Source organism: Mya arenaria, chromosome 3 (assembly GCF_026914265.1).
Source record: "Mya arenaria isolate MELC-2E11 chromosome 3, ASM2691426v1".
Taxonomy (NCBI): Eukaryota; Metazoa; Mollusca; class Bivalvia; order Myida; family Myidae; genus Mya; species Mya arenaria.
In genome coordinates, this window is record NC_069124.1 from 13,414,359 (window position 1) to 13,486,447 (window position 72,089).

General features: G+C 34.7%; 4 protein-coding genes and 1 long non-coding RNA gene across 10 annotated transcripts in view; 3 read left to right on the plus strand and 2 right to left on the minus strand.

Annotated features, from left to right (window-relative positions):
• Positions 1 to 15,627: 15,627 nt before the first annotated feature.
• Positions 15,628 to 33,942, plus strand: LOC128226010 (uncharacterized). Of its 6 annotated transcripts, XM_052935909.1 has the most exons (15): positions 15,685 to 15,917; positions 16,304 to 16,338; positions 16,593 to 16,808; positions 17,448 to 17,579; positions 21,934 to 22,059; positions 22,214 to 22,624; positions 23,862 to 23,991; positions 24,188 to 25,346; positions 25,441 to 25,669; positions 28,716 to 28,822; positions 29,811 to 29,955; positions 30,072 to 30,229; positions 30,512 to 30,555; positions 30,816 to 30,940; positions 32,695 to 33,942. In XM_052935909.1, exons 1-10 carry the CDS (start codon positions 15,880 to 15,882, stop codon positions 28,736 to 28,738), a joined length of 2,499 nt encoding a protein of 832 aa, XP_052791869.1. In that variant the 5' UTR covers positions 15,685 to 15,879; the 3' UTR covers positions 28,739 to 28,822; positions 29,811 to 29,955; positions 30,072 to 30,229; positions 30,512 to 30,555; positions 30,816 to 30,940; positions 32,695 to 33,942. The 6 variants fall into 6 exon arrangements, with proteins under 6 accessions (XP_052791866.1, XP_052791869.1, XP_052791868.1 ...); XM_052935908.1 differs by lacking the exon at positions 30,512 to 30,555; XM_052935907.1 differs by having other exon boundaries at positions 30,072 to 30,940.
• A 3,967-nt stretch (positions 33,943 to 37,909) lies between these two features.
• Positions 37,910 to 39,356, plus strand: LOC128225701 (uncharacterized). The gene is made up of 3 exons (XM_052935610.1): positions 37,910 to 37,942; positions 38,257 to 38,599; positions 38,787 to 39,356. Exons 1-3 carry the CDS (start codon positions 37,910 to 37,912, stop codon positions 39,335 to 39,337), a joined length of 927 nt encoding a protein of 308 aa, XP_052791570.1. The 3' UTR covers positions 39,338 to 39,356.
• Positions 39,357 to 46,931: 7,575 nt separating this feature from the next.
• Positions 46,932 to 55,456, minus strand: LOC128228852 (uncharacterized). The gene is made up of 4 exons (XM_052940379.1): positions 55,349 to 55,456; positions 53,083 to 53,166; positions 49,769 to 50,024; positions 46,932 to 48,339 (listed from the first exon to the last, which is right to left on the minus strand). Exons 2-4 carry the CDS (start codon positions 53,131 to 53,133, stop codon positions 47,015 to 47,017), a joined length of 1,632 nt encoding a protein of 543 aa, XP_052796339.1. The 5' UTR covers positions 53,134 to 53,166; positions 55,349 to 55,456; the 3' UTR covers positions 46,932 to 47,014.
• Positions 55,457 to 60,295: 4,839 nt separating this feature from the next.
• LOC128226676 (uncharacterized) lies at positions 60,296 to 61,926 on the plus strand. Its single transcript, XR_008259716.1, has 3 exons — positions 60,296 to 60,420; positions 61,377 to 61,471; positions 61,754 to 61,926. It is a non-coding gene; the product is annotated as an uncharacterized LOC128226676 (long non-coding RNA).
• A 7,390-nt stretch (positions 61,927 to 69,316) lies between these two features.
• LOC128228225 (sulfotransferase 1C2A-like) overlaps positions 69,317 to 72,089 on the minus strand; it is a 6,300-nt gene continuing 3,527 nt past the window's right edge. The window contains exons 4-7 of the mRNA XM_052939394.1: positions 71,997 to 72,089; positions 70,992 to 71,086; positions 70,404 to 70,587; positions 69,317 to 69,891 (exon numbers count right to left, since the gene is read on the minus strand). The exon at positions 71,997 to 72,089 is cut by the window's right edge and continues 37 nt beyond it. Coding sequence (XP_052795354.1) covers positions 69,785 to 69,891; positions 70,404 to 70,587; positions 70,992 to 71,086; positions 71,997 to 72,089 — 479 coding nt within the window. The 3' untranslated portion in view covers positions 69,317 to 69,784. The remainder of the gene's footprint in view (positions 69,892 to 70,403; positions 70,588 to 70,991; positions 71,087 to 71,996) is intronic.

A 72,089-nucleotide genomic window follows, 5' to 3' on the forward strand; every position in this document is an offset into this window, starting at 1 on the left:
GCACTTGTGCACTTGTGTACTTGTACAAGTGGAGAGGTCGCTATGGGCCGGAAGTTGATACTGACACGGCCCTCACTCTCGGGGAGATAAGGTTTCATATTACATGTAATACTCTGTACCTTACATGAGGTATTCATTTCACCGTGGGGACGGGATGCGATATTTTCAAGCAGTTGCAGTCCTTAAAAACCCTAACAAAACCATTTTACAACAGTTTGCGCACAAGTCGTTATACTCTGTTATTGTTTGTATGTCTTTGAGTCGATGATTAAGACGAAATGAATGTTAAGCATGCACTAAAATGACCCTAAAATATATGATCTGTCCATTTAGGGAGCTAAAATGAATACATGCTGGTTATTTCAGATGTTCTTATGCGACGTTATATGATTTTTTATGTGAAAACATAACTGTGTAGATAATACAAACATATAATGTGCAATGATACATGCGTATACATGTCTGAAAAAGCCTATCTAAGTCATATAGATTTATGATTAACTATATCGTAACAATGTCGTTATCAACCAAACACTATATTAATCATCAAGCCCTTTTTGTTTTTTAAGTTTATCAACCGACAAGGAGCTTTCTATTTCAAAATACGGAGTTGTGATGAAGAACGAACCCACGCCAATATTCGAGGTTCCATTAGCAACGTTTTAAACGATCGCGCCTTTTCTCTTGACGGTCAATGCTCCCAGTCAAGAATAATAATCCTAAGGGCAGTCGATAAACAAGCCATAAACTATGATGGAAGCTTCGAGCTGAGCGGCAGAACGGTCATCTGTTAGTGACAAAAAGTAGCTAATGTTACGAATTTAAAAGAAAATAAATTTTGTAGGATATTTGACATATTGTTGTTGTAGTTGTTTCTTCTGGTGTTGTTGTTTCTTCTGCTGCTGCTAAGCACTACCTATCACATTTATGCATATTTTTCAGCACAGCGGTTCGAGGAGGGCTCGGTCCCGAAAACGAGGCGAGTGTGTACAACTGGACGACTGTCAGCGGCAGGCAGCGGGTGGACACAAACCACACGTTTAACAATTCTTGGGCCTTACCCTTATTCAGGGCATCTCATTGTGGCAGAACGATGTATACATGAATAACTTAGGTGGCGACATCAACATTTTAATTCAGTAGACTTTCATTCTAATAAAATAAATGTGAAGGTTTAGTCACTAAACAAGGTACCGTTTCCAGTTCAACATGTTGAAATGTTATTTGGGATCTAATAAAAGGACATACATAATACATTCTTAAATTCGCAATACCTACCACGTTATAGTATTCATCCGATAGTGAATATGGTGTCTAGGTCGGACACGGTGACCCGTTGTAATAAGGTCATGGTCGTCGTGGATAGCAGCGTATCTGTGGCACAGACGGACTTCTCCGTTGACGCCTTCGGAATCAATCTCTGGAAACAGGTTTGCACCAAATAAACACAAACATATTTCAAGACTTGTTGACAAACACAAACGTTCCAATGCAATACGAAATCATAACTTTTGAATCAGTCAAATATCTTCCTGCAATGAGCTTTCAAAATGTTAATCAAGTCTATAAAATGTTTTTACTCCTATAAGTATGTTGTTTAAATGTGAAAGATTAAGATGCACCAAATGCCGAAAAATAAGTAACACCAACACTATTATACCACAGAATTGTGCTTTCTTGCCTTTACCAAAGCGTAATTGAGACTTGTTTATACATAAAATATAGAAAAGTACTTTGTTCTCTACATTTGTTGTAAAATGTGCCATACATTATTTTTGATATATACGGACACATGATTCTGTTGAAAATGTGACAGGTGTGGCAAACACGAGGTTCAGCAGTGTTAATATGACATGTAAACCCTGACGGTCATCCTGACAACGAGTCAGTGTTTTACGAAGGACGTGGTGCGGAGGTCGCACTCACGAAGCCGAGTGCGTTTGATCCCATTGACTTGGAGACCGATGAATATATCCTTAAACGTCTTAGTGAACTGTCCGTGTGTTCCAATTTTGCCCCCGTAAAGCAGCGGGACGGGGTCATGGTGGCGTGTTTAGCCGCGTGTAAAGATAGAGTATAATATCCGGTCCCTGGTTTCCTGGACGCGGTAATCCGGCAACGCGAAACACTGCGCGGTAGATGACCTACTTAACAGGCTAAATACTCATGGATCATTGCCTTTCTCGTAGCAAAACATATATTTTGCCCGGTATGTGGAGTTGGTAACACTATAAGAATGTTCCACCGCATAACATAGACTGAAGACTCGTTACAGCGCTATTTATAGCAAGCTATACATATTTAGAACGCAGTCCGTAGCAATTAGAGTCGATTGCTTACTAGGTATTTTCGATATATATGTTAATGTAAATTAGGTCGGTGATCACCGCAGTTCTAACCGCATTGGGTTGATACGCCCGTGCGCGCATTAATTCGCTAAAAGTTAAACATGTTATGTCGATGTGTTCCTATGGCACCAAATGGCGTTTAGTTTCTCCTTAATACTATACAGGTAGGGGTTGTACTGGTAAATAGAGAGTGTTGGAAGGAGATTTCGCGGAGGTGTTAGTATGGTAGCAACTGATGTTAACTCTCTCTCTCTCTCTCTCTCTCTCTCTCTCTCTCTCCATAATACAATACAGTTAAAGGTTAAACTTGTATAACATAGAGATTGATGTTACTGTATACGGTTATATCCTATAATATTATTAAGGCCGCTACTTTTATATAAATTGGTTTACAAAACCGGCGGATCTAATTTTCCGAAAAGTACAAAAAAAAAATGAATTTCACTTTCTTTTCAAAATTATTTTCCCGACCGTATTGATTTTGGTGCGAAACAAACGAAACCGAACAGATAAGTGTACGAATGCAGTAGATATCGACTGGGTGTTGTTCCGTAGCCGTATTCGCCAATTTATAGTGATAGCATGTGAGCCAGTCAAATGTTATGGCAGCGTTGTTGGCAATAGCGGACTTGACGATAGCAGTCATTCTTTGTATGAAATAATTAATTGAATTATGCAGGAGTTGTTAAAATAACAATAGCAATAAACATTGGCAAATATTACAGCCGACACAAAAAATAACTGTCACGTGAGTGTTGTTTTTCCCCGCGAATTTAGGTCATGAAAATATTGTTGTTTATAGATAGAAAATAAAAGTGTCAGCAGCTGACATCCAATTAGTAGACACACATATCTGTAAATTATGTGTGAGAAAAACATTTTATAACATTTTATGGTTAAATATCAAACAACAGTGCACTAAGTGTGAGTGGTGAAATTGAAAGTCAAATTTCTATGTTGACACCGTCTACCTAGTTTGACAAGTTCGGTCGGTGGTGTTTATTGATTTTAAATCACAAAATGGTTTGGAAATACTTGTCATTGAGTCAATGTAAAGCTTGTGTTTATTCTAGACTACATGTTTATTCATGTTTGGGTTAATAGTAGAGTAAAAACAATGAAAGAGTTGAACACATGTGTCAATGGCATTTACTAATGCCGGGAGTTGTGTACAAAACATTTAGATAAAACAACACGGAAAACTATTGTGAATAAGTCCATTTCTATTTGTAATGAACTTGATATTTCACAATAAATTAGATTTGTTGTTGTAACCAAGGAATACTCTTTAAAATGAAAAATAAACAAGCTAAAGTATAGATGCATGTATACCCAAAATGGCGGAGTTGGGAGAAGATGCAAATATCCAATACATAATTATGGATTTCTCTGTCAGTTTACTATCATTGGTACATAAAGTTAAGTCACATGCTAGATTTATAATTTTGCTACGTGATTTTTATGTACTGATGTGATAATTTGCTGCAAGATTTGAATTTGAAATTTGAAATGGATTTGGTGAACATCCCATGAGAATTTCCCGGTCCGAAAATATCCGGACTTAGCATAGATCGGGTTACACACAACTAGGACCCCGCATGGTAAGGGTTATTAAAACTCAAATCTAGGTCTAGTTTGGTTTTTAGTTTTTCAGGAATTGTTTTCACAATATTAAAGCTCAAATGTCTTCATAAAATGTTACTTCCTTATTTACAAAATTGGTAATTATTTCAGTTTATTGACATTTTCCAATATTGTTTTCATACAGTGCATTTTTTGTGTATTTTAATGCGTAGAATTTGCCTTCTCTTTTTTTCAATTTAATATTGGTCAGTTTTTAAGTGTTCTGCATTCACATTTGCTGTAGCATACCCTTAAAGATAAACAAATGTCTTGCTGAGTGATATTCAATGTATCTTTGATAAAAAGTGTAGTTTACACATGAAAACATGTTTATAGTCAATTTCATTGATGTTTTATATGAACAGTATGTAAGATTTAAACTAAGAGTTTAATTAGAACTTTGAAACTTTGAGTGTATTAAAACATCCATTAATAGCAGTTTAAAAATTTAAAATGTCAAGTAAATGATATAATTTTTCGATGTTTTTTATGTTGTTCTCTGATTTTCACCCTTTAAAAGTATGTTTTGTGACTCTTTTTTTCGACCACCCGGTGGACAATTTTTCCAAAAATTCTTGTAAACCAAAAAATAAAAAAGGAGTGGCCTAAGCATTGCATCATTTTAATTTCACCTTGTCGTGATAATTCTTAATATGTTAAAACATGATTCAAAGTTATTATTTATGACAGTGTTTTTTAAACTCTTTATTTATATCTTGAAAGCACTAATCAATAAATGGTCTTAGAAGTATTTTATCACTTATGTACATGTCGACGCTAGCTGTTCTTACGCTTTTGTGTTCCCGTGTATTTTAGAGGAGTTAATTTGCCCGTAGATAATTCATTGAAATATGTAGTTGATGTATGTGTAACGATTAAAAGAACAACGCATTATATCTTAAGTTCATTGGAAAAATGCATTTTCTGCATTTTTTTCTCTTTGTAAAGCCTTTCTCGCAATGTAAGTATGGACAATAAAATATCAGCGTCATGTTTTATATCGCCAGGGTTGTTGATTTGTTTATCTACTGGATATCAGAAAAACTATTTAAACGGAATACCTGAGCTCACAATTAGTGTTGAGGGTATAACATGATACATGCATACATTATTCTTTTAAGTAAAATAAAAATGCTGGGGAGATTGATTCATTAGATGAACACAGGTCTGGTGGATTTTGTTTCCGATACTCATGATGTTTAACAAAATAGTTATGAAAAAACATTCTACGTGTACCCGGACGCAGACGTAGATGACGTCATTGTGAAGTTGCAAATGAAAGGGGGCAACGAATGTCCAGGGTGTGTCCTTATTGAAACAGACTCGTAACCACCCCTGACACTCTGGTGAAAATACCAATTGACTGTAAATGCATAGTTTGAAACGCAGCAAAAACGGAATCAAATGAAACTTGCAAATATTAACAATATTTATAAGAACATTTTAACAAATTGCGTCTTTTTAAGCTTCAATATATGCCTTATTATGTGGATGTGCTTTGAGATATAAGAATTATTCATGAAAAGCATTTGCATTTTAACGCTTACCTAAAACAATATATGGACTTGAATGTCTAAAGCTGCCAAAGTGTTTTAAATTATCCATTCGACAATGCCTTGTGCTACAATTTCATGTGGCTCTGTGAAAAAGGCTTTTAGAAATGTGTATCCTTAAAGTAAATTTCAGTCCATTTGTTTACATTTTTAATATAGTTCTTATTTGAAAATATATCATCGTTAAAGTCACAATATGTATTGAAGTGTGGATTTACTGACAGAAGACATACACCCATTTCTTATTGTCGAAGGTCAGTTCTGTATAAATAACAGAATACAAACAATTCTATAAACTTACCATTGTAAAAACAAAATGCTTATGAAATTAAATTTATAGCTTGGGTACAATTAAAATTCAATAAACTGAGATGTTAAATTGGCAGAACCATGCTTTATTTTTTTCATAAAGTTTAGCTCTTTTACTTAAGACAGAGTTTTAAAACTAATTTATGTTTGCACCTGGTTTATACCTGCCAAAAGATGGCTATAAAGCGGGTATGAGGGAACAGGCCAATATAGAACAAATTCAAAGGCGAAGATATACAAAGAACCAATTCAAATAACATTGAAAAAAATCGGTTGGTTTTCTAATTCAATTAAGGAATAAATTCCGGGATTGATGTAATGACTTATATTTACACCAATAGTTCATTATTTAATTTAAAACAAAAATAACTTCATTTCACTTAAGAAAAACTTACAGTAAACCGTTCTCACCCATTCTGTAAATAGAACGAGCCGACCGTAACCGGAAACATTTTATCAAATGACGTCACAATAATGCGGGAAAAGATCAACCACTTGAAATCACTGTTAAACCTAAAATTGAAATGCAAATGACAACAATACTTTCACATATCATCAAATAACACTTTCTAAAATGTTGATTTATTTTTACGCGTCCTTCTGACACAATACGAATAAAAAACAAAATAAACAATTTCCATGTATACTGTAATGCTATGATTCGCGATCCGAACATATCCGAAATTGTTGCGTTCATCGGTTGACCGCAATTGCCGAAAGGCAGACCATTTAAGGAATGGAAGTTGGAGTGTAAATATGGAACATTGTACTTGTTTTATTAATTAGATGTTTAAAACCATACACGTAAACAAAAAGTTGTTTCGTAGCCTATCATATATGGTAACTTCTACAATTAGACAATACTCTCTGAATGGGAAAGCTTCACACTCATGTTAGTGTATATAATTCGATATTGCGAAAAAACAATGAGCTCGTTATTGAGACGTTACGTTGTCTCTTAGTAAATAATAGTATTATTGTCCATGCTTGGAATGAAGTGGCCAGCGATGCAGCATTGGATGGCTAAGGGTTTGACGCATGGGTGGCGGTGTATGGAGGCTATTCGTTGCCAAAAGTCCAGACGTGTAATTCCCACAATGTGCTTCTTAATCGTACTAAATCTCTATTACATTTGTCAATGTAGACGTGCTATATGTTGTTTCTATTCGTCAGTTTTCCGTATTGATTTGTCATTTGTCATTATAGTAGTCAAAATGTATATTTGTCAGATCTACCCTGTATAAACTCACTAAAACATAGATCGTATAACTTGCCTTTAACAATATGATGATGTAATTTAGAAAGCCGAATCATGCATATGTAAAACTGCAATCCTACAGTCGACACTCGCATTCGTAAAATGAACATTTACAGTCCAACAAGTCCAGGTTTACCAAAGTCAATTGACAAGTTCAGAATTACAAGGATAGACGATTTCGCCTATACCTTATATGGTAAATGTCACCGAAGGAAACGAAGGTGAATGGGCGGAGCTAACGAATCAGATTTTCTTTCGTTTATTTCCGTCCAATCAAGCAAAGGAGATATCATCTTCGCCTACCTCCTGTAAATTCCCGGTTGCAAGTCCGAGTACTCTCTTTATATTTCACAATAAAAACAAAAATTAACCTTATCTTTTATTTTATTTTGACGAGCAATGTTCCTAAATGGGTTATAAATCACCATATTATTTAGTCAATTGCAGTTGGGTGTATCTGAGCTGGGCTTACGGACCCAGATTCATACTGCCACTGTCATTTTTTTTACTTATATAACCAAGCAAGCAAAAATTGTTCATGTATTTTATTTACAAGTGGACCATTGGCGGGTCGTTCTGTGGGGGGTGGGGGCTGTAGGGCCTGTGTCTCCCCATTTGGCCCGCAAGTAAACTTAAAGGTTATTTTTTTGTCAGTATTTCTCAGAAAAAAGTACTTAATTACGCCATAACGCACCAATTCAGACTAAAAATATTTATCATATTCTAGGGGGGAGAACCCTTAAACCCCACTTCCCACATTTTAAACATATTAATGTCATGCCCACTTGAGGGATCATGTCCAAAAAGTTGTGCCCCTAAGTAACGTCTCTGTATCGCAAGTCCCTGTTCAAAACCTGCTCCAGCAAACCCAAGAAACTTTTGATGGACATCATAATGATATCCACCTAGTTTTGTCTGATGTTATACATTTACTATCTAAATAAGCATGTATGGTGTAAACGTGTAATTTCAATACATCATTGAAACAAAATGTCCATGTGGATGGAAGAACAGCTCTCCAATCCACTTGTGTTCCCCAGTTATGAATTACGAGATCTGCCACTGTGAACCATAATAATCAAGTGGGGGATTTCAAGAACATGAAAACAGATATCGTGAGTCTTAGATTAGAAAAAACAAACGCGCGATTTTTCCCCTCCAAAAGGGCTAGGTCCGCTTCACCTAAATGTGAAAAAACCTGACTGTTGAGTGGGGGTGGGTATAAAAGGTAGCAGCAAGTAATAATTGTTTATTACCAATAAATTGACTTCATCATTAAAATACTTAATTAATTACCTATAAAATAATATGCGTTACAGTAAAATGTACGAGTTATATGAAGTTGTAATCTTAGTGTATTTTATCCATACAATTCCAGCTACCAGGTAATTAACCTCTGAATAATTTCAACTTAATGAAACTTTAGATTTTTTTCTTCGTAAATTTTAATTTTTCTAATATTACTGATGCAATCTTAAACATTGCAAAAAGGCAAGAAAATGTCCTCTAATGGTAGAATTTAAAATAGTGTTTATAGTAATTTAAAGCTGCACTCTCACAGATTGACAGTTTTGACAACCTTTTTTGTCCCAGACTCGGCTGATTTTGGCAGCAATGCTTTCTAAACAAATAATAAGATTACTCACAATAAAACAGATCTAAATTGTTTGGAAAACTGCCGACATTTTTCATTTTTCTTAAAACGTTACTGTAGTATCACGTTGAGCCATAAAACATCAATTTGCGAACGTAAAACTGAAAAACTGTATCTGATCTTTTATCAGCAGTCTTATACCACTGGTATCCAGACATTTACGCAAAAATTGTCTAATTCCAAAACAAAAAATAAAAATAGTTGTCAACACGGTCAAAGTGTGAGAGTGCAGCTTTAAAAGAAAAATAAGACAATGGGACTTTTCATTCTTGAAGTATAATTTAATGCTAATGACTTACATTTTGTTGTGTTTAAGTCAAGTATCATTTTGCATACATCTCATTTCATGTCATATGTGCGTATTAAAAACTATTATATAGACAAAAACATGTTGTAATATCATATATTATTTTATTCGACATGAAATAATTAATAATCCATCCTGTTTCCAAATCATAGTCCACAGTGTCATAAAAAAGATGGTTCGTAATGTCTATAATAAGGTTCGCAATGTCCATGGTCCAAAGTATCCATAAATGGGTTTAAATAGAGCCAAGTGATAGCGGAAATTTCCGAAAGACGGAAGGAGGACTTAAGACATGGTTAGGCGGAGTTAAGACATGGTATAGGCGGAGCTATCTATAAATAATATTAAATTCATCTAGTAAACATGTTCAACTGCGAATGAAAAGTCACTACCATACAATGTACTTTGTAGAACTACGAACTGAAATCTGTCTTCTACACACCGCAATGTAAAACTCGGCATGTGACTTTCCAGAATGACGTGTGTTTAACATACACAACTTTATAAACACGACTGAATCGTCTGTTGAATAGATGCAACGAGAAAAAAACTCCAATCGGTACAATGAAAAATGAAAATGTGCAGTGTAAAATGTAAACATACAACCGATGAGTTGGCGGTTGTAAAATGTAAATTGGTAAATCATCAATGTTACAAACCTAAAATACACACATACACGCCTGGACGTTTGGCAACGAATAGCCTCCATAGCGATGTGGTTGTTTGCACTTATGGGGTGTGCATCCCCTTCACCAGGATCCCGAACACCCCAACCAAATATACAACAACAACAATCCGGTTAAAATCACAACGTTATCTGTTGTAGGATCTTAGTCGCAATTTAAATAATCATAAATCTGTATAAACGAACAAATGGAAACATTTTTTTTAAATTACATAACAATGGGTTCACTTTTAATACTAAGTTCAATGAACACAAATGCGAAGCAAAACAAAGATAAAACATGATACAAAGATCTTTTTAATTCGTGCTTATGATCGACTTAGATATATATTGCAACGAGCCTGTGGCTGGTATAGACGGTAGTTAACAACATCTAATAATTTTATATTTCTGTTCTCATTTATTCGTATTAATGCCACCATGTTTGGCACAATACAAATTAAATAATTTAAAAACAACAACATGCAAATGTTCTACATTGCGCTTACACGACTGTCATATACATTGCTGTTAAGAAAACAACACTAGACCTAGTATGTTTGTAAATTTGCATTCAGAAATGTGAAAATACTATACCAGTTGATGACCCTTATTTATTTGGAGGTCAGTAGGTCTAAAGTCAAGGTCATTAGAAAAATTCCTTTAAAATTTAAAGCAGTCGACAAAATGGCACTTGGTGTTTCATTATCACCCTTTGTTTATGTAATCTTTACTAATCGTGGTTTTAATGCTTATGCCCGATATATTTTAAACTGTATTTACCATAATATTAACTCTGGTGTTATGACCCTTGTCAATTTTCAAGCAATTTGAGATTGATTGACCGCTCTCGTTTTTTTTAAATTTCAGACCCAGTTTTCACCAATTTTGAACAACATCTTTCGATATCGTTGTAAAATACATACACAATTTACTATTATTTGATAATAAGCTAATCATTTGAATTCGTTTGAAGTCGTTTGACAATGAAAAATAAAGAAAAGATCTTATTGAAGTTAAATAAGAACCAATTTCCTCCTTCCCAGAATCATTCATATCTTATGTTCAGGTCACATGTAGAATTATTTCCCAGATTGCAAACTCACTGCTCACAAAATAAAGAAACATTTTAAAGTACGTTAAGAATCTGGGAAAAGCTAAAGAAATAGAATACCTACGATAGGGTGGATGGTGGTGTTAGTAGTTTATACTCCGGGTCCCGGCGTTAACACATTCAACCACCGCATACCTATCCTGGGTGGTGAACCAGTACTAGGTGCCTTCACCTCTGCAAGAAACTGACAACTTCTGTACATGCCAGGGGCAGTGGTACAGTGCGAATGGTCGTAGAAGGGATTTCATAACCAACCACAACAGAAGTGACCTGGTCCGCCCGGGATTCGCAGACCAACGCTCTACCGACTGAGCTAACCGGGCGGACAGCTAATATAGATAGCTCTAATATAAGCTTATATATAACAGTGCATTTAACTCACCCACAGCATATAATGACAAAAAGAGTTGAACAAATTGATAGAGCGAACTACAAAGGAATTCATAACGATTATTAGAAACAGTTCCTGAATATATTATACTCTATTCCAAGTTAAAACCGTCCAAAGTTATTCCTTCATTTAAAAACATTAACGCTTCGTAAAGTACCATTACCCAAGTAGGAATTGATATATTTGCGGAACGGAGCAAAATGAAACCAAATGTATAAGATTACATGTTTACCTCCATGCATTATCTCATTTTGTATAAAATGTGAGTCAAACAAAATCACTTTTTATATAATAATTTTGAAGAATCATCACCAACGATTTAACAATGTAACACCGGTATGTTATACGACCTACGTGTACATCATACATTTCAAAAAACATGTACAAACTGGATTGGTATCCTATGTTACTTTTCCTACCTACGCAAAATATTAAATGATTGGTGAATGCTTAAAGATTTATTGTGGTTTACAATAGTCTCAGAAGGTAGAAATAACGTGTGTTATGCTCCTTTCTTTCAAATTAAACTAGGTATCTTTCATAAGAACCATTGTTTTCGGCATTTATCCATCCTTTTTGGAATATTTAAACAATATTAGTACTTGTGGTAAATTTTATTTGGGTTAAGAGTGCATCTTTAAGTTTGTTATTGCTGCATGCTGTACATTTGCATTTTAATGGAAGCTACTGTACTTTTGTTTCATGCAAAAAATATTGGTATGTTTTTTTTATTTGTTTAGTATAATTCAACTACATCCTGCTGATATTTGCATAACAAGTGTAAAGAATTTATCTAAGTGGTTAAAGTATTTAGTAATCGAAACTCCGTTGCAATTGAAAGTGTGCTCTTTGGTTCTTGATAATTTTATGTACGTTCTTAACATATTTTTATATGAGTATCTTGATGTTCACTTATGTTCATAAGGAAGCTATTAAGAATTAATAAAGGTTATAAACTTTAGGGACTTTTTATGTTAATAGACAACAGAAACAACTTCAAGTGAGTGTTTTTAGCATCATTTTTACCATTCTCGTATATTCTAGCACATAATAGTGAAAAATGATTACGAAGGCAATTGTGTTACATAGTAAGCAAACAAAAAACAAGTTCATCTTGTGTGGCACTTGTAGTAAATACATTATCTTCTCAGTCTTAAGAGTTGAACGGACTTTAAAGATGCACACATAAAACATGATAAAATCAAGTTCAGTATTACTCATGCTATTGTTAAGTGAACTAGACATGAATACATTACGTTTTGACTCAGCCTAATGTTCATTCAAGTACTTGAAACAGTCAAAATAGCAACAAAAAGACAGACCCCCTCCCCCCCCCCCCCCCCCCCCCCTCTAAAGAAAACAACAACCTGCAAGTATTTTCGTACATGAAATCTTAAAGGACATCTATCCTGTCGTTCGGTTATATTCCAGGTTGATACGAATTTTTGTGTCTACAAAATAGGTACACATGTATATGCTGACGGCTCTACATTGAAATCTTACTGTACAATCATAACAGAACTAGACTTTCCGGAGAGTAATCGGTAAAAGATGAATGATAGTTCACTGTCTTGTAAAGGTTACACACCACCATTGTTATTCCCTATATAATTCAATGTAAAATTATAATTTTCAGACAACATTTAAAGGCATTTCGAGCGAATGCAGGCTATGATAACCACATATATTCTTAAAGTATAAGCTTTAAATTACCTTTTAAGCCAATAAAAAAGGGGGGTCAAGTTATTCCTAAGAAAAATCACTCCACTTGAAAAACAAACTCTAAAAATTGCAACGTCCGCCATGACAGATCTTCCAAAATGACCTTTCAACTATAGGGCAGCGGTTAATGCTTTAATCTCTACTCTAAATGATAAATCAATCAAGAATAGATACTTAAGATGTAAAAGTTTCAGGAATAATGATAGTTTTGATTTACAGTGTATTGAGCATGTGAAAACATGTCTATCAATCATAAGAACATTTATTTTTTTTTGCGAATTTTCCACACAACGGAAGTACATAATTATGACGTAATGGTGACGTCATTCCTATAAAGAACTAATCTTAATTATATTTAATTCGTGAAAGGCGAATGATATTTCAATTCGTTTTCATATGTTTAATCATGATCGATATTTGCTCTGCTGTTTTGACAGGGCGCACATGGTCAACCGTATAATACGTAAATATACCCTGGTTTGTTATTGTTGAGCTGTTTATTTAAAACGAAATGGTAATGATAGCCCCCGTATAATTATTTAAGCTGAGAACACACGTATTTCAACATGCATCTTTCCAGCTCGGAGCACATAATATTAATAAGTGTGTGGAAGAATTATAATTGCTATGAAATATAGTTTAGTGGGCCATGTTATAAAATAAAAACTTGATCTCAGAACTGTAAGCGAATGAACTGAGGTTATAATTAATTTACTAGCTAATAGTTAATCAAGGTGTCGTTTCCTCGGTTTTTATTTTATTTTTTTATCGATTAACATGTCTAAGAAGGATGTTCGCGACATCATCTATTAGCTGCGGACTGCCAGGCGCGTTTGGTTCAAAACTGCCACCCCGGTAACTGGAACAAAGTCCTCGTGTGTAACGATGAGCACCATGAACGCGTCGCCTGTCAGGCACGTGGCTCAGTCGTCAGGAGCACCGACAAGCGCCGCCACATTCAGTGACCCATTATACAGCGACAGACTACCCAAGAAAAATCGGACGTGCAGGCCGGCAATAGCCAGAGCCCGGAGTTGACCAAGCCCTGCGTGAATTGGGCACATTGTGATCAAGGTATAATCCCGTTAGTTTAGAACGTTAAGAGGAGGATGCAACAATGTATTTTTCGACCAGCATACATGGCCATTTAGGAGACTCAGTGTTGCCTTCCATTTAATCTGATTACTTTTTTGGCAGATACGTATATCGATTTAAGTTAATAAAAAGACCTAGGTAGACCTAAGATGATGTGAAAGAATTATCAATAACTTTGGGGTGACAATTATTTCTGAGATAATAAAGTATTTTAAAGTGCTGGTAGATAATATTTGCAAACTCCTACCTGGTACCAGAATTATGTACTAGCATTCTTTTCCAAAATTAACCTGGCGTTATTCCAAAAATCACATTACCGTATTCAACTCCAAAAGGCGCCTGAACTGCTTCTGTGAAAAATAAAGAAAGGAAGGTGCTTCTTGGCCCTTGATATTTCGACAAACACCAATCGATCCATCGCCAGAGGGCGTCCATTTGATAGACGATGGCAAAGAGTTATTCAACCTAATTTGTCAACTGGTATCAGGAACGCGCTTGGTTACAATAACTTTTCCTGACATATAAGATCCACATTCAATCTTCTTAGTGGAATAATGCCTATCATATTGAAAGTTGCCATTTCGGGTGCATTAGACGGGGCTCCCTTTGTGCTGCCGCCCCAAATTTGTTCTTTAGGGAGTTCTGCTCAGATTATCTCGCACCACATTGGCGTTTGACAGCAACTTTTTAAACAAAACTTTCATTTGCTATTATAAATTGCGTTTCAAACATTGCTTTTCCTTGACGGAACCCATTTACATTTGCTAAAAAATGGATACTTGTTATTTGATTCTTATTTGAATACTTACTTCCTGAGCTGAATTAAATTGTATTTAGTGCTGCATTTAGTGAATGCAGTGCAATAATTGCTGGCTTACTTTTAAAACCTAAGTTTTGCGGTGGTACGATAAAGAATGGCAAGGTGACCAATAAATCTTTAATCCGATCAAAAATTTGGAGCATTTTTTAAAATTCATATATAGTCAAGTGGACCCAAAATTAATATTTTGGGCTGTGGCCGCTTGGGTCAGTTAAAGCTGTGCAGTGCCAAATTGGGTCCAGAAATATATATACATGCAAAGAGAATCTCGCCGTTTCAATGTAAATGAACGTAAATAAATATAATGAATTATCCAGTTCTATTCTTCATTTAAGTTGTCATTGTTTTATAAACGACTTCTGAAACCCAGCGTCAAATCAGGGCCTAAGAGGTGTCACTACCTGGACTCAATGTGTAACATGGCCATACTGTTAAGAAAGCATTTCTTATATAAACAGTATGGTGACAAGAGTAAATTGGTATTAGTAAATTTAGTTGATAATAAACAATCAATTTCAATGAAATGAAATAAAGCGCTGCCCTGCTGTTGCCAATTTTCATGTTTTGTATAGTCTGTTTTATCGATAAGTATTGTGGTGATAATCATGCTGTTACAATGAACATATATTGTCATAAATCTCACCGAGTTATTTTATTTACACTCGTTTGCTGTTTTTCCTGACGTGGGTCTTCCCCAAATAGTCATATAAGATGCAAAGATGTTTAAATTATTCTCTTCCTCATCTCGGAGAGAATGACAGAGAAGAGCGCGAGAGTGAGTAAAATTTCAGTGTCGAGTTTAAAGACTTCAAATACGGTATTTTTATGGAAAAGAGATTATTTTTGTTTTGATATGTTCTCAATAAAATGCAAAACGTTTTAATGGAAATTAACAATGGCTTTCTTCAACTAATCTGCATCGTAAACAATTGAACGGAAACACGTTTGTTTGTGTTTTCTTCTGGTTTTTTTATTCTTTCATTTATCTAAAGGAAGAAGGAAAGGTAGCAAATGTGTATCGATGTCGTGGATTTTCCTATGTGCTCCGTCGATCATTTGGTAAGTTATAAAACATCACTTCTTATTGTTTTTTAAATACCTTATTAAAGGGGAAAAAATGCAGTGAAATATCTGAAGCTATCCCCGCCGCTAGAAATAAAATATACTAAACGACCAGTTGGTATATCATTGGTTCTGTTTAGAAATGTTGTAATGCATTTGTTTACCTCGGAACCGTTAAGGACGCTATCCTCCTTAATATTTCTATTTTTGGAAGGACTCGAAAACACTCTTTGGTATGCCTTCAAAGACAAAATATAGATGTTGTTGTTTGTTTTATTTGCCTTTAAAAACTTTTATACATGCCAGTACATTTGAAATCAAATTAATTTTGTTTTTTTAAATGTAAAAAAGCTGACATCCTACCTTTTATACTTGACTTGTAGGACTGCATACTGGCTGAACAGTTTCCTTCTCACAGGTCCGTATTATTATTTTAGAATCCCAATTCTGTACGATTTAGTTTTCTTTTTGTTTTGAGTTCATATTAACGCATGACATTTCATAACAGTTATTGAACAAAATTAAAATTCGAAAATTTTAGCCACTATTTAAGTTTTTACAAGTGATATTTATATTAATTATAAACTTCTTCATACAGTACCAAGACATTGTTTTGCTTAAGCAACTGTTTTTATCATCAATTTTAAGAATTACTCGCACTTGCATATACAGATAGCTGTACATATGACCAATATGACGACTGTCCTGCCTGGGGAAGCTGTACAGCAGAGTGTGGAGGGGGAATTAGGTCAAGGACATGTAAATCGTGTTTTTGGAAATTGGAAAAGGATTTTACTGAATACTGCAACAGGTTCTGTTACAATGGATACAACTTTTCTGGTGGCAAATGTCAGTGTTCAGACTGGCGAAATGGACGGTGCTGTGAAAGTAAGTGATTATTGATATAATTTTATATCTATAACAAGTATAATTACACTAAGAATACTATATAAAAAAGCTTAAATAGTTTTGTCCTGTTAAAGCAAAGAAGTATTGAACTGTCATTAATTTCGTACTATACAATACGACTGAACATATTTGGTCATATGTCCTTCAACCTTACACCGACTAACCTACATGGCCTTAAGTTTATTATTTTATCATTAAAGATGCACTCTTATTCTCAAATATAATACCAAAATACCAAAATTAATAAACTTGTTTTAATTTATCAAAAAGGACAAATAAACGTTTTTATGAAGGATACCGAGTTTAATTTGAAAGAATTTGAAAGAAATGAGCATAAAATGAGCATAAAACACTGTATTTCTACCTCATGAGAATATAGTAGACCACAGTAAATCTTTATTTTCCATAAATGTATTATTTCGTAAGTTGTTAAAGGTATACAAGTCAAAATTGATGTTTGTTATACATGTGTATCCATGGATTTTGAAAAAGAGTGTCATTTTAACTGTTAGTTTATTTCTTTATTATATTAAATGAAAAACAATCTAAATACATTGAACACTGTCTTTCTCCTTGAACCATATTTATCAATATATTATAAAGTGATTCATTACACAGACTGCAACTTAAATTACAACATTCCGCACTGTCCCAAAAACAAACTTCAATGCGGTGGTAAACCAGATGGGATCCGATGCGAATTGTGCAATGATCCATACTACGCTGCTGGCTATGGCAACGGATGTCGTGGTGAGATTTAAAAAATTCTTTGAAAATAAGTATGCTACAAACTGAACTTAATTTTGTGTTTAAAATGCTGTTTTGTTTTGCCTCTAATAACAATTGTTGCATATTAAGTGTTAAATGTTATCCATAAAATGTAATTCTTTATTAGATAGATATATTCATGTTTATTTCGGCATATAATGCATATGTATGGTAAAAATATACATAGTTTGAATGAACTTAACTGCATAACTATACAACACATGGTATATCACAATAGAATACTACCAATACATGTATTTTATCTTTATCATTTGTATTATAAAAACATCACAAGATAATATCACAAATGCACCATGTCACACACACATTTACCAGGGACACGAAAAAATACATATCTTATCTTGTCTTTAATGGTTCAAATAATGCAGACATAGTTAAACATGTTTACATCTCATAAAAAAATAAATATATTGGTAAGCAGCTTATCCTAAAAATGTATGCGTATAAATAGGCTAGATACTACTGCCGAAATACATATTTTTACTGCAATTGTAAAACCATTTAGGGTGTATATAATTTTAACATCAACTAAGTAATGACTCTATAAACTCCATCCCAGATATGCAAAAGATTTAGACCCATGCAATTTCACCTTGGGATTGAAAAACATAATTCATATCTGAATCTTGTATTTTAAGAATGAAACATATCCGGTGTTCAAATATGCTCTGCAATAAACTGAGTAGCAACACCGTTCTTAATTCGAAAAACAGGACACAATGAAAACTGCTCAACACCTTCCTGGAAGCCACTGCAAAGAGCAGAAATGATAAACACTGTGTTCTAGCTTTAAGATTAATCGAATCAATTTACTTTGCGTTATTTGCAGTTGATCGTTTATTTTATGGTCAAAACTATAGTACCAAACTGAACAGGCTGTAGAGAAATTCTAACTGTGCCATAACAAGGTATGCTCAGTTGTTTGTTTTGAGCTTCTTCCGTGTCTGTTATGGTTTACATATTTCGGTAAGCCTGTCGGATCGGTGAGCTTGTAGACCAATACTAAGCTGGGAATGGTTTAACATAGGACCATGCAACCTCAGTCGTACGTTTCCCTTGACCCTTGATTACATATAAGTAGTTCAAAGGTTAACGTTACGGTAGAAAGTCTACTGAAAAACTTCCAACTTCTAAACATAAAACCTGCAGATGATCTTTTTTTAATGCAAGGTATCGGTCCGCTGTACTGGGGTCAAAATTTGTGTTAACTGTGTAAATATTGATACGTAATTGGGGTTATAATGTTTGACAAACATCTCCTGTTAGTGTGCTTGTTCGTGTAACCATGGTGGTTAATCATTCCCTTAAGGTTGTTTTGTTTTATAATTTTAAAATGAGTCGTCCAACTATTATATGTCATTAAATGAACCTGTAGCGAATATATAACCCTGATCAAATTTTTGTTTCGACAAAGTTAGCTAAAATGTGTATTAGTTGGTCCATATTTATCTAATAAGTATTACTAAATATTAATTCATTATATGAGCAAAGAAGACTAAGACTAACATGTTGACAGGTTATTCATGTTTGATACGATAGGTTGGTGTTTATTACAGTTTCCCACACGGGTAGCAAGAACTAGTATTTTATGCAAGTCAAACTCTCTTTCACGACAGTCTGTTCGTTAACCTCCACGAGCATTCACTCACTCATGGTTATTTGTAGGATAATATATTGTTGGCAATGGCTGTTGGTAAATTAATGTCAAAGTGAGAGGAATAATTTAACGAGGGTTTCATATGGTTTTAAGCTGTGTGGTGTAAAACAGTAGCCTAAAATATGTAATGTCTTGATTTCTATTTGACTCATTTGACTATATTTAAATATTGTTTCACAGAACGGGTTAAGATTAAAAAAAGAAAGGTTGTAACAACAGAACCATATCAACTCACTGTCAAAATAGTTCACATTGAGCTCAACCCTAACGCGCGAAGTGACGTAGTTTTCATATAAGCCGTTCAGAATTTTAACGTAAACAACTATGTGAGCAACATCGTTGTTAACTTGGGAAAGGGAAATGCTTTAAGGTGTGTCAATATATGTCAGTAAAAAGCACATCTGAAACAGCTGTCTCAATCGTTGTTAGAAATACTGTATATCACAAGTGTGTCCTTGGAACTTCTAGAACAGTAAGGACTGAGAGATTAATGACGATTAGGTAAACATCGTTGTTAACTTGAAAATAATCCTGATCAATAAGCTCTATGTGCACTTAGTGCAACAATAAGCCAAACACCATTGTAATATAATGCATAATACAGAGCCCGTATTGCAAGATATGGTTATTTATTATAGCAGGCCATTCCCTATCATTTTCCATATCCGAGACAAAAACATCAGCATACTGAAAGCCATTCCGAAAAATGTTCATTTGTGTTTGTATCATTTTAATACTTTAATTTTGTGTGCTGCTTATCTTCTTCTACTTGGGTAATCTGAGCCAATGTTATGGTTACGTATAAGTCACTGAAATCATGGAAATATGGGTAAACATGCTTCGGTGACGTTCAACACACAGATAATTAAGAAATATGAATTGAAATACTTCAGTTCCGTTTTAGTCCGGAAATCTAATAAGTCTGGGCGGAATGCTTCGATTACGTATTTGTTATGGAAATCTGAACCGAAATGCTCCGGTTACGTATTTTTCCGGAAATCTAAGAAACCTTGGCCAAATTGTTTCGGTTATGTATTAGTCCGAACATCTAAAAAATCTGGGCCAAAATGTTGCAGTTATGTATAATTCCAGAATCTGAGAAATCTGGTCGAAATGCTGCGATGACGTATAAGTTCGAAAATCTGACAAAACTGGCCTAGTGATGCGTTCATGTATTGTTCCAGAAATTTGAAAAATCTAAGCAAAGAAATTACGGAAATTCAAGAAACTGGCCAAAAAAACTGCGGTTATTTATAAGTCCGGAAGGCAAATCTCAGGCAAAATGCTGCGGTTACATTTAAGTCACGAAAAACGGAGATACCGAAGCCGAAAAGAAACGGTTATGTACTAGTCGAATATTAATAATGGCACCCAAAAACAAATAATGAAATTGTTGTTCATTCTTTTCTTAGTTATATTGCTTATTATAGCTATGAGATTGGTTCAAGGTCATCTTTATATTATGCATAACATGAAAGTCTGCGTGTAATTACAGTCTTATCAGTTAAAAGAAGTTCAAGACATTTCAAAACATTCGGATGAGGCCTAACTCATCGGTTTGTTGATAGCAAAGTCTAGTGTAATTAAGTTGTAAGCAGGTCCCCCTGAATTTCCCTGTCTGTCAGATATGTCAGGCAGTAAAAAGGTTGACATGTGCACTGGCCTCCGTTTCCTTCGATGTATTACTGGGACTGTATGTGCATGTCGGACCATATTTAGCACGAACTAGAAAACATCCTAGTACAGTGTTAAACATGCAGTATGGAAAACCGAAATATCAAAACTCAGTCTTATGGGCTTGCGTTTCAAAAAATCTTCCAAATATTAATCAAATAACCCTTAGCATGGAAGGCAACATATACAAATATTTCATCAACAGTAGCTTTATACGCATTTGTATTGAAAGGAAATCAATTTATATTGAACAATCAGCATTAATACTGACGCACTTTGGAACGTTTTGAATAGTTTCATGAAAAACTGACGGCCTATCACACCACTAAGGAGTAGATACACCCGAAGGAAAATGGACTGATGGAAGAGAGCTTAAATTCAGTGTTTTAACAAACTCCATTTTAATTTATATTTTCAAACATATCATATCATAGGTCGGAAATATAACCAGACTTTCTACCGTCGGAAAAATAAATATTAGCACTTAAAGGTTTTAAAGAAGATGAGTGTATATTTATTTAAGGATTCCCCTTTAAACATTTTTAACGAAATGTTTTAAAATACAATTTCCTAAATGGGACAAATTTAAGTTGCTTTAACAGGCCATATTGACTATTCAAGTAGGGAATTTTCTTATTCTGCATTGAATGTTAAACGTTCTTAGTTATATCTAAGATGTTATAGACAACTTACCCTAACATCGTAATCGTTTAAACGTGCATAAAACATTTATCTTTTCGATGCATTCTTAAATGTATACCATTTCTGATTACATTGTTGTATTAAAGATCTTTTACATTTCGCTAATTCTAATACGATACGAATTATAATAGAATGAACTCAATGAATTATTCTGAATTAAATTCACTATGCAGTATGTATCAGTATTCGCTTAAGACGTAATTAAAACCTTTAGTTATCAACTAGACTTATTTAAAAGAAGGAATAATCTTTTAAACAATGTCTTATATTTTCATATTCAAGTGTGCCCATCATCCATTCACCAATGTAAATACCGACGTTGCAGAAGTAGAAACAACGTCTATTGCAAGAAATGCTACGAGGACAACATTATATTCAAACGTTACAACAATGACAAGGAATGTCAGCGTAAGTTATTGTACATAATAAGTTTTTACAGATGATTATTGTTTAACCTTTTATAAACATTTTTTGGACATTACGATCAGAGATTTACACGTACATTGTATACATAAAATGTTATTTAATTTCAAACATTAAATCAGTTCGCCTATACAAATAGGAATGTGCTCTTGGAACAACCACTTTTGTTGGCCTGGACGCTGTGGCACAAACGAACTCACCAAAGACTGCCAATGTGCATCTGGGTTCAGAAAAGTTGAAATTCTCGGTCGCGAAATCCATTCAGGAGAAACCTCATGTCAGCCAACACAAAAGCCATTTATCGAAACTTGTAACACTGAAGTGATAGGCCCAATCGGTGAAAAGAAGGATGCAAAGAGCTCTACGTCAACTAAGTGTTCGTATTTGCAAGATATGTATGGGAACTTTCAGCCGTCTCATATAAACTTCAAAATGGTTGCTAGCTACCACATCACTTTACCTGCAAAATATAGCAAACCAAGATTTATTTATGAATCACGCTTTGGAATAACAGATACAGCAATCTATATCAAAAGGCAAACAGTATCAGGTATGAACATAATTTCAGACTGTCATAATAATAACAGCTTAAAAAAATGTGTTTATTATTAAATGTCGAATCAATACACTTTTTATGGCAGTTTGCCTGGTTTATTGATATTTCTTGTATTAAATAATGCATACTAAGCCGTCGGTTAGCTAAAGTTGAACGTGGATGGTGAACAAAGGGAGTGTTTAATACGCAATATGCTTCAAAATGCGGACACATGCAAACTGATAATTTATTTCATTTTTAACGTTCAACAGATTTTTACGCCCCAAACACGTTTCGTGAAGTTTGTATCGAACGGCCCCGAATATAACGAAACTGTGTTGTAACGAGACTATGTATATAACGACAACTTTTCTCGGCCCGTTTTTTTTTTTTTTTGAACGAAAATATAAATGTAACGAAAACATCTTTTTGTCCAGTTTTCTTTTTTTCGATATTTACTTAAAGGTTTACGGTTAAAGCTCCGGTTATAACGAAAACTCAGATATCGAGATTATTTCTTCAACCCACCGTGAACTAAGACCAAACAGAGAGTTTGCTGATAGCGAACCAAGATTATTGTTGCAAATATAATAGTCATCTTATAGCATTCAAAAATAATCATTTTCATAGTCCCTTGATTTTAAATGTGCGTTCAAACAAATGCCATATTTGGAAACAAAAACAAAATCCCATATATATTGTACAATTAGCATGTACTGGTATTTACTACCCAATATCATAACAATGTTTCCGTTTGACATTTATATATTTAGTAAGATAAAACGTGCATTTGTAAATGTATTGGTTTAGATCAACTAAAAACTCTTGCTGCAAGTTCCAAAAATGATAACGACTTGCTAGAGCATAACAGCATGTGCTCATACCTCTATACACGTATCGAATATAGGAGTTCTATTGTTTGCAGCATTGTTAAAGCTATATTCAAATAAACTTATAAATTAACAAATAAAAACCTTAGTCTGATGACAGAACAAAACAACTATTTGATTTTCGTGAAACATCCTTTCGACTCTTGACAAGTATATCCATATACGGATATAACTTAATGCCTCAAGGATTTCATTATAAGCCGAGTTTACTATTCAATTCTTAACCTTTAATTTGAAGGTCTATTTCGGTCATTTTATTCAAATGGCTCATTTGGCATTAGCACATGTTCATTTAAAAACAAACTTTAAGGTTGTGTGTTGTGTAGTATATCGTTTATTATATACTTTTTTTGTTTTTAAAGGAAGTTTTACAACATTGACTACACACAAACAATTTACAGACTATCATCAAAGTCAAATGGTTGAAGAAACAAGACATCACGAGGGAAAAATTATCTCCGATATTTCAAGAAAAGTTTTGAATGGCGAAGCGTTAGTATTGTTTCTGTTTATTTAGTTCTTTACATTCTCAATCAAATGGAATTCCATTTATGGCCATCTCTAAACTTTGGTGAACCGTACTTGTATAGAATTATACGAACGCATATTGCATGATTCATAAAGGACTGAAACCAATGAACGATATGCATTTATTTTAAAATATTACCATTTTTATTTTAAATTATAGATTGTGTTTGACGTATGAAGCTAAAGGCGGTGGATTTCTGAAGGCTCAAAATGTAAAACATACTATTCTCAATGCTGTACCGTTTAAAAAACAAACGACAGAACGAACAATCTGCTACCGTTATGATAGCCAACCACCCGAACACTGTTCAAAACTATTGACATGTGGCTCAGAGCCTCTCCAAGTTGACAAGCGGATAACACGTTCAACACTCCATCACATTGAGTTCAACGGTTGGGTCGATCCCGTCCCTCGTTTGGGAGCATCGCGCACCGCATCAAAAATTGAGAGCTATGAAGTTCGAGTAAACGAGGTCATGCCATCGAACGGGACACTAAAAGTAGATTACACATACAACGTTATACCCAGTACAATTGTGAACCACACAGTCAAAAGCATGGATATAAATCTGACTGCAAACGCCCCAAGGCTTTATTGTATTACACTAGAGGTTAAGGATGTTGCAGACAATGTTAGGCAGTGTCGTCGTTTTGTTCTCTTTGATAACACTTCGTCCATTAAAATTTGGAATGAACACCCATTCAGATTTACATCTGCTTCGCCTGGTACAAATTACACGTGGCAAACTCATCACAACGATGTCTGCCTCAGCTGGAAAGATTACTTTTACAACAATTTCTACATTTATAATGAACTTCTGAATCCTATTGAGCCCCTCTCGCATGTACTCATTACTGGCTCATACGATCAAATAACTGGAGAATTACCTGTTTCCGGGACATCAAATGTATATGGTATAATTGCATATAATGTTTCGTGGAGGCTAAACCATGGCTCATTTTCTGAAGAAAAACCTGTACCCTCTTTCAATAATCAATCGATTTGTAAGAATTTGAATGTTAAAGACGGCGATACATACACAGTGAACGTGAAGGCTATTGATATAGTTGGGAATACTCTCAGCGATAGCCGAACTGTATTCATTGATCGGTCAGCGCCACATCTAAACAACGTTTCGCTTGAGAAAGATGGGTACGAGGTGTTGTTTGTACATAAGAGCTCGGACCTGTCCGATATGAAAATGACATTTGATGCATTTGATCCACATAGTGGCCTATCTAACATATATTGGACGTTTGGAATAGCCGACACAATGACTGAGTTATTAAATGAGCATCTTGGTGTTAGGACCACAAATGTAAGCACATAACTGGTTGTAAACAACTATTTATTTCACTTGTGTGTTGCGTATTTTAATGAAGTGAGATAATAAACGCCCTGTATCGTTTCAGAATTCATGTTCATCAACACTGTGCTACTGCCCGGATATTGGTGACTGTGCGTTCTTCAGAAACACATTGCCACTTTATAAACTACAGGTTTATGCTGCAAATATGGGACATCATTACAAAAAATATTATTTTACCATCAAAGTAACAAACATGGCTGGGCTTTCAACAACGGAACACATTAACTTTCTTGTTCATGATTCGCTTCCTTCAGAAGGTGTTGTTTACGAAGGTGAGTAAAACCCTGTTAATGCAAATATGTGTGTATATATACAGGTTTTTTTTCTAAAAATAGGTTATTTAACATTGTTCTGTACCATACGAATATATATTTGGACGACTAGCGGCTTGTCCAATATGACTTTCCAAATGTGTTCAATTCCTAATGTATTTCGTATTATACTGAACAATGCTAAATGACTTTTTATTCTATACCTATAAATATACTCCCAAATATAATCTGTATTGTACATAAAAATAATGATAATAATCTTAAAAATAATAATAATAATAATAATAATAATAATAATAATAATAATAATAATAACAATAAAGATTATACTTATAATAATAATAATAATAATAATAATAATAATAATAATAATAATAATTTAGTAATAATAATAAAAATAATAATTATAATAAAATTATTGATCCGGTAATAACAGAAGCTTTATCGTAACGCTTTATCTAGAGCGTCTGTTGATTCGGATTTTCATTCGGAACCTTTTCACGGGTTTTGGTCTTCATCATAGGTTTAACATGGAACCCGTGATTCGTATAATACGGAAAAAAATGGGATTTTTGTACGCGCGTGCGTCCCAATACGGAAATATATTGTACGGCCACGTGGTTCCAAATAGCGAGTACGATTGGACGTATAAATTTGTAGAATAATACACTGTAGTTCATGACAAAGTATTTCCTGTACTCTTTTGATAATACGGTCTCTAAACCGAGCGAAGCTCGGCAGAGCCCTATTTAGGCTACATGCATGTGCGTATACACTTTCTTTCAGAAGTGCAATGACTATGAGCCTGAAAAAAAGACGTAAAGGTGATGGAACCAGTTTTTTTTGTTAATAAACCGTATTGAGCGCATGAATGCCGAACGTCAAAGTTTTATCAGAGCGTGACGACATTGTGTTCGGTAGTTTTCGTGATCGCATAATCGGCCGATTTCATGAAGAATACGTTCACACGAAAATTAAATCTACGAGATGCGAAATAGCGCCCCAGTAGTTATCAAAATAGTTCAAAGTATGCTTATAAGCAATTACTTTGAATACTGTCATATTTCTTTAGGTAGCTGGATATATATATTTTGTATTCACTTTAACATTAAAGATATTCATACTCATTGCTGACCATTCTAAACAAAGGTCGCTATCCAGTAGTTGTCATTATGGATTTTACAATACTATTTAAATGTTTGACAGTTGTTAATCGAGTAGAAATTGCCAAGAATTTATCCCTGTTTGATTACCGATTTAATCACGACCATGGACTACACCGGTACACATAGCATAGCGTGTCACGTACATGCAACAGGTATGATTTTTTGTAAAAACACCATCAGTAAATGAACGTATCAATTTCATAAACATATGACATGCAGTTGACCAGTTCAGAAATCGCTGGGCTGATTGAGATATTGTCACTGAAAAGATGGATGGGAGGTCTGAGAGCCACACCCATAGATAAATTATAACTCAGATTAAAGGATGGGAAAACAACTTTCAATCATCAACACGGCTGATAGAGAGGTTTAAACTAAAACGATATACTGGAATGGTGTGGCAGGAAACTCTTCTGCAATGCAACACCAATTTTGTTTGACATGTTGTTTTTAAATTAAGAAGTTTGACGGGGATGGTGCGGGAGGGATATCCCCTCCTGCCAAGCGAAACTGTGGCGAAGAGCGAGATTATGGCTAAAACGATAAAAGGACGGTAACGTTGCGGTCTGACACCATAGGTTTGTGAGTGATTGTGACTATAAAGATTAATGGTTTTGCTTTGATCCACAGATTGTGTGAAAGATTGTAAATTAATAGTGCGGAGGGATGACCCCGCTTGCCAAGCATCACTATGGCGGATGACAGATTGTGACTGAATATGTTGGTAGGGAGCTAGCGAGCTGACACCATGTATGTGTGAGAAATTGTACAAAGAATATGGACGGGGAGGGTTTTCCGTATTGCCATGCAATACCGTGATTGTGTGACAGAGTTTAACTCAAAAGTTGGCTGAGGAGGGGTGTTCCCTCATGCCAAGAACAATATGGCTGAGTGAGAAATTGTGACTGAAAAAAGTGATACGGTGAGTGTGGAACAAAATCATGGTCATTTTAGTTATTCTGAAAATAACGATGTACAAGAAGATGTTAATACTTGTCAACAAACAGCTTGGCTGAGATATTAGAATTAAAAACATTGATGGGAATGGTGTGGCAGGGTTGTCCTGCCAAACAACACGTGTCAGTGTATCAAAAAGTAACTTAAAGGTTGGATTGAGAGGGTGCGGGAGAGGCCTCCCCTCCTGCAAAGCGAAACCATGGTGGAGTGCGAGATTGTGATTGAAAGATGAATGGGCGGTTGCATGCCAATGGTGTTTTTTTGGGCCATAGATTGTGTGAAATATTGTAACTAAATAGTCTGTCCAGGGTGTTGGAGGGCGACCGATTCCGCCAAACACCACGCTGAATGAAGGTTGCGACTTAAACCATGAACGGGACGGGTTGTTCCCTTTCCAAGAAACAACATGACTTAGTGAGAGAATAAAGTCCGCTTAATGTACATGTGCACCTGTATCTAATTAAAATGTGCACCTCTATATTTATACGTGAAATTCTAAATACAGAGTCGCTCCTTTCTGTTACATTTTTAAAAGGAAGGTGCACATCTTTCATAAATACAACTGCACTTCTATATCATAAATGGAGGTGCACCTCTATATTTAGACCGGCATGTCTTTCCTTGGACCTGCACCTTAAAACATAAGGTGCAACTCTATTTTTTCAACTTACATCGCCGTTTATCGACTTTTCACTAAAATGCTAAGTCAAACTGTACTGGCTTGTTCATACTCAATCTCATGGTCAAATTTGTTATAAATAGCCATTGAGTCAAAGTTCCTGCTTGTTTATTAAGTAAAAAAGTATAAATGAGATGACACAGATACCATTGCCGAATGAACGAATGTAAATGTTATTCAAATTATGTAATCTGATGTATCCTTTGCATTTTTTCCTTAAAATAGTTTACTTTGGCAATTGCAGGGAGGGAGGTTTTGAGTGGTTGACTGTAAAGACCATCTGTATTTCCGAACACATCCATGCCATCTGGTTTTGACATTACAACTGTGGACTGATGTTCAGCAACGCAGGTATTGCCATGTTATGTTAAACTGGAAGCAATAGGTTTGAAAATAAACCGGACATTTGTCAAGTTTTCCCTGAAATAAAGTCAGAGAGGCTTCCTAACATAGCCAGTTGCCATTATGTTACTTGCTCTTTGATATTTACATTCGCCTATTATGACTTCATTGTTTATTTCAATATTGTGCTCCGATTGGATAAGCGTCACGTCATTTAACAAATGATGTACGAGGTTGCAAATATCAGCTATTCTTTTATACCATCGTATGCTATCTGTTACATCTCTTTAAGATCAAATGCTCAATCTTGAAGATACTGCCATTTTTAAATTGTAATAATTAATTATCTAAAATGTAAATGTAAGTATTGATCGTAATTATTCCTGCAGTTATGCTTTATGAACGCAGTTCCTCAAGCGAGCAAATGACCAAGAAGCTCTAGCGAGTTTTTTTAGGAATTTGCTGGCGTGCCCTACTGCGTTAATACAGCATAAACACATTTTTTATTCAAATGGGACTGTTTTCAAGTGAAAAGCCAGGTCAGTGTCTATATGAAACAGTGTTTGATATAGAAAGAGCTTTTGGAGGGGTGGCATACTTTAATTTTTTATAAATTCTAAATTTATGTAGATTTCTGGTTGAAATTTGGCCAGTTGACAGTTCTTAATCATAAAATATTGGTGTTTCGGTATGAAATTTGAAAATATTCTATGACATAATATAAATCAATAATTTAAAATTTTCTTATATAGTTTTGACATTTTAAAAAAAACCCACCTACTTTTACTTTCAAATTGTAAGTATACCAAAGGCTGGTACCTAATGAAAGAAAGCCTCACTTTCAATTCTAAAGTATAAATGGAGGGATTTTAAAATATTAACAACATAAGTTTGCTCAATGAAAAAGCACGGCCAAATGCCAACAGGCAAATTGACGCGGCATATGGTTAGGTACTCTCACGAACGGTCCAATAAGGTAAGGGGTTGTCCATTCCAGGTTTCCTGATGGCAGGTGACATAGGTAACATGTTCACAGGTTGCTGTACTGGAATCATCTCAACATTTTGGCTTAATCGCACCTGTCTTGAGACATTTTTGGTCGGTGTGGAACACTTAAATGTTGAACCCAGCAATTTAACCAGGTATGCCAGATATGTGTTACTTGAGTCTGTTGTTTAGGCTTTAAGGGCGTCGATGATTGTATGTTTGTGTAGTTGTTGGTATTGTTTTATTTTCCATTTTTTATTTTTTTAAACAGGCCCAGAATGAAATGATGAAAACCAGCCAGCCCACCCGCCCGCAAAGCTGCCCATCCGGCCAAGCTGTACCTGTTGTACGCCAACTTGCTAACATGCGGTGATTTGTTAGTACTTCCAGATCATATAATGGAAAATTATATCCAAACTGAAGCGTAATGTGAGTCAGTTTGGTCATATACGGATAATGTTTGTTTTATTATTAAATGAATTTCTTTCATGCTTTTTGTCAATCGTTTCTGGTGCGGCTATGACATAATATAATTTTCTAATGAAACTGCTGACTTCTATTTGTCTTTAGTCTGTAGTGTGCATCTATTCGCACATTTTGATTGTTCATTTTAGCAAAATTATATTAATTGCAAATTCTTTAAGCAATAAAAAAAAACCTTACTACACATAATATGCAGATTGTTTCATTGAGCGAGCATATGATTTTCAGATTATGGACAAAAATACATCACCTTCAACAATCACAGCAACTCAGTGAGATCCCGATTTTGAAAAAAAAAATATTGCTAGCTTTCATTAATTCATTAATTCATACTATCAATCATTCATTTATATTCATTAATTCATTCATTTATTCAGTTTATTCATTGAAAAACTTGCCATTTCAAGGCAAATGAAATAAAAAGTGAGCCGGTTTCATTAAAATTAGAGCCTTTTCCCTTCATGCATTAAAGAAAAAACATAAATATACTCAAAATTCCATAAAAACACGAATTTATTGTTTCTACGGTCAGCCTGGTTGCTGTAGCCACGGAGGTATTTTCAAGGACAAGAACCAATGCTGGTAAAACGTGGTCTTGTGATGGAATTCCATACCGGTTCTCGGCAAGGATTTTCTAGAATGGAATACCGTCTTCAAGTAAGAAGGAATTCTAAGCATGTCTGGTTTTAACGCTTTCATAAAGCATCTGGGTACTCAGTTAGTTGAGATTAACCTTTGAGTTGTTAAAAACTGATTGCAAAATGTCCAAAAGACTATATATTTCATAACTTTTGTCCTGAAAATCTTTGAATTCATGAACTTTTCTGCATATTTAACAAATTTATGACTACATCAAAGGTTGTGCGTGTCTCGAATGACTGTTTTTCATTCTTTAACAGTAGAAGCATTGCTTTTGTATTTTTACGTTTATTATTATTGGTTTTATTGATAAGTTTCCTCAAGTTAATGCATACTTTGATAAGATTTACCTTTTGCATTATATCTTTATTAAGGATTGTTGGAATAAGAGTGAGGTTTGTGCACATAAACTGGTTTAAACCCCCCAATAAATTTACATTTTACGGACCGTTATAGGCGGTACCTAACAACTCTTGATAAACATACATATTTGTTATATATATAGTATGTACGCACTGTGCTGTTCGTGGAGTTTTTTGCTGTTCTTGTATGTTTCTTGTTTGTGATTTAGTGTTCTATGTCTTTGACGTTTGCCCAGTGCCACTAAACCGGGTTTATGTGTAAACCTTTAGCTACTGAGCTTGTTTCTGTAGTATTTTGCATAAATATTGCTTGCAGATTATAATGTGCCAAAAAGCTACAGTTAGCTGCGGCTCACCCCTCCCCCCTCGGTAGTAGTCCTGCAATCTGAATCAGGAGGTGCAGTTCGGAATCCAACATTTCAGAAGAATGAAGATGTTAGTCAACTCTGTAGTACTTGTCTGTGTGTAAATCTTTCAAAACAGTGAGATTTATGGCAAATCAATTAAAATTAAGCAACGTATAGGCAATGGTAATGGGTTATACTCTTAAATCTATGCCATATTTAGCCATCCAAACAGATACTTAATGTAAAATATAAATGGTTTAATAATGTTATATATGCATTTTCTACATCATGTAGCCGACCCCCTTATGAATACACTAGCAGTTATTATAAATCTTTCATTTTTGATTGTTTCTTTGCCATTTCTTTTGTTGCGGAGGCGATCAGTTTGGCATATAGTGGTGTTTAGGCTGTCTATAATCACAAGATCACTAAACAAAATTGTTAACCTGAACAGTTCTGTTACCTTTGTATAGAAGTGGACCAAAAAAGCATAAATTGACAAGTTGAAGCATTTCCATTTGGGTCTATGTCATTTTGTATATAAACACTAAAGTGATAAATTGGAAAAAATCTTTATTTTGCTTAGAAAAAAAACTTAAAGAGTTGGCAGGTCATTTTTGAAAGCTACAATAAAAACTTTACTTGGTCATTTATTTTAATGCATATGGAAATAATGGCTCTTAAAAGGTTTGCGGCTTACCTTTGGATGGGAATTGCTATTCCTGCTTGTAATGAAAATACCACAGTTGCTGATACTTGTCTCATTCTTTAATTGTTTAATATATCATTGCCAAACTTTCAGTATGTGTTGCATATAGCCTGAAATTGAACTATAGTAGTTTTGAATTCTGTTTTTGCAAAACTAGTATACGCAAAAACTGTTTTGAAGTTAGTTAGCCAGGTTAGTGTTTATATGAACTATTAAGTAAAAAAAACTGTGGTCTTAGGCCAAATTTACATATTTTTAACAAAGATGACTTCATATGTTGGTGTGATAGCCTCTTCATCTATGTCAATGTAAACAAATTGTGTATTACTTCATTTGTGTGTTAATCTGTTTCAGATCGGGAACCATCACTTCAGTACCGTATTCACCAGTAACGTTTAAAGCAGGATATCAGATTGATCACTTCAATACCGATTCACCAGTAACGTTTTATCCAGGATACCAGAGTGTCATCTGGGATTGATCACTTTAGTACCGTATTCACCAGTAACGTTTTATCCAGGATATCAGAGTGGCATCTGAGACTGATAACTTCAGTACCGTATTCACCAGTAATCTTCAGTTTGCAGTTATGCTTATTTATTATAAATTAATGAAAACAAGTTTTTAAACATCGGGTGCAAATGATATGTGTCAGTATTATATAATAACCATGTCTTGTTTTTGTACAATATCTTCTTCAGCTGATAAACCATGTCCTGATTCCATTATAATTCCATCTTTTATCGATATATGTTGAATTTTTATATGTATAAGTTATTGAATGTTTATTTTTGAGAAAGTCGTAAAAAAATAATGTAAAGGCACTGTATATAATGCTGGAAATAACATGAGTTAGCCTAGTAAGTTCTAAAAATAAAGTGTATATGCACACAACAGTTCATCTTGCATTGCTATCTCAAAGGATATAGTATTTAACTGAATGAGCTAATGTTATCATAATTAAAGTGCATTCTTGTTCTGATTATGTTGCGAACTGTAGTCTGCTAAACTGAATATATTACAATTTTACAACATATTAATATAGTTATCATATATTAATATCAATAACTTATGTTTCATGGATAACTCTATGTATTTTTTTTAAATGTTATAGATGTATTTTGGTTTAATGTTTTTTTTAACGGTTACAATTCTTATATTTTAAATATTTCAATGTGTTTATACTTTTTTCATACATTGTTATATTCAATGATTGAATGGCGCTAACAACGTCAACTACAGGGGACTTATATTCATTTCAAACTGCTGAGTGTGTCAAACAACTTTTCCGGGTTATTTGCAAAAGCTTAAAAATCTAAAATATACACAATGTTGTTTTACGTATTAGGATTGTTACGTACAGGTTGCTTGTCAGATAATTGTAGAATCTATGATAATTGAATTTAAGTAAATGCAATCTGTTTTATTTACAGTGTTGTGTTTAAAGTAGGAATCATTATCTTGTACTATCACGTGCTTGTATGATATACAGTATTGGGTAAACTAGTGTATGTAGTGTGTTTGTTTTAATGTATAAATATTCAATTTCTTTTGCATTGCCTTAACCTTACTTGTAATCAAATACGATTACCGATATTTATGAAAAACACGAAAAAAGGAGAGAATGAAAAGGTTTCTTCGTTTCTTTGCGAGCATTTACCCTTGCACACAAACGATACAATCGTTTATCTCCCCAACGATAATACATTTATTACTTGGGACATCAGGAAGGCGAAAGTCAAATTGATGATTTCTTTATTGGATTAGGATTTAATCCTACCGAAAAGGTGGGTCCAGCCATTGTAGCGTATCAGTCTACGCAAAGAAAACCCTACTTTAAACGAGGACATGAAGGCATAGGTTCTGATAAGTTATTCTACATCTTCATGAAAATTCTCAATAAAACTGGCTTGGAAAACATTGCAACTGTAGGACCGGTAGTCATTGATCAAACACCGCCTTTAAATCGAACTCTTCCGCCAGTTACTATGGACAATATATACATTGTTTTTGGTTGGAATAGCAACACATTCTATGACGATGAGCAGACTGCACAAATCGATCAAATATATTTCCAGGTCGGTAGGTATACTTTTTTTCTAACCGAGTGTTTTAACAATTGAAGTGTGCAAATCAGCATCGTATTTAGCCGCATGTTTTACTTACTGTACTGTAGTTTGATTCTAGTTTACAGCACATAACGGTATTGCCGCAACAGCTTATTTGGAATGGCGTCTAGATACATCTACCCCGTGCCCTTTGTACTCTGGTTGATGCTTTACGTATCCACTTCGCCGTTTTCAGCTACATAAGACGTACAATAACCTCGAGTTTTACATGAATATGCATGTGTACAACAATGCCGGTGATTATCTAGCTGTAGTAAGCCAATCCTTTCAGCATCAAGATATCCTCCAAGACAAACTGTCATATTTGATATAGATCCCTCAGTAAATAACAGTATTGTGGACGTTGACGCTCACTTTACAAAGAAGGTGCTCTGTGGAAGATGGATACAGTCCATACACAACGGTAATTTAGTTTTGAAAGTAGGTGCTGGACTATCAAATACGACTGATGATATAGTAAATTTCAAATCGTAAGCAACAACAACTCGTATTGTCTACACTCTAGTGATATTCGAACGAATGTCAGATACTTTTTCTTGCTAAAGTCATCCCGCAACGGTGTATTTTCAATTTCTTATTCTGATGTTGTAATGGTTTTAGACAATGAAGATATAATGTGTTCACTATCAGTCAGTTTTGGATATGACACCGTGAGTCCAGTAGCAAATACATATGACGTAGTATTATCGAACAACTCAGCGCGTGTGAAGGTCAATGAATCGCTGCACGTTGGTAAACGTTACATAATTAACATTCCATATAAAGTTGATGTAACGTCAGACGATGGAATTGTCACTACAGAGGGTATTGAAACGTTTATTCGACCATTTGTTAATAAACCGGCACTTGCTATACACGTTGAAAATACAACCAATGTCCGTGAGCATTTAAGTATTCAAGTATCGTTGTGCCCTGTACCGAACGTTCTTTTTCATTCCAAACGGCTTGTTGTTAGCTGGAAGTTTATCGACCATCACCTTGGTTTTCTTTACATATAGTGTTGGCATAAGTGAAACAAAATCAATGGCAGGACAGAATAAAAAAGTATGTTGTACCTTTCCAATCGCGTATCGACAGCAACCATTTCGTTTTGGAAGAGTATAAGTTTTTACCCTACAAAGAGTATATTGCTGAAGTACGGGTCTGTTCTAAGCTGGAATGCATAGATCCGATACAATCAAATGTGTTCTTTATTGAACGGCAAAATTCAGTTTTGCAGATAACTGAAGCATCTTCATTTGTTGGATATACGTCTGTCCGTCTCATAATACATTGGTCAATTGAGGACAAGGATATCGGTATGGCATTTTATCAATGGACTTTAGCTCAGGATGCAGAGGGTCGAAATACCCTTATCTCTTGGAAATCTATTGCTAATAATTCTACTGATATAAAGGTAAAAATAAGGTGTTGTTCTATTAGAATATAATTGACATTATATGATATGTAAATGGACATAACTTTTGAACAACCTACATATAAATGTTTTTAAAATTGACCTTATACACAACAATTATTGGTTGTATTTCTACTGCCCGTCCACGGTCATGTTTCTTTATATGCTTGTGTTAAAGCATACTCCGTCAGTTGACAATTAATGTAAAAAGCTTACGAAGATGAACATTGGAACTTACGACGCTAATGTAGTTTAAGACTTTGATACTGAATCGGAATCTTGGACGCAAATTAAATCGGTAAAAAGTTCATTTTTTAATTGTAAACCAACTAAATAATGAAAATAAATATATTACATACATAATTTCTTTTACTAATTCAAAGTTCGGATGTTGGAGACAAAATAACGTTTCTACATGACAATGAATTTGATTTTGGAACAATAATATTATGTCCAGCCGCGGCGGTTTTGCACGCGTATGAGCGTAACGTTACATTTTATTTGATGACATCACGACGTGTACCAAATGATTGCGACACAGAGGTAGCGTGTTTACAAGAAAAAGTCACATCGGATGGTTTTGTTGTTTTTGACGAAAGTAACGTGTTTCTTCACACAACATTCTATTTTTGTTCCCTTTTAAACACGACACTTGTTGAGAGGGAATGGTTTAATGAAACATTTGAGGAATTTCGGTATTGCAGTGACGGATTTATTTTTGACAACACTGCTCCAATCCCTGTTGGACAAATTAATGTCCAAAACTCCAATGGGTATATAACAGACATCGAACATGTTGTTATCACATGGGACCCGTTCCATGAAGAAACAGGGGCTACTCTTATTGGACATCCAGAAGACATACAACATTATTCTATCGGCGTTGGTAGGCACAGTATTCTAGTTTCTTGAAACAAAAGACATATGGCCATGATATTACTTACATTATTACAATGTGTCGTGAAAATGCAGTTTTGAATTGGTTTATTTATATATATATAGGGTGATATACGCATTTCACTTTTTGAATTTGCTTCTTTTAACATTATAGCATTTTATGTTTTGAATGGAGCATTGGAATTCATAAACAGCCGTATGGTGAAGGGATCTTTGATTTGCAAAACGGATTTCCCTGGGTTGATATAGGTTTGCGGCAAGAATTTGTTCACTGTCTGCCTGTTAATAGATCTCTTGTGCATGGTAGTCTCTACGACATATACGTTAAAGTTTGGTTTGGGCTAAGTAAATACGCGATATTTACGTCGGAATCTATTAAAGTCGATCAAACACCTCCGAATGTTCGTAGAGGACGATATATCATTGAAGGCATGGACAATTGTGCAACAGATCTGGACTTCACAGAATGGACAGATAAAATATCGGCATTTTGATCCGGGGTCTTTAGTGAGCAACAGAACGAGATACAACAGTATTCGGTTGCTTTAGGAACATCTCAGAACGGTAAATAAATTAATATATGAGCATGTTTTATATTTGAAGCATGTTTTTTTTTCCCGAAAAACTGTTTATTACATTGACGCTGGAATCTGAAATTAGTAGGTAACAAGCTTTATTAATACCAATGTTGATGATTTGCTGTCGTTTCAGTCGATGACGTATTTGCATCTGAGAATATTGGATTGAAAACTACTATTTCCATCGGTAATCTGACTTTGGAGCACGCTGTTAGATACTATTTTACTGTCACTGCCGTGAATACTGCAGGGCTTTACACTTCGGTATCGTCGGACGGATTTATAATTGATACATACAAAATGTTTATGTAGACTCAGTTATTCTCCAAATCAATCGATTCATCACTAGAATTTCAACCGCTTGGAATCATAAACACATTTCTGTATTTTCATATACTTTCATGTCTTTTGATAGTGTGACCCAAAATATAAGCATCAGTGCTGAAATTGATAATATCAAGAATATCTCAGAAACAATGCATTTACATAGATGTGAGTCTGTTATTGAAAACACAACAAAAGCTCTTCATGTTCGGCAAATAAGACATGATGCTGTAGCTGTTACTGCTATGGTTCAAGATAAGGAAAGTGATCTGAAAATGGTATGAAACCGAAATTATAATTATGAAACCGGGAGAAAATTTATCATGCGTACTATGTTCAACCCAACAATACAAAGTATAGAATATAGATCTATTAGAATAACTAGTTTATAATGTAACGTTTTATTACGTTAAATTAGTTGACTCATTTATGGATACATGTTGCATACATCGGGGAGTTTATTTTCATGGTGTATAGTGTTTGTATGATAATCATTAAGTATGTTATGTTTCCATTTTGAGTTCATTTATAATATTTATTTCAATCACTACTGGTAACGTTCTTATATATATATATAATGATTTCATTTCAGGTACAAATTGGTGCCGGTACGACACCTGGAGCGTTTCAAATTCAGCCCCTTACTGCCATTCATGCGGGTATAATTAGTGGGATAATAAAGGGCCACTTTTCACATGCGACAAAAATATATACGACAGTTATTGCTGAAAATTATGCTGGTTTGGCATCTGTATTCCAGTCAACAGAACCAATTCTTATTGACCACACTTTACCGCTAATCACTGATTTATATGCATCAGCCACGGTAATCCACGTAAATGAGACGGAGGAGATTGTTACAAGAGTCAAGGTCAATGCAACCTGGAACGTGCATGACGATGAGAGTGATATTAAACATTGTACTTGTTCCGTTGGTAAGTCTAAGACAAAGCATAATATTTAGTACATATAGTAATTATAGGTCCTCTACAGAGACAAACGTCAACATTCAATGCTGCAAGAAACGTTTACAGTTTATTATCAATATGCTTTTTACTCTAAGCTAATGTTTCTGACGACAACACATATACAATTCATACTCGAATTTATATTATTGAGCAGGAATGTTTCCATACAAAGCCAATATACAAGACCAATGGTATGCAGATAATCAATCATCTTGTGAGTCGACCCTCTTGCAGCTTAAACACGGCGATAAGGTGTACGTCAATATCAAATGTGTAAACAATGTTGAACTTGCGACAACAACAACTGTAGCTTCAAATACACTGTCCATCAATTTTACTAAATCAAACGATGTAACTGTTAAAATTATACCTGTTAACGAAGCTCCTTTCAGCACAATACCGATTACTGTAGCCCCGACGAAAATACAATCAAACAAATCTTTGGTGCAAATAAGTTGGTCTGAATTCAAACATACATCCGGTATTGACTATTACGAATATTGCATATCAGACGAAAGAAATACCATCATAGTAGATTGGACAAATGTACAGTTGAAGACAGTGGCAAGTGCACATGGACTTATTCTAAACAATGCAGAGAAAATGAACGTAAGCGTCAGAGCAACAAACACTGGGCAGTATACAAGTGAGGCCGTCAATGCTTCTTTATTCACTATAAGCGAACCTTCAGCATTGTCAGGTTAGACGATAGAGTTCAGCAATTTCAGAGCAAGTTAATGTTCATTTTATTGAATGGTCCATTTTATGTTGTAACGGACTGGAATAAACTTGGTTAAAACTATTATATTGTTCGAACGCATTGATGGTAAAAATTAAATTTTACTCTGAATAGGGTTGTAATTTAACTGTCTTGATGTGTACTTATACATGTAAAAATGGCATAAATACTATTTTAAGGAAGAGGTTAAAGAAAGAATAGTCGTACGAAATCAATGTGAACTTATTTAGCAGTCATCTTATAAGTATCCTTCTTAATGAAAAACGAAATATTTTCATACAAAATTAAACTTGAAATGTGTTTATACTAATACTCAGGTGACAACTACCATTTCTTGGACTATCTTCGTTTGTGATAGGTTTTACATTTCCTATGATAGGTGTCTATTAAAGCAAGTTATTGTATTACTTGAAATAATGTAAATCTATTATATATATTTATTAAAATCAATTCTTATCGTTATTTCAGGAAACCCAATGCTTGTATCTCGAAACGGGCATATTATTCACATCGATTGGAAACCAGCATTCTTTACAATTCCGGACTTTCCAGTTGTTTATAGCCTCATTGTGGGATCAAGAAAAGGATTCACCGACATTCTGGACATTAACTATTACACTGGACATACATATGATATTGCGGCTCCGTCGTCTACTCTAATTTCACCGAATATAACCGAGCTGTTCTTTACTGTAACTTGTACTTATCCAACAGGGATTTGGAGCGTTTACAGGACATCTTTCATAATGTGACCTTTAACTTGATAGTGAAGATTATTAGTTGGTGCAAAGCTTGCATCTGCTTCTTTACAAAAAATTGTAGCTTTCAATATTTATGTATTCCTCCTTGTAGTTTCATTTTTTTATATTTGAAATGTATTCCTAGTTAATTTCGTGCAGATGTAGGTCGACTGTCAATTGTTAGTTAAAGAAAATTGTACAATTCGGATTTTATTTGTTTAGTTATGTTTATATCATTTTGTACATTGTGCTTTATATGTATATATTTTATAGTATATTTTATTATAGTGACTATGTGTGATTTTGTCTTTTTTGTTCATTTTTTTATATTTGAAATGTATTCCTAATTAATTTCGTGCAGATGTAGGTCAATTGTTAGTTAAAGAATATTGTACAATTCGGATATAATTTGTTTAGTTATATTTATATCATTTTGTACATTGTGCTTTATATTTATATCTGTTATAGTATATTTTATTATAGTGACTATGTGTGATTTTGTCTTTTTTGTTTCATTTTTTGTTATATTTGAAATGTATTCGTAATTAATGTCGTGCAGACATAGGTGGACTGTCGAATGTAAGTTAAAGAAAAATGTACAATTCGGATATTATTTGTTTAGTTCTGTACTCTGTGCTACCTTTCTTTTTAGTTATATGTTTGTTGTATGACTTATTTTTTTCAATTCATTGATTCACGTTTTGTCTTGCCTTTCTGTAATTATATATTACATATTGATTCGTTTTATTGTCGCTTCCATTCCGCTCTTTATGGTATCAAAATGCCTTTGTGTGATGTTTTAATACTCCTTAAATCTTATAGTATGATACGAAAACTGTAAGTCAACAATTAAAATGCAAGCAAACAACACATGAGATAATTGCAGAGCATGACAGCCACATTACAGAAAACGTTTGACAACTAAGGTACAAAAAATGACTAACGTAATAAGATGAAATGTCAGGCTGCTGTGCTTGTCCCTGTTGCTTTGTGTTGTATCCATATAATGAAAGATTATTCAAACGGATATATTTAATACATCACTGCTAGTTAAAAATTTAGATACATTCCGTTGGGGAGGAGGCAAAAACATTTTTTATTCCTTCAAGCGTGTCAAAAACATATATAAAATTCTGATTAAGAAGTACTTTAAACAAACACAATAAAAACACATTTAAGAATACTAGGATGTTTAGAAATAGCAGACTGTCGAAAACTTCCATACAGTTATTGAATTCCTGGTAATTGTATGTCAATATTAACGTTATGGTATTTTTGATGTCGGAATTCCACATAGTCTACCAACACAACTGCTGGTCTCAGTACCAACATTCAAAATCACTGTTTGGTAATAACTAAAACATTCATGATATACAGCATCCAACCTGGCACGTCGTGTGGTACAATTTCTAAAATTCTGGTTGTTCATTGAACAAATGTGTACGACATTTCTATTATCTTTAAAAGGTTTTGGCAACATCTGATTAGTTAACACCAGTCAAAACATTCCTTCGACCTTTGGCCATTATCAAGGAAATGCGCGAAAACATATGGCATTTTATAAGATATGGTCACATTGACTATAATACGAGTTTATATGAATAGGTTTGAATATTGTGCGACATTGTGCCGTCCGAGGTAATATGAATATGGCACTGGGACGACATTGTACGCTTTAAAATAATAAAATATACGATTGTTTTAGTATGTTACAATGATAAAACAAAACTAGGAACCATACACACTTTCGGCCATACTTTGTTTAAACAACATATCATTTTTAACGATAAAACATTAGTCCAGCAGCTCTACGACGATGGCTGAGTTGCAAGAAGTGTTCGCGAATTATTTGAATGACGAAAATATTCAAATGTTTTTTATCTATCCATATTTTCCCGACAATATCGAAGAAACGACGTCACTAGTTCACACGTTCGTGAACGTGTTATAAGTAAATGTTCCTTGACACGCGTATGACTGCTTTCTAACTGAATAGAAATGATAGATGCCCGAAACACTCGTAGTGTTTGTAATTTGATATGTTACCAATTCTGCAACCTGCTACTTCTGGCTCCAATTGGAATCACTGTGTTCAGTCACCAGTTTTAGCGCGTTGTAGCAGAAGGCCCATTTTATCCCGGTGCACTTGCATACCCCTGTGCCACCTTGAAGTTGCGAAACATGTGCCTTCCAGCTACGTAAAATGTTATCTTGTCACCATGGAAACTGCAATGCCAGTTATGGCTATTGTGAGCTTGATTATCATTTTCCCATCTGCCATACACCCTGCATAATGAATACCGCAATGAGTCAGTTTGTATGGACTATCATGGAGCAACAAAACTGCACATGACTTTTTTATTGGACACTTCTAGTTAAATGATACGTTATTAAATAAAAGTAACGGTGAGTTGAAACTCACCTTTCGACATGAGGATATCAAAGAGTTGTCGCTCTGAAACCGATCGTGTTAGTTCAATTTTGTCTCAATTAGGATACTTCTTCAAAAACTGATTTCGTGAAATTGAAACGCCTTTACGGTTAAAAAAGTTTATCATCAAATTATTGAATGCACAAAATTCAGAACCGTGATATGCTGTACAAGCATCATGCAACTTGCCACTTATTGTTAAATAGTTACGCCTGTTTTCATCGCCAAAAGGCAGCAACGTATTCACGACTATGAATCACAACGCAAGGCAGGGAGCAAACCAGTCGCGGCAACTTATGTGCCGACAACAATTTTTAGTCTAAGTGATTTATATGAGCAATGTTCGAGTTAGCCTATATTGATTGACATCATCGGTGCAGTCCGATTTAGAGCCATGAGCTGAGACCTTTTGAACAAGTCCACTGTAACATTCATCAATAGGTTAAGGGTGTCATATTAGGGTTATCTGTTCAGAGCAGCAAATATTATAGCCATTATAATTATGATTTACTATACACAATTTTTGCGTCAGATGTGGTCATATCTTCAAAAGAATAAAACAAAAACACATTTCAGATAATTTTTTAAAAAATGTCGCAACTATGGTGCCTCAAACCGCAATGACAGCAATTCTCATCTCAATATAAAATTTCATATCAATATTTCGTTCGTAGCAAAAACAATTATTCAAAGTTGTTAAACCGATCGATTGCCAAGCGCAAGATCCTTTAAAATTTAATGTTGCGTTGTGGTTATCATTTTAATGTATCGAAGCTACGCCGTGAGGGAATGTCGTTTCAGGTAATGTGCTAATTAGAGAATGAGTTCCACACGAGGTATTAAAACTTTGACTTTGATAAAAACTGTACTAAAATAAGATTTCGGACGAACTTTAAAACATATTTTAGTTAAATGTTCAAGATGTGCGTGTTGTTGTGTGATAAACACCGAAATAGCAAAATGAAAAAATAAGCTCCAGACTATATAACTATGGAACGAAATAAATACGAAAAAAATATTTTATTGATAAGACATCAAACAGCATGCTTTGAATTGTATATTTATATAAATAATGGTTAAATTGGCCAAAGCAAAACATTATAATAAAACTCATTTTCTCGAAAAATATCTGTACTTCTTACACCATGTTTATATAATTGTGAATAACATGTAAAGGAATTATTGCTTCAGTGTTATTGAAAATTGTATACATATTATTATGTCAGAATTTGAGATATTGATGGTTTTTGAATGTTACAAGGTGATTTTGGTTTTTGAAAATCTGTGTCACCCTTGGTTATGTACAATTCAAATAACGAAATATGTTTTCAAACATCAATTATTAATACTTAAATATAGTATTTCTGATTAACACATTACTTTGGAGTACAGTAAGGCAAAGTCCTTCAATGAGTTGGTTTGATCAAGACCAAACATAGACAAACGAAATGGTACAAATGTTTCGTATTGTTTTGTTTTATTCAAAACGTTACCAAATGTCTCCTATCACACTGAATTGAAACGCTCCCATCAAAGTGCATAGCTTTTAAACACTATCTTCACGGTGTCTATTAATGTACACAGGAAATAAGAAAGCCGCTTAATGCACCATCGTCAATTGCAGAAGTGATAATCTCACAGTTAGGTGCTCCTACAGTAGGCCTGAAGATGTAATGCAATTACCTAATTGCAGTATACACGGTGTGTCGGACCAAAATCATTCAAATTCAGTCTTATAAATACAACTGAAATGTTCCATGGGTTTAAACTCGACGCCAGATAGTGATAAATTCTAGTCTATATCTACTAGATTCACAGAAATATTCATGTATTATAAACATACCTAGTTTTTTATATAGTATATATGCACTGTGCTGTTTGTTGAGTTTTGTGCTGTTGTTTCATGTTTTATGTTTGGTTTTTTTGTTGTTGTTGTTTGTGTTCTATGTCCTTGGCGTTTACCCTGTGGCATTAAACAGGTTTATGTTTAAACTTTTGGCTACGGAGCTTGTTCTGTAGGTTTTCACATAAGTCTAACTCTCGTATGGAAACAGCACGCGATCAGAATGTGTTTGTAGACGGGCATCTGTTTAGTACTTAATGCCTTAACAACAATATATATACATCACCTGGGTGCAAGTTGATTACTCATCTAGCGGCGAAAACCGTCAGACAAATATATAACAAGGTAAAATAATATGCAAGAATGTGTGGTATGGAAACTCTAGTTATACACAAATAACTATAAATACAAAAGGGTATTGCCATTTAACATAAGGTCGACTGGAAATAATTAAACCTGTTTAAGTAGTGGAGGAGGATGAGGTGTAGCTTTTTAGCGCAATGCTTGTTCGTTGAAGACAAAGGTATGACAGTTGCGATTACATTTGTTTTTTAAGAATACGTTTTATCTACGTTTTAATTTCACAGGTTTGTATACTAAGTGATATACAACTAAACAGTTTTCTTAACCAAGCCAATGAATGCAGTTTCATGGCAAATAACATAATTACCTTTATGTTCCATAAAATGTTACTTAAGTATTATACTAGGTTCATTAATGACTCCCATATCCCTCGTATTATATTTATATATGCTAGCTACAATAATGACATCATACAATCAGTTGATCACAGCAAAACCATTCATCTTTACAGTCACAATCACTCATAAAGCCATGGTATCATACCGCACTTCTCAAGTAAACCTGGGAGAAAAAGTGCGCCCGGTGTGGCGCTCGAACCCACGAACGCCAGAACACTAGCACGGTGCTCTAACAAACTGAGCTAACCAGGCGCCTGGTTCTAACCCACACACACTCCTCCCCCATTAACCTTTTAGGCCGACGGAGGCAATCCTTCCGTTTATAGCTGCCACCTGTCAAGTAAACCTGGGAGGAAAAGTTTGCCTGTTGTGGGGTTCGAACCCACCGGATCACTAGCCAACTGGGCTAACCGGGAAGCTGGTTCTAACCCACACACACACTACACTCCACCATGGTTTCGCTTGGCAGGAGGGGATACTCCTCCCGCATCCTCCCCGTCCAATTTCTTAATTTGATTACAATCTGATCCACAAAAGTGGAGTTTCATGGCTCAAGAATTCCCCTGTCACACAATTCCTGTATATCTTTTTAGTTTCAACCTCTCAACCAGCGCGTGGATAATGAAAATGTGTTCCCATCCTTTGATCTCAGTCTAATCCTCTCAATCAGCCATGGTTGTGGCTCACAGACACCCCATCCATCTTTCCAGTGACAACATCTCACTCAGTAATAGAGATTTCTACACTGATCAACAGCATGTCATAAGTTTATGAAATTGATACTTTCATGTTATGATTTACTGAATGGTGTTTTTACAAAATATCATACCTGTTACATGTACGTGACAAGCTCTGCTATGTGTACCAGTGAAATTTATGGTCGTAATTGAATCAATAATCCAACAGGGATTAATTCTTTGTAATTTCTATCCGACCAACAATTGTCAAACATTTAAATATAAGTGTACAAGCCATAATGACAACAACTGGAGAATAAACTGTCAGAATAGTGACCTTCGTTTAGAATGGTAAACAATGCGTATTGATATCCTTAATGAACAAGAAATTACAAAATGGATATCTCCGACAATCTATAGAACTGTGATTTCTTTGTCTTTGTGTGTTTACAAAAAGTATTCATAGTAATTTTATATAAGCATACTCTGAACTATATTGATAACTATTTGGGCGCTATTTCGCATATCGTAGTTTCAATTTTCATGAGACTGTTTTCTTCAGTGTCGTCACGCTCTGATGACATTTTGGTGTCCGGCATGCACGCGCTCAATATGTTTTATGAACAGAAAAATACTGGTTCCATCACCTTGATGTCTTTTATTTAGGTTCATAGTGGTTGCACTTTTGAAAGAAAGTAGTGCTAAGTGCAAAGTACATACATGTAGCTCAGTTTAGAGCCCGTATACGCATTTTATCATTGGCACGGACTAAATCCTCGCGAATTAATCCGGTGGACATTTTGAAGTCACATATTTAGTAATTAACGGATGAGCACAAATAATGCAGTTGATTTCCAAGGATATAAACTTTGTTTAATCACAGTCTGAAATATCATTTGTAATCTACCCAAGAAAGATAGTCTGAATTTTTAAACGCCAATATCCTGGATTTCTGTCTAAACAATATTTGTACTCTGAAATACGTATATGTTTATATTAACAGAATGATTTGCATTGGAAATGAATTGCTGTAACGGAATGTTAATGTAAACGCAGTAAGTGTACTTATCATCAAAACATTGTTTTAGTATTATAGTATGGAAATCATTATTGATAAAAATTTCATGAAAAAATATTTTTATCAGATAAAACCAGATAATGAAAGACAGTCGTTCATCTTAGTGTCGAACGTTTACAGGTTATTTCTTAAGCTGAAGCCCGCCGTTAAAAAACTTCATAAAACGACATTACCTAGAAGTAATCAGATCCTGCCACTGTGCTTTTGAAGTCCTGATGAACTCGCGCTCTCTCGTGGTCGTGAAGATCACTGTCAACCCTTGTTGAAAAGCCCAAATCAGGTATGAGGTGTTTCTCTAGTGAAAACAAGGCTTGTGTAAGAGAATCGTTTGGTATGTTTCTGAATAGATCAAACCTCAGTTTAGGAGAAGGCAGCAGTGGGTATCCCGGGAGCATTGTTTCAATTACGTTGTTATCGGAAAAAAATAAGTGAGGCAGGCGCTTTTCCATCAGAGCTACGCGAATGATGTCTATGAAATAGAGCAGCGCTATTTGCACACCATCCACTTCAAAATGTGGGTATTTGTGGCAGAGATAGTTGAGAAGGTAAAAGGCCAACTGTTTGAGATGGTAGGATTTTAGCACTGATACAATCTGTGGAGGAGAGCCACCAGATTCTTTAGCATACTTCTTCGTTTTCACGAAATAGGTTTTCAATATTCTGAGCGCGGTCAGAATATACAGTTTCCTTTCATTTTCACGAGCTACATCTAGTATGTGTTTCTCGTACCCGGTAGATTTTACAACCCAAATGCGGCTTTGGTCTGCAGTTTTGAGGGCCTTGAAGCTATTGTCTTCTGCCCATTTACACACTGCGTGAATTGGACATTGCATCAGTACACCTTCATAGCTTGTAGTTGTGTCATATCGTAGCAGAAAGGCAGGAACAAAATCTAAGTCAATCTCTTTGTCTTTAAGATGTCCAATGCCGAAAAATTGTTCAGACGCTTTTAATGTTATGGTTAGATTGATTGAAGGAGGATTCATTTTTCTTTTCAAAGCAAACATGCATTTGTTCGTATATATGATATTGTGTATAAGCATCTGTGAATTTATTTTGAAAACAGCCGAATCTACCATTGATTCGAAGATCTGCACGTGAAGATGTTTAGAGCTTAGGAAGATCTTTCCTTCTTTTTCTATAAATACTCCTTTCTTGTACAGCATCGTGAACTTGTTTCTTATTAATTCGAGTGTTACATCTCGCAGTTCTAAATAGCAATAGCCCGGAATAAACTTCCTTTCATCCCTATCTATGAAATGTATTTGTTCAATTCGCTCGTCGAGCCCGTCAAAGTGAAATTCAAGCATTGCGTCAAATTCGTCTGCTTTAACAACTTTCAATCCCTCTCGAGAACTGCCCTGCCGTACGTACGAGTTGATAAGGAGACCCTCATATTTTTCAGCCTGACTGCGCAGTTCTTTTTTAAGTAAATCCATCACCTTATCAACTACTTGTCGAGACTCGAACCAGTCCCTATCGTCAACTTCCATGTCTCCTGAAAAAGTTTAAAATCTGCAGTAATGCACAACGATGAAGTTCAGGGAACGCAAATTTTAAAACCGAAATGGTTAAAAAATAAACTAATATTTCACGGATCATTAATTTAGGATCTCACACAAGCTGTCATTTAATATAAGATTTTATTAAACGATTTCATAATATTTAGAATTTTCTTAGTGTTCATGGATTTCCGCAACGTGCCGACGATTACTGCGAAGCCTTACTTTACACTGCATGTGTGTTGATGTTAAAAAAGCTCCACCAAGAATGTTTCCAGAGAACATGATGTTCTAGCCGTCATGGGATGTGTAATGAGAAATCTGTGCTGCGGAATTCGTATTTGTGTTTTTGGTAACCGACAGCTGATTAAACTGGCAAGCAAATGACATTGATTGCATATTGCCTGTGTTTGTCAAGATGGAGATGTTTGAAATGTTTCCGTGTTTTTTTGTCACTAGTGTGGCAGCCTGTTTTTGTTGACTGGCTGGATAGTTCTGTGACTAGTGATCTGCATTATCTAGTTTGCGGGGCATTGTTATCAGAAAGTTTTCGAACAAGATGCTTTCTGGCTCTATGATTCGTTAGCCACTTGTCTCCCGGAAGTCCTATAGCTTCATTATTTAGGTAGGTAAATATTTGTTCGCGTTTAAACCATTTTTTACAAACAATGCGGAGGGATATCTAGGTCGCGTGTGATAAGTCTAGGCAATAGAAATGTCTGATATGTTATCTTACACATGTGTAAGATAAATATATTCGTAATCGGTATATTACACGGACAAGGGTAAGCATGTGACTACTCATTATGAAAAAAAGAAACATTTATGAAGGCTAATATATATATGTTAACAAACAGGTGCTGGTTTGTTTTATCATAAAATTGAAATGAGTTAAACATAGCAATGCATTAAAATAAAACAAATGCATCAACACATACTGTACCCTATTAATAATTCGGTAAAAAAACGGTTCAATTAATCCCGGTGATAAAGATGGTTGATATTTCAGTGCAACTTTGTTATACTCATATTTTCATAAAGACAATCGTACACACAATCTTTCGTTTTTTATGTTAGAATATTCAGTTTTACCATAAACTTTTGTTAACAACACAATAAAGCTTCCGTCAAGCTTCCGTCAATTCAAAGATATCCGTGCCTCGAATGCTATTTATATGTTTACGTGTTAATTCAGTAGATTTTTAGTTCCATATTGGTATGTTGAGGAAGTTAAAAGGATAGTCCAAAGATACAAAACCAGCCTTTATATATATAGCATAAAGTATTCCACTAAAAACTTTTATAATAATGTTTCTTATGAAATTCGACCCTTCAACACTTCCTTCACATCGCACATTACTAATATATATGGTATATCATAATTATAAGAGTAAATATCGGATCATCATTGAAACGGTTACTTACCCACGAATGACGAACACATGAGCTTCACCTTCCAGTCCAGGTTGTTTCTTCCGTATATCGTGATAGGTGTTTGCCATTCGTTCTGGTATCTACCAACGGGTAGGTTCCTCTCGGCAAGTATAAATTCTTTCCCTTGCACCTCGGAATATGACACATCCCTATGTGGCTTGATATTTTCTATTTTGAACTTGCTCGTGACGTAGTGTACTCCTGGCTCATACTCGAAATATTCCTCAGTATGGGCCCTAAGGGCATGCTTTGAAATAGAAAAATATGTGCTTCTATTTATTTAAAGACACAATAATTTATCTGGGATGTGAATATATTGAATTTTGAAAAATACAAATGTCATTTTTCGACGAAATTGTTTACTTTGTTTAATTCGAAGTTTTTGTTGTTGCTTTTTTCTGTTGTTTTGTTTTGGAATCACTAAAGTGATCCTTTTTTATAAGATCACATAAATCATGAAAAGGACGAATAATGATCAAGAACATCATAACATACAACTATTTCATCTTAAAACAATGCATATATGCGAGATACATATAACTTAAAAAATAATGATTGAATTATAAAACGGTCGGCAATTAATAATGCCGATAAGAATTTGAAATAGTGTATTCACACCTCTCTTTAACAAAATCTTAATTTGTTTTTGGCTGACTCTTTTGGTCTTTCGGCAATGGCCATTTTAAAGTTCACGATATTTCTCTTTCCATTTATTAAAAATATAAACCTATTGTTGTTTTGGACATCGCCAGAAAAGTGACAAATGTGGCTCCAAAATGTCCCGTTGGACAGACAGCCATATGAATTTGGGAAGTTATACATGTAGCATACAGCATCTATCATATTTTATGACGGCCTTTGTTATTTGCTAAAAAGAAAAGATTAAACGTTAAGATGATATTTCATCGTAAGAAGAAGTGGATGCCAATCCGTTTCTGTTGTACTACTTTGAGATGAGATTGTTGGGCATTATGTATGTATGTATGTATGTGAACACTTTTCTTATTGTGAGAATATTTTTTGCCAGGAATCAAAGTTTAAATTAGATCATACAATACAAATGGATTTCAATCATTTTTATGTTATCAAAAATAAGAAAAAAATAACAAGTACTAGATAAGTTTTAGGTGAATGGCGTTTACCGTATTTAAATCCTGGCATCAATTAACAATAGATGCTATTCTCTGGTAGTGTTTAAACTGCGTATAACGTTCAAGTGCTCATGTGTTATAGACCCTTTATTTGACCATATGACATAGAATCAAAAGATATCATGTGCTGGCAATTACCAGCTTGCCTTTCAAGTTTGACGTCCCTTGATCTTAGCGTTCTTAAGTCATTGTTCGGAAACATTCTTTTAGCTAAAGGTCACTACGATCTTAACCTTTGAACGGCCGATAAAGTTTGTTGTCCCTGTACCCAAGCATTCTTCAGTTATTTAGTGGATATTGTTTTGTTTTTTTCAAATCACTACAAACTTGATCTGTGACGCACTGACCACACACTCAAAGGATTCATGCGTCTAACTACAACTGCCGAGGGTGCGTATACAAGATTAACAATTTATATTCATACTCTTTGTGTAAACACTTATATACTCTATATTTTTCTTTTGCAAATCATTCTTCTATGTTAATTTATTGGCACAAATGACCTCAAAATCATGACATTCCGGGAAAAGTTTGATTTTCATGCAACAATTACATAGACAAGAACTGTCGAGGACCACAAGCTCGATTATACGCTTTGTCTTTGAGATCAACGTATTGATGATGTAATTTGTTTCAGTAAAGGTAACGTATTGATGGCAAATTTAAACAGTCAAGTAGTGGCCATTATTTGTATTGGGTTATGTAACCTCAATGTGTTATGGCCGTAAACAATTGTATGAAGAATTAAGTCTAATAAATGAACGGTATTGGACATTTGAGTTCAGAGCCCGAGTTGCTTTTAAACTTCTATCAAACAGTCTAAAGTCGATCAAGGGCCATAATTTGAGTTTAATTAGTTTAATGGTGATATGGAATTATGTTACGTAAATGTACGATTCCCGTGAACAGTTATGGGAACTAAAAAAAGCTATTATTTATTTAAAGTAATCGAGATATTATTTAAAATCAAAATCTGCCTTAAATCTTTCAGGTAAGGAAGGGCATTATTTTTTATTTATGTGTCAAACAGAGGTGTCTTATTTAACTTTGTGTAACCCTTGGGCAACAGTGAGATGCATGAAGTCAATTAAATAAATGGTTTTGGAGTTCTGAGGTAAACCAAAAGTTATCCTTTAAGTATTTTTCGTTTTTAAGATAAAATGGAGTAATGAAACCTGTGATATCCATGAACATGTATGTAGTGTTTAATGTCAATTGAATTAAGTGGATGGGACTTTGAAGTGAAAACCCTTCTAGAAATTAAACCAGAAACACAAGGTGCAATAATTTCCTAATTCAATCAGTGGCCATTATTTGTTTTAAGGGTTCAATTTACGAACGTGTGAAATGTGCATTGAATTGAATGAATGGTCTTAAAGTAAAACGTATAAGAACCGACTTGGTTCTAGAGTTTAACCGAACACTTTGTGCCCGGAACGTAAATAAATCCTTAATCAATTAGGGAATTTGATTTGTATTTAGGATGATAAGGAGCTATGTTACCTGGTTGTGTGATTGTCCAACTACATGAAGTATAAAGTTAATGAAATGAAATATATTTTTGTTAGAAGTGAAAATGCCAAGTAGCCTTAAGACGTTAACAAGACTCTGACGCTGACGCAAACACAGACATCGGGGCAACTAGTATAGCCCTCCTTATTTTTCACATAAATTGTATCAAAATGGCGTCTATTTTCCGATTCCGATAAATTGATGAAACCTTCCTCAGATAGTATTTGCGTGTTCATCAATGTTATAAGGTTTTCGATGTGATATATATGTTATGGGATTAGTCACCGACTAACGTCATTACCTATAATATAAATTGAATTATTTCGTGTGTGTTTTTCCAGTGCAACAGCACAACGTTGAAAATTCTTACCTATGCGGTACTGTCTAAGCAGACAAAACAATAACTGATATGAGAAAGCAATATCAATATACAACAATGTACCACTGAATTAGTGATAACATCACAACAAGTATAACAACACATGTACAGAAACGTGTGATTTATTAAGGTATATCATCGAAAACAATTAACGGCTCGAAATATTGTGAGAATTGAAACAAGTCACAAAATATGTCAGTGGCAAGGATAGCATAAAGAGTAATACATGTACATTGAATGATAAAATAAAGACGGCAGCTTACCTTTAAAGTGAGATTCGCCTTCCTTATATCTTCATAGGTTACACCAGACATTTTGACAGGACTGCTGAAGGCACACTTGGAAACCTAAATTTTGACATGTAAATTGTTCCAGTTACCGTTTGCTAATAACAAAACGGTTGAGCAAGTATAGAATAAACATACCATGAAAGTATTCTTATATATATTTGAAAGTATATGTAGACCTGGCTTAAGCTTTAATATAAGTGTGTCAGGAAATCACCTTAACAAAACTTATTGGTGTACCAACAAAACAAGAGCTGTCACTGTCAGAAACGAATGCCCCCGAAACGGTATGCAGGTGTGATGCAAAGGTCATTAAGAAAGGGAAAACAGCAATGAAATGATTGGATGAAGAAATGAATGTTAATGAACAAGCGAAATGTATAAAACACATATTACTTCACTTTGAGGTTTTGAAACACTACATCAGAACCATGCACGATCACTGTTATATGTTAAATTTTGTTGTTGAATTTATGCCAACTAAGCCATAGAGGTATAGATGGTCATGACAGGAACCAAATTCATGGGTTTGTGTGTATGAATACTGGGTAAATTTCGTTTAATGTGAGCGTCTTGCATATTCGAGGCATTGGGGGGTGGGGGGCAAACACATTTTGGTTGAAAACACCAATTTTAACAATTCATCTGTATCTGTTTTTTAACCAGCTGGACAGATTTCATGTGTACAACTGTATTCCCAGATATGTGCGAGTTGTCCATACATGAGGAAGTTACAGCTCTAATACGAGAAACTACACCGTATGTCTTTAAATACCGAACAAATAGTAAGTGTGACCTTTACCGTCAAGGAAGTGATACGAGTCTTGCATGCGACACGTCGTCGTGATATGTAAAATAGAATATGAAATATAAATATGAAATTATTTGAAAACATGTTCGTACATAAGAAAGATACAACCCGAAAACGAACACCTTTGTTCTTTTAGGCAGCATTTCAAAGTAAACAAGCACTTAGTGTGACATTGATTGTAGACGTAGGGACACAGTTCACGTCCTCTTTGTCGTTATTTTTTAACAAATTCATAACAGAGAAAGTTACACCAAGTTAAAGTTTGTAGTTAAAACTGTCAGATTTGCTTCTACCATTACGGCGCATGTCCTAAAATTGATGATGCCAGAGGGCTATACGATCAAAGGCACGGCGAATAGTAGGTTGACAATGAAACTGGGGATGAGACTCTCACTGTTACTCGATGTGGTCAGTAATTGACATATGGTGTATGGTAATATTAGGTCAATCGGACATTTAAATAAGGAGAGCAACATGACCCCAAACTGAGCATGAATGCTCTCATCGCCCATTGGGCTGAGGACACCTCATAACGACTTTGATCTTCTATTTGTTTTGAAAATGTCGTCATTATCAATAACGACATAATCTTTTCCCCATGAATTCGACCAAAAATATCAACAATATTTTTGAAATATTAGCTTTAGAAAATGTTATGCAACCGGTATGGTATGTAACCGTTTTTCAGTGGCATACCTTTGAAGGTATTTTTGGACGCTACTAGATTTTTTGCCGCGGAATAGGAAGGTAGATCTTCCCGTTCGTTGTAAATCCAACAAGTAGAGACGATCGATAATTATAATTGCAGAAATAATACCTAAATGATGTTAGGAGTGAGTTGATATATTTGCCAGGATTAGTCTAAGGAAGAACTAGAAAATATCAATAAATGATAAATGCATTATGCTCTTCCACCTATAAACGAGTGTTTTGGAATGGAATAAACAATCGCTTAGAAAACATCGTATAAAATTGATTACTACAATTTTCAGTGCATTGTGTAGAACTGAATATACCATGCACACCAAGCAGCACAGTAATAGCATTTCTAAGCATCTGATATACATTTCGTAGCATGAATCGTACATTTCCGAGCATGCATGCAGCATACTCTACTGGGCATAGAACATACCTTTCTCAGAATTTGACATTAATTACTAAGCATTAATAAATATATTTCTTATCATGTAACTAACATTTCTGAGTATGTCTAATATATTTTTATTCATGACAGATACATTTATGAGCATGTAATGTACATTTCGGATAATGTGTTATTAACCTCTAAGCATGTAATTTTCTTTTATGCGCATGTAATTACTTTTCTAAGCATTCAATATTCCTTTCCGAGCATGTAATATACATGTTTTTGCCTGTATTAAACCTGTCTCAACATACACGTGCGCATTATCAGCAAAGTAAAACTATTACCTTTTTCAAACGTCTAATTTAATCGCGAAAGTATTTTTGAATCCATATAAACAACACCCATATATCTGAATTGCATCAGGTACAATATCTGTTCTCTGACGATTGGAATGAGTTATGCATTCTTACATTCTCTGCCAAGAAATTTGGATGATAATCAACGATATATGCCAGAAAACATCTCGTGCGATGAGAAAGTGAACGGAACTAATATTCGAGTGTATTTTTTGTAATACGCACAAGCGCACCGTGGTAAAATAGCAGATAACAGCCCGTGAGTTCTGCGGCCAGAACAACCGAAAACATCACCACTATGAAATAAGGGTATTCGTCGGGGAAGACGTTCATGGTCGCAACGAAATGATATGCATTTAAAGAACGTAAATCTGAAATCGTCGGAACCCAGATAACAAAATTCAAAAGAAACGATGGTTCCTAAAAACGATTTTAAGAAAACGACAATTCGCGAATTATCGAACACTTAAAATATTAAGTGTAAAGATTGTAATGTCGGTTACACGTTACCAGCCTGTCAGATTTCAGTGGTTGTTCACTATACATATATATTGAATAATTGTTTAATCATTGACTTCGCCTGGTAGCTTTTCAAATGGTGGCGTCGCTTAGCACCCTCTCCTTTTCTGACCGATCAAGATATCCTCCCTGTTTGGTTCCTTTCTCATGAGCGTTTGGGTAGCGAGTCGAATGAATTATTTGGTGAACGAATTTGATGTGCATTTTTCAAATTATATTCAAATTCTGTAAACCAGCAATTACATCAGGAGTAATATATGCAAGGGTCTTCGTTTTGACTTGAAACCAAATCAGTAAACGTTTATAATGGACAAGGAATTAAACCCAAATCCGCGATATACATTTCGGCACATTATACATGATGGTGTTATGTTGTTTGATTGTGAAGTTAAGGCCATTGAAACCATGGAAACGTTCGGAGATGACATCTGGGTTTGTGGATTCCCAAGATCAGGTGATGTGTTGATTTCTTCCTATGTTTTAAGAGATATATTTAAGATATATTAATTTAATTTAAATACTTATTGTACGCATCATTGTTTCTTACACTAAATATGTTCAACGTTCTACATATCGTATAGCACGCTGCACCGTTGCTTACTAATATTAATCTGAGTAGATGATGAAATAATCGGACGTTGGTTTTTAACTTTATAGATGTGCTCGCTTTGCTTATGACTCGTTCTTGTAACAGTAAATATTAAGTTTATATTAATAAACGTTGTTTTAAATCATATGGTATATAAACAGCTAAAAGACGGATGTATCGGTAGCTAGAAATCAAAAATACTTCATATACAAATGAATTATTTTTATGTTTATCAGGTGAATATGTTCCGTGTTTTTAGGATATATAAATATTATTTTTCAGGGACAACATTGACTACAGAGATCATTTCCTTGGTGCAAACCCTTGATTTTGAAAAGGTCAACACGGTGCAGCTTAGCGAAAGAATAGCTTTTATTGAACGATTGGACGAAACCATCCCAATTGCAACAGGTTGCTATCATAGTATCTGCACACAATGATTGCCTATATAAATACATTCTAGTAGTGTTCGGTAGCAAATTACACGACCTCAAAACGCTAGCTCCACCACTTTAGTGCAGAGAAAAAGAGCTGTCGACACTTCCGTGGTGGAGCTGTGCCCTATGTTTACATGAACAAACGTGAGTATGGTTTATATTTTATTTGATAATTCTATTTAACGGACATATTTCAAAAATCGGAGAATGTGGTACCGTGTAATAACACTTCTACTGCATGCTGGTTACTATTTCGTTTCAATATTGTGCAAACTGTGGTGCCAGGAGCTTTTCTCCCGCATCTGGAATGTGCATATTTTGAGATGTGATTGCATAGCAAGTACACCTCGGTGCTTACACACACCGTAAGAACATTCCCACGCATGCAAACATAACTGTTATGCATAGTACCTATGCCAGAATACAACAAAACTGATAAGCACTTACTTAAAAGGAAAAATGCACATATTTATAAAAGTGGTTGCTCTGTTGCCCTAATGGTGGCGCTGTCGAGTATGTTTCGCGCTTAAAGTAATATAAAAAGATAACGCTTTTGGAATGAATATCAAGGTTGCCATATTTATCATTCATTGTTATCATGCTGGTTATGCATACTTCTTCCGGAAACAAAACTCTACGCTAAACCTTACTAAAAACTATTTCGAAAACAAATGGCTTGGTGCTGTATTTTTTACCATAAAACTATAAGTATCTATCATGTGTGTCCGGTTAAGAGAGGGGTATTCTTGCATACCGGAGGTGTGTATACGGTCATGTGATCAGTGCTGGAAAAACGCATATTTCATTGGGGGATGTAAAATGCGTTTTTCCAGCACTGGTCACATGACCATGACATGCGTGTGACATATCTTACATGGGGGTGTAAGATATGTCACACGCAACAACGCGCCATTTTTTATATATTTTATTGCATGGTTTATGAAAAGTACATTATTTCATTTCAATAAAGCACAATCAAATATATAAGTATGCAATTAATTAAAATAGATAACAAATAATCGTAAAAACGCGATTTAAATAGTTACTATTTGGCATCAATAGTGGATTTAAAATTACTACGCTTTATGACGTCAATAAACAACGTTTCACGCGCATTTTGGTAAAATGCACAAAATTGCGTTTTCTACGTCAATTTTCTACAAATTGATAATTTTAGATATGCAGGAAAAAAATATCAATCATGTTTTTCCGGTCCGGATAAAAAAATCCGTCCCTTAGGCCATCCTTAAAAAATTGAATGTTTGCTGTAACGCGACCGACTCACGAAATTACCGCGACTCAACTTTTTTTTAGGCCCTCCAGGACGAAATTTTTTTTTCGCATCTCCGAGCGTACGGAAAATAATCTTTCCGCTCATTATATTTTCTTTCCGCTCATTATTTTCCTTCGGCTCATTTATATTACGTCATGCGGTTGACTTTTGTTTTTATCGACAAAATGGCCGACGAAGGCTTATTTATTTATTTGTCCACTGCCTAGTGTATCCATTATAATTAAGGGTCAATACACAATTTCAAGAGATTAGGGTGTCTGCAAGGTAGCAGGGGTCCGGCCCTAGGCTGTAAATTCCTTTAGGCCCAACTGACTGCTCGCCTGGTTTGTCTAGCCTGACTAATCATGAGCAATCAAAATGATGTAAGCTTTACTTTAACATGGTATATCATAGCTCAGCCCAAAATCCAGGTTTACAACACATTCATGGGTCATGATTTGTACATGATTTCTACAGCATTTTGGTCCCTCTTGCTGTTCTCAGTTACTGATAGGAGTATGGGAACTTTATAGAACTGGTAAACAACTCAGGATGACTGAGATTGCCCAGGAACATTGTGAGTAGGTTTCTAAAAATGTTACTCAAACAAAGCCAATAAACAAAAATGATGCAATGCATTAGACTTTATTAACAGGAAACTTATTTTGGATGTTCATTATAAATACCAAATTTATTATTATAATGTTCTGTCACTATTTATATTGTAATCCTAAGAGTTTGTTGTACAACTATGTAGACACACTGATGAAGTATCTAAGTCTGTGTCCATGGGATCTGTCCAAATGAGGATGATGGAATGAGACATGTCTGATGATAGTCATCACACTGTACTACATGATAATGGATTAATGGATGAGGTCTGTCCAAAATGAAGTGTCAAGCAATCTGAAATGATAAGAAACTTATTTACTGAGTAATTTAAGGCAAACAATGGGAAAAAAAATCCCTACCTACCTACTCACTGTAAAAATGATGGGTAGCGTTACAGCAAACATACAATTTTTAAGGATGGCCTTAGTCACGCTGCGTGGCCGGTAACTCGGCTTACGCGCGTGCACTCGGGTCGGATTTTTCTATCCGTACCGGACACACATTATATATACTTATAGTTATATGGTAAAATTAAAGCACCTAGCGTTGTTTTCGAAATAGTTTTCAGTAAGGTTAAGATAGTTCGCGAAGAGTTTTGTTTCCGCACGTAGTATGCATAACCAGCATATTGTTCAATGAATGATAAACATAGCAACTTCTGTATTCATTCCAAAAGCGTAAACTTTTTATATTACTTCAAGCACAAAACATACTGGATAGCGCCACCACTAGGGCAACAACGCCTTCACTTTTATAAATATGTGCATTTTTCCTTTTTTAGGAAGTGCTTATCAGTTTTGTGGTGTCCCGGCATAGGAACTAATTATACCAGTTATGTATGCATGCGTGAGAATGTTCCTACGGGGTGTGTAAGCACCGAAGTGTACTTGCTATGCAATCACATCTCAAAATATGCACAAGTCCGATTCGGGAGAAAAGCTCCTGGCACCACAGTTTGCACAATATTGAAACGAAATAGTAACCAGCATGCAGTAGAAATGTTATTACACGGTACCACATTCTCCGATTTTCGGAATATGTCCGTTTAATGAAAATATCAAATAAAATATAAACCATATTCACGTTTGTTCATGTAAACATAGGGCACAGCAGCTTAAAATTCTTAGAGCTTTATTTCCACTGTATAAGAAACAAATTATATAAAATATCAGCAAAATATTGTATAATATTATAGAATATGCTTATTCGAGTATTTTGACAAATTGCAACAGAATGTCAACAGTTGCCAAAGAGTCATCAAGGTGAAAACGTAACAAAGAACGTATTTTATAAGTTACATTTTGATTTGCAGGCATAGACGCATTAAAGAACGCATGGAGCCCAAGGTTGTTCAAGTCCCATCTGCAGTACAATTTTCTGCCAAAATAATTACGAGACGGAAAAGGAAGGGTACCTGTCCACAATGTAGTATAGATTTCCAAGCATGAGTTCGACTCTCTAAAATATTTAACTGTCATTGATCATAAAATGTCAAACCTAATTTTACAGATGGTGTACGTGTGTCGGAACCCTAAAGATGTTGTCTTGTCCTATTACAAGCTGTTGCAATGGTTCGACTGGTGTGATATGTCATTAGCAGAATTCTTTGAGGATTTTATTAGTGGAAAAGGTAGCAATGTACTTTGTTAAGGTGATTTACGAGTGTGAGGTGAAAAATAATCATTTGTTAAGGAATTAAGAACAATTATATGATTATCAAAATGTAGTATGATGCTGCAGGGCCCTTTAAATTGTCATTCGAAGCGTCCTGTTTTAACAACTTCTTTTCATTGCCTTAGCTGGCTGTTGTGCCATGATTTTTAGACGGTCGATCAAACTATGTAGTTTGTATACACACCAAATAACATTTTACCTATTTTATTAACCATAACTTATTTTATTTTGTCTTTACCATCAAAGTACTTTCATAGGTTTCATACTGCTTGGTATATAATTCATTTCATATATGTTAATCTTTTTTTGTTAACCATATAAATCAGTGTGTGCATACCTCGTGATAAATTACGTCATAAATGTTACTTCGGAAGGCAGTCGTTTTCTTTAAATGAAGATTTAAACAAAGATTACTTTACTATTTATAAATGAAACAGAAGACAGTTCATGCCGCTTACATTGCAACGTATCCGGTCTTTATAAGAGTTTGATTGAATGGTTAGGGGTTTTTTTTAAAAAAAAACTTCGACAAACCATTTAACAAAACCGCCGCCAGATGGAGCACTGTCGACACATCATTTTGGAAACAGGTTGGTATAGGTGTTTGGGGAAATTACATAATCTAACCCCGGGAATAAAAAAGGCGGGGCTCTTTGAGAGGCATAAACTGTCCTTTGTTTCATTTAGAAATGGTGAAGAATAAAAATGTTATCTTTGTTTTAAGTCATCATTCGAACCAAAATGGTGCCTTCCGACGTAGCATTTATGGTGAAATATATGACATGGTATGCACACATTGTTAGTGTTTTTTTTACACATTTACACATTTAATATGTTTTTTTTAAATAAAATTTGTTTTATAGATTTCAAAACCAAATTATTTTGAATTATTTTGGACATTTTATATTTCAGTTTTGTATGGTGCTTGGGAAGACCACGTGCTTGGATTTTGGAATAACACCGAAGGTGGGAACGTTTTATTTATGAAGTATGAAGATGTTGTCAAGGTAACCGGAGTTGTGCCTTCTTGTCTATGTAACATGGTGTCTTGTTCATTAATGTTGCATATATATATATATATACATGAGCCATTTTTATAAAAAAAAATCCACTGGTATGGATTTTATAAACATTATTAAATAAAAACGAAACAATAAAAGTAATAATTTATAAACATTGTTTTAATATTGACCGTTTGTTGAGTAGTTTTCGCTCCGAAAACGCGCCAATACAAAATGGTAGAAATTAGTCACGAAAATAACTGAATTAAAAACTATATTACCTTTCAGGATATTCCAAAGACCATAGAAGACATAGCAAGCTTTCTTGGTAGAACACTGACCGATGGCGATGTTAACATAATACATCAGCACTGCGCTATTGAAAGCATGCGAAAGAACCAGACGCTTAATTTGGAGCATTTGACTGCAAGTAAAATGAAAGATGGATATGGAGGTTTCATAAACAAAGGTTCACTTGCATATTTCTTGGAGATAACTTCTATGTAAAATAAATGATACAAATTTATGATAGACACAGATATTGTAGTGTGTTTTGTTATATTTTTTCACTGAAATTCCACTAAAGTTGCATATTTTACAATCTTCCAAGACCACAAACGCTTATTTGTATTAGTTTCGGCATATTATATATTATTTTTTACACCTAAAACCATTTAAAAAATACAAGACAATCAATGGGTCAACAAACATTGCTATATTTCTCACTAATTTTATATCCTGAATTTGATATATTGACAATGTCTGTGTTATTGCAGGTTAACCTGGAACTTGGTGAGAGGCGTTAACGCCCGGGATGAGTTCTCGTCTTGATGATGTTTTGAAACAGGTCGCAGAGAAAGGACCGTCTTTTGACTGTTGTTAGATAATGTAAAGTGAATATGTGCTAATCACTAATACAACATATGGAAATACCTTGTTGTCAATTTGTGGAAAGGAAATTGCAGTTCTCTTGACGGCGTTTCCAATTACATCAACGTACTTTAAGTATTGAACTTGTTTCAGTTGATATTAAATGACGTTTATTTGTTGTTTTCAGAATGCGACCATAACTTCATTTTGAAAATTACGTCGTGGAAATTGCGTTGTGCGCGTCAGACTTGGAAGTGAGAGCGTGTTAAAGTTGATTAATAAAAAGTAAACAATATCAAATTGTTAATAACTGAAACAATGAATTTTTATTTTTATTTCCTTGGCAAACATCCATAAACAGAATAAATGCAAATTATCGGTCGCTTGCTCTTTATTGGGGGGGGGGGCATTTTTCCACAACATCAACTAGGATATTAAATGCATTTATTCAAATATAACCTATAGGCAAGGTACCCAAACATAGGTCAAGTGTTTTAAAGTTTATAATAATCCTTACAGTGCTAGGGTTAAAGCAAAGATGAAAACTGTTCGAATTTAAATGATATTTCACAACTGTTCTCGATAAAAGCCGAAATAACCTAGCTAGCACAACATCTTATAATAAAAAAATGTTTCATATACTCATTATGATGACAGCAATATTTTGTGTAGATGTGTACAGGTGCGTGTGTAAATGTGTGTGTGTGTGTGTGTGTGTGTGTGTGTGTGTGTGTGTGTATATATATATATATATATATATATATATATATATATATATATATATATATATATATAAATTTAAGTCTAATCCACATATATTGAATTCAGTCAAAACGTAATATGTATATTACAAGATATATGCGGCCATTCTATTATAGAATTAGAAGAGACTATAACACTTTTACATATCATTTAAATAGTAGGCTGAGTCAGGTAATCCTGACACTAGGTGTCTATATGTTAATCTAAAATGGCTTTCAAAAAAAGACTTTCTTTGCAAAAAACTCTATTCTAAACTTTGCATTCTAAATAAGATAATGTTTAACCTCACAATGGAGATAAAACGTATGTTCTTTAATGCATATATACTAACAATACTTGGTTATTGGTGTAATGTGTGTCAAACACAATAATGTTAAGATAAATAAAGTAGCAATTTTGCAAACAAGGGTTGCATAAATCACCTCAAAGGCCAAAAAAATCGCCATCCCATGAATTAATAGATTTTTAATGGTTTTTACCTTTACAGACATATCTAAGTTCCACTGAGTCACTCTTGTTTATATCACTATTTATTACATTGACCCCTGTCAATATAAACGATTAACTTATCAAATGATGAACACTTTTCACCTCGATCGGTTTCATAACATGATCTTTGTTTAAAGAAAATACTACTTATAAATTTTCTTAAAGATTTCTTTTCTTATTATAAAATGAAAGTATAGAACACGATTTCTGCTCACGTTAGGAATGAAAAGAGGATAACAACTTGTATGTAAATTCAAATATTTATATGAAAAACTACAGAAAAAAGCAAAGAAGCCAAAAGTTTAAACATAAACCCCGTTTAATGGCACAGGGTATGCGCCAAAGACATAGATCACAAAAAAAAAATCACAAACAAAAAACATTGATCAACAGCACATTACTCCACATACATTATACGTCCCATCTTTTAAATAGTGTATCACAATGAGTACGTTGCATTAAATTCATGCTAAATTATTTCAACACATTTAATTGTAAATGATAGTGTCTGTCGGCGGGTGTATAACATAAATTTTGTTTAACTTGCTATATTATAAACATGCAGAACTGTGAACTAACGTAAAGGTGGCTTCTTGCTTTTCCCCTATTTCATATTATCAAACACACCCCAGTCATTTGTATAATGACTTTTACATTAAAAAGGTCAACAGTGTAGTAAACTACATTAAGAAGATTGAGAAGACAAGTAAAATTGATTCTTAAATATAAAATCGTACATCGCAAATAAAAAATATTTATATAGTTTATATAGTTTAGTGCCAAACAAAACTAAGTAAGATTTGTACTTACACCTGATAGCAAGCCTCTTGCTGTAATAAGATATAATATAACAAGGATTCAAAGGCAAAGTCTCGGTGCTATCCTGCTAATGAATGAAACCATGGTCAAAGTCCATGCGGAACAGACAATCATCAAGAAACACAAGGCAAACCCAAACAAACCACCATCTAATGTACCGTCAGTTCACAAACGCCCTTAAAACAAACGCAGTCGATTTACAAGTCAAATGACATGACAGCAAACGCAATAATTTAAATCCCAACAGAAAAATTAAAATAAAATGTTATCTTAAATTTTAAACAATGATATGAACATGCGTCATACGTTTCGACAAAACAGTTTTACTTTCTGTTGTGTTCTTAATATTACTGGGCAAATGATTGGTATTTTTGAATTAATCAACAAAATCACAACTCAATTTTACTGTTAGATCGAAACTTGAATTTTTGATCGACTTTTTCAAGCATTGATAATAAGACTTATAAAATTTATGTATAAATAAACGTTGTACACACTGCACCATCAAATATCGTTATGACGTTATGTCAACCTTTATAGCAATCCCTCATCAACAAACCACAAGGTAAACTTCTTATTTGAAATACTTATTTATTATTAAGCCACTTGAGCCCTTAAGAACGCATGAGTCCTGGAAAATTGCACCTGTGTCGTAATAGGAGGACTGCCAGTCTCGTCGGTGTCAAAAGTCTCCAATGTGCATAGACATAATCTTTAATACCAAACTTCGTTCTGGACATTGACAATACGACAGCGGCTACTAAGCCACGCCCTCTGATGTCAAGGGAGCGAACTCTGTATATGTCCGTCAAACAAACAAGGAAGCATTGCAGTCTCGCGTCGTTTCGCTTACCGATATTCCTGACGGTTTTGGGCCAAATTATCATAAATGTGACATTTCACTGCGAAAAAAAAGTAGGCAAAGAAATTTGTAACTGGCTGCTACATCGGAAAGCTCGATATATCTTTAGAGGACGACGATATCTAACAATTACGGGGTGAAATCTATCCAAGTCCGAGACATCAGATAGCCGCCATATTGTCAACATTGACATCGATACAAAGGAAAAGCGTGTGTGTGACGCATACTGTAAATGCAAACAAGGGTAAATTTAACTTTTAATAACACCGGTCATTCTTACAGAATTGTTGAAACAAAGACAAAATCATCACACAATATGAGTAAATCATGAATGACCCGAATGGGGAACCCGGAAGTGACATAAAATGACAGTAACATGCCAGCTATATAACCTTATATTTTATAGTATGAGCAGATATGGTTTATTAAGTTAATGCATAACAAGTTTCAGTTCTCAGCGACTGAACACTCACCCTTATAAATAATAGTGTAATAGTTGACAAGTGACAATTGTGAGTGATACCAATCTGTAACTTTTGCATTGCTTAAACATTCACATGCTTTGATTCTTGTTCTTACAGAAATTGTGGAACATGTTCACACTCCTTGCCTGTTAAAGTAAACTTGGGAGGAAAAGTGCCCCCGGTGTGGGGCTTAAACTCACGACCACCAGAATACTAGTACGGCGCTCTAACCAACTAAGCTGACCGGGCAGCTGGTTCTAACCCACACACACTACCCTCCCCCATTAACCTGTTAAGACTGACGGAGGGTCACCTGCTGTTTACCGCTGCCACCATTAAAGTATTCTGATTGATGTATATAAGGAAGTCCCGTTGTTATTGTTTTCAACAAGCCTACTGCCACAGGGAACCTAGAATAAGACCAGGAAGGGCCCCCACATGATATTTGTCAGTCCAGGCAATGTCAACCGCAAGAGAAAACCGGTGATGGCAAGTTTTACAAATAATCGGTACTTTCACAGATTGATCGCTTTGACAACTTACAAAAGATCCGATTGCATTTATCATATTTTGGCTCAAAGAGATTTGCTTTGTGGTTTATATATAAGGACTTTATTTAAAGAATGCCAAAATAAGCTCATTCTCAAACTAAAACGTGTCAAAACAGAAATCTGTGAGAGTGCAACTTTAAGAATGGGATGAACTATCATTAAAGGATATAGATTTACGTAATTGGCACCATATATAAGAATAACATTGAAATTATGTACATGTTTGACTTGTTCATTATTCATAATAAGAGTCTACTGTACAGTAAATCTTTATAGCACATGATTGGCAAAATCAAGTGAACTCAATAATTGATTAAAATGTACAGTGAAATAAATTGATTTATACAGCAAATAAAACCTTAAAGATTCAGGCCGTTTTTTTCTTGTTTTTTTTGGTGGCTCAAATATTAATCTGATTTTTTGAGGAGGTCTTGCTGATGTGAGCCGGTCCCGGTGTAAGCTAGTTTAATACAGTACAGTAGCTGCTTGAGGGTCAGGGATTTCTTGATTGGGTTTCCCGTCGACAAAGTGCTGATATGAAAATAAGAAATCTATAAAACTGGTCGAAATGACAGCAGCAATAGCCATTGACATAGTAACCATGCGAGTAGATGAGATTCGGAGGCATTCCCTGGTTGGGACAAAAATTTAGTTGTACCATATTTCCTAATTTAATTTGAAAGAAGTTTAGTTTATAAGCATATATAACGGTATCAACTAAAATACCTCTATCTTGAATGAAATTAATCGTGTCCATGTTGAACCTGATATTAAATGGCCATTAATGCCGATTTGACAACACAAGCGAAAGCATAAATGTACGATGTTTAAAGTTTAAAAATTGTAACACTAATTTAGGTCACGGACGGATAACTTCAGTATTAAATCAATTTAAAGCGGATTGATTTGCACCCCTTATAAGTAAATAAGTAGTTTTGTTCAGAAACATACTTTTGTACAGACGAATAGATGTTTCGCCTTTGAACGATCTTTTAAAATTCCCATGTTCAACTGTTGGTGAGGTCTTCCACATAGTCTGATCCAGCATTTGCATTTTTCTGAATGACTCGCTGGTTTCGAAAACGGAATAACACGCCGTTCTGGCTGCCTTGTATCCGGAGAACAAATGTAAAAACAACACCTTTTTACCATAATACTTAACAAGAGGGCCAAGATGACCCTATATCGCTCAACTCAGTAAAACTTTGTGCTATAGACTTGTTGATAATTAAAGGGCAATAACAGAGATTTGGCTTCTCTGGTGTATGAAACTGTTACCTAGATAGTGTTAACACGGTATTTCCATAGATGGGCTCTGTGACCTAGTTTTTTACCCCAGATGACCTATATTCTAACTTGAGCTAGAAATCATCAAAACAACCTATCTGACAAATTTCCAAGATATTTGGGCTGAAAATGTTACCTCGAGAGTGTTAACAAGGTAGTTCAATATTTGGGCTCTGTGACCTAGTTTTTGGCCCCAGATGACCCTATTCGAACTTGAGTTAGAAATCTTCCAAACAACCTTTCTAACAAATTTCCAGAATATTTGGGCTGAAAATATTACCTCGAGAGTGTTAACAAGGTATTTCCTTATTTGGGCGCTGTGACCTAGTTTTTGACCAAAGATGACCCGTATTCGAACTTGAGTAAGAAATCTTCAAAACAACCTTACCGACAAATTTCCAGGATATTTGGGCTGAAAATCTTGTCTCGAGAGTGTTTAAAAGGTATTTCAATATTTGGGCTCTGTGACCTAGTTTTTGACCCAAGATGACCCATATTCGAACTTGAGCTAGAAATCATAAAAACAACCTTTCTGACAAATTTCCAGGATATTTGGGCTGAAAATGTTACCTCTAGAGTGTTAACAAGGTTTTTTCTATATTTGGGCGCTGTGATCTAGTTTTTGACCCCAGATGACCCATATTCGAACTTGAGCTGGAAATCATCAAAACAACTTTCGGACAAATTTCCAGGATATTTGGGCTGAAAATGTTACCTCTAGAGTGTTAACAAGGTTTTTCCATATTTCGGCGCTGTGACCTAATTTTTGACCCCAAATGACCCATATTCGAACTCGTCCGAGTTATTACTGGGATAAACATCCCGACCAAGTTTCGTGACAATTGAGGCAAAAATTGGACCCCTAGAGTGTTAACCAACTAAGTGTGGAAGGACGACAGACGACGGACAATCATTGATCATAAAAGCTCACCCTCAGCCTACGGCTAAGGTAAGCTTAAAAGGCGAGGAAATGCCAATGCATGTATATGACGGACTCTGGTCAGTTTGATGGACAAAATGGCGGATAACAACACTGTTTATCAGCGCTGTATTCTGAATGGCTGATAGGACCTGTCAATCAAATTATGTCGTAAGGTCAATAACTAGCGCTGTCATTTTAATTGAATTCATGCGACCAAAGCTATATACGAGTGTGTAGGAATGCTACCTAATTACGACATCTTTGCAAATTTCCAGACTCATCGGTATTTCATATCGACAATGTTTAAAATGCTACTTTAAATAATTATCATTTCAATTGTATGTTGTTGTTTTTTAAATTCATTTTCCGGCTGCTTGAGCAAATATGACCAACTACGATGTTTATACATTTGTGTATTATGAGTAAGTAAGCTATCCAAGTGTGTTGTTTCGAGTGGGAGCATTAATATTATTAGGATGTGGGGCACAGCCAGGATGTAACCATAGTTAGAGCTATCCTCGTATTCAACGTGCACTAGTGTGTAGCATTGTCACACGAAACGCGTTGCAAATTCCTCTAAGACGACAATTAGTATATTTTTCAATATTTTTTTTCAATAAGAGGGAAATCGAACCTGTGACCCAAGGATTCAGAATCAAGCTCGTAACAATTAGACCTCGATTCCGAAACACGACCAAATAAGTTCAACCTTGCGACATTAACCAACCGGGAATATTTAAGTTTTATGTTTAATTGTTATCAAGGCCCATAACTGAGCATTTTAGTGAACACAAAGCCATTGCATGTACAAATGGAAACATAAACAACAATATGATATGGATTTAATATGAATAAATAAAACTGCACGTTTGAATACTAGTAAACGATATTACGGATGCTAATAAAAGATGTATCACTCTTACTTTATCACTAAAACCGTATTATATAAGTGCGACCCTTTACTGTATATCAGGCCATGAACATTGTGATTTAAAACAGTAGGCATGTTACTGAGCTGGTCGCTGTAGTTTCCATTTTTTCATATGACAATTAAAATTCGAGTCCAGTTCCATCCAAGGGTTTCATCATATCATGTTCTGAATTTGTTCCTGATTGTTCATTGTATTTTTGACAATTCAAACTCGAGTACCGTTCCATCAAGAGGTTTCATCGTGACTTCTATCAGAAATTGTCTGTATTTTCATTATATTTTGTCTTTCAAACAAGAATCCCGTTCCATCTAGAGGTTTCATCATGTCATATATCTGAATTTGTCCTATCGTTTCCATTGTTTTATGAAAATTCATACTTAAGTCCTGTTCCATCCAGTGGTTTCATCATGTCGTCTATCTGTTCACTCATCTGCGGAGTTAAAACATTTCGCCAAACACCAGGTTCTCCTATTAAAACGACACAACAATTAATATTATGTTAGGCAAAATACCGTGATCAAAATATTTGCTCTACACTATTGAAATATTGTTTTTAGTTTCAGAACAAAATAATAGTAGTCTGTTTGGTGTTTTCAATGCTTCATCGATTTTGGTTTAAGACGAGACACAGCTGTATCCTCATTTTATTGACAAATTTAAGATACCTGATTAACAGGTTTAGTTAAAACATTATCCAAGAATCCGATATTACTATAAGAATTACATATAAAGTAAGCGTGTCCATTTTGCCATTCAAGATAATACGTCTGGAATAGAACTTAATTGACTAAAAACTACACTGTGATACTATTAAGTACATACAGAGATAAGGTCATATGGCCATCCGACAAACCCAACACTTAAATTAACCTTACAAAGATAAACGCACGAACAATATTAGTTGTGCGTCGTCAAATAAATATGACGTCACAAACAAAGATTTGAAAATAACAGAGTACATACTAATTTGAATTATTTACCTTTATTTATAAATGCTCCCACTTCTTGGCGAATCGACATATTCTTTGCCTTGTAGGAAAAGTTTACCATCGGATTGTCCCTCATATTGTTCACGTGGCAATGTTTGCATATTTTTGTGACGTCATCTTCCACTAACGTTCGTCCCAGAAATGTTGCTATTGTTCGAATGACCGTCGGCATATCCTGTTGTTGTAAAGATGTTTAAATTGTAGCTACATTTTGTATTCTGAAAGCTATATACATATACTAGTTAAAAAAAGGAATGCATGACAATAAATATATCTAAAACTGTCTGACATCACTTAAAAATTCCTTTAAAATATCCATTTTAAAAAGGAATACTTAACAGGTTCCAGTTTTCAAAATGAACATCAATTCAAACGTCGTTATTTGAACCTATAACAAAGTGTTTTTGGTCCCCTCAATAAGGTGTATTCACTAGTAAATTCAATATCTTAATTATCATTATAACTAAGTAGTATGCGAAAACAAAATTAATACTATAGACTTTATAATACATAGTGTGCATTGCCGTCTGTGCCAAGAACTAAAAATAATAGTCAGGCTTGCATAAGGAATGTTATTACCTTAACAATGTCTTCAAATTTGAGAAAGAGCACATTTTCGTCATCGCGTTTTTTCCAGTAGCCAATGATATGGTCGGTCCATAATCCGTATAGGTCTGAAGCGAGTAATTGCAGTATACTATTTTCAATCAATTTTGCAACTGGAACGAAAACATTATAATGCAATATAAAAAAAATAAAAGAATTATCTATAATTCGCATATTATTTGGGAGTAATGTTATGGACCACACGGACAAATCCAGTAGAAAAAGCCTTGTGCAATCTTGTTTCCCGCATCTGTATGAAACGCCAACCGAACGCCTGCTGGATTCATGTGGAACAAGAGACAAAATCCATAGAAATGTCTGTTGAATGTCTGTTGTTATCATGTATCTAGTACAAGGATCAAACGTCAGCGAAAAGCCTGTCGTGACCTTTTATCCGTCTTGAGGACCAAATGCCAGATCAAATCCTGTAGCGATTTTTTTTCTGGCAAAACGAGCAAAAGTCAGTAAAACGACGTGTACGCTACCCAAACGCCTGTGGTAATCTCATTTCTGACACGAATAAAACACAAGTAAAACTCTTGTTACGCCAGCCAAAAGTGGCGATTTTAATTCGGCTATTAAGAGCAAACGCCAGTAATGCAATAGTAACACCATCCAAACGGCTGTTGTAATCTTGTTTTTTGCACAGGGATCAAATGCCAGTAATATTGTTTCTTGCATTAGATTCAAACACCAGTAAATGCCTGTAACGACTGCCAAAACCGTTTGGTGGTCCTGTTTGTGGCACAAGGACCAAACGCCAGTACGGCGGTAACGACAGCCCATAGCATGTTGTAATTGTTTCTTGGCACAAGGATTATATGCCAAACATATTATATGACATGCAGTAACAATACAGATACAAGGCAGCTCATATTACATAATTATGTTGGACAAGATAAATTGTAAAAATGCTTTAAATGTTAGAAATGATATTCAGGTTAATTTTTGTGTAGACTATTCTAAAGCTAAATTGACCTTTGCCTTTCACGAAGTTTTCAAAGAATGTGTTTAAGGTTTCTTTAGAAGTGTCAAGTTGGTCATCCCACAGCATAATCCGGTAGTAGGACT

Bases quoted from the DNA above. Each gene is read 5' to 3' on its own strand.
- LOC128226010 (XM_052935906.1), top strand. From the start codon at position 15,880: ATGTCGTGGATTTTCCTATGTGCTCCGTCGATCATTTG. The intron at 16,339-16,592 runs GTCCGTATTATT...TTGCATATACAG, and splicing joins GAACAGTTTCCTTCTCACAG to ATAGCTGTACATATGACCAA. The intron at 25,670-26,875 runs GTGAGTAAAACC...AATGTTTGACAG, and splicing joins AGAAGGTGTTGTTTACGAAG to TTGTTAATCGAGTAGAAATT.
- LOC128225701 (XM_052935610.1), top strand. From the start codon at position 37,910: ATGGTTCAAGATAAGGAAAGTGATCTGAAAATG. The intron at 37,943-38,256 runs GTATGAAACCGA...ATTTCATTTCAG, and splicing joins AGGAAAGTGATCTGAAAATG to GTACAAATTGGTGCCGGTAC. The intron at 38,600-38,786 runs GTAAGTCTAAGA...ATTATTGAGCAG, and splicing joins ACATTGTACTTGTTCCGTTG to GAATGTTTCCATACAAAGCC.
- LOC128228852 (XM_052940379.1), bottom strand. From the start codon at position 53,133: ATGTCTGGTGTAACCTATGAAGATATAAGGAAGGCGAATCTCACTTTA. The intron at 50,025-53,082 runs GTAAGCTGCCGT...TCTATTTCAAAG, and splicing joins AGGCGAATCTCACTTTAAAG to CATGCCCTTAGGGCCCATAC. The intron at 48,340-49,768 runs GTAAGTAACCGT...AAACTTTTTCAG, and splicing joins CATGTGTTCGTCATTCGTGG to GAGACATGGAAGTTGACGAT.